The following is a 70,841-nucleotide window of genomic DNA, read 5'->3' as shown; positions in this document are numbered from 1 at the left end:
GCGCCGGAATTTGTTCCCACGAGACGATCTTCTGCAACTCGCGGGTGATGACTGCAAGGATCTCATCTCCGCCTCCCGCAAAATATGCCATAATTTGAACATCAAAAGGAGCCGCACTTGTGACGTGCGCAAGCTTATTGGTAAGATGGACGTTCTGCCGGAGCTGGTGATTGATCTACAAGCATCTTCAGCCCGAGGCGCAGCTGCAATGGCCTTGACCATGTGCCTAGCACATACTCCGGGTCTTGATCTTGATGAAGTGACCACGGGCGTTCCTCCGGATGCGGACGTCGGCGAGCTGCTGGATGCAGTGAGCGGCTACGACACCCGCATCGCGCGCAGGATCCGGCACGAGGAATTCTACGACAAGGTCGTCCTCGCGCCGACGAGGCCTTAGAAGCGGAACTTTTGAAGGATCTCGACGCCCGTGCGCGACCTGCGGAATCCGGAGCCGAGTTTACCGGACCAGCTCCAAGGATGCGCCCCAAGAAGAACCCAAGACCAGCACCGCTGCTTCCGAAGAAAAGGAAAGTGAAGAAGACGTATCTTCTCCGGCCGAAGGCGCCAAGGAACAAGATCCGGAGGGCAAAACTTCTCCGGCTAAGGGGGAGTGAGAACTTTTATTCCTGCGGGAAAAGCAATGCATCATTTTGGCCCCAGCGAGGGTTTGTAATAAGACTTTAAATTCTTAAGTAGCTAGGAACGAAACAATTATGCATGGGGCGGAAACACTTATCCTGCTATCCGTTAAATATTGTGTGCATGTTTCGTTTTATGTCGGAAAGCAAGTGCTGACTTCGTTATTTTCCGGCTTGCTCGCTTGACCTTCCACGAGCCGGAAAACCTTAGCCGGAAACGCTCGCCAGCGACGAAGCCCAATGGCAGTCCGTCCATAACCGTGGAAACAAGCCCCAGGCATAGGTGCCGGAAATCGCTACTAGGAATCCACGAGTTCGCAATGTATAACAACTTTATCGTAAAACTTAAGCTTACGTCCTAAAGGACGATTTTGAAAATCACAACTTCATACACGCCTAGGCGGAAAAAATCCAGCTCTGCGGTTTTAGTTGGAAAATATACACAATCTAAAATGAACAAGTAAAGGAGGTAAAAGACTCAAAAGAGTGAACCAGAAGCTTTATTTCATTGATCATGTATAACTATTACAGAGTTTAGAACTCGGAAAATATATGCTAAGTGTAGAAAGGACGTAGCTGTGCGATATTCCAAGGGCGATCTGTTTCATCGTAGATGTCATCCGGATCCTCACGCTTGCGTTTCCGGTGCCAGTTAGCAGGTCTATCCCTTAACTCGCGGAAATCGACAAGGTAGTACGACCCGTTGTGAAGCACTTTGCTAACGACGAAGGGTCCTTCCCATGGAGATTGCAGCTTATGGTCTTTCACCTGTCGAAGGCGGAGGACCAGGTCTCCTGCCATAAAGGAGCGTTTCCGAACTCGACGACTGTGATAACGTCGGAGCTTTTGCTGATAGATGGCGGATCTCTGATCTGCTAAGTTCCGAGCTTCCTCGATCAGGTCCACAGATAGCTGTCTTGCCTCGTCAGCTGTTTCTTCATTGTAGGCGGAAACTCGCGGTGAATCGTGGATGATGTCGGAGGGAAGTACGGCTTCGGATCCGTATACCAGGAAAAAAGGGGTAAACCCTGTTGATCTGTTAGGGGTAGTTCGTAAACTCCACAGAACAGCCTCCAACTCATCAGCCCAAGCTCCGGCTGCTCGTCGCAGCGGTCCTTCAAGGCGTGGTTTAATTCCTGATAATATTAGGCCGTTAGCCCTTTCAACCTGACCATTGGACTGTGGATGAGCCACAGATGCGAGGTCCAGTCGTATCCCCATTGTCTCACAATAATCCCTCAATTCTCCTTGAGCAAAGTTCGTGCCATTATCTGTGATTATGCTGTGCGGGATGCCGAATCTCATCACGAGGCTGCAGACGAATTTTAGTGCCGTAGCACCGTCGGCTTTTCTCACTGGCTTAGCCTCGATCCATTTGCTGAACTTGTCAACAGCGACCAGGAGGTACTCAAAACCGCCAGGAGATGATTTTTTTAACTTACCAACCATATCAAGCCCCTGCACCGCAAATGGCCAGGTGATAGGTATGGTCTTCAGCTCTTGGGCTGGAGCGTTTGGTTGAGTAGCGTAGTACTGACAACCTCGGCAGGTCTTGACTATTTTATCAGCGTCTTCTTTAGCTGTAAGCCAATAGAAACCTAACCGAAAAGCTTTTGCAACGAGTGATCTGGGAGCGGCGTGATGCCCGCAGTCCCCTGCGTGGATCTCTCTGAGGATTTCAATGCCATCTTGATTGGAGACGCATTTAAGAAATACCCCTGCTGCACTTCGTTTGTAGAGCTGTCCATCAACTATTGTGTAGGTTCGTGCTCGCCGACGATACGTCGTGCGAGGACCTCGTCCTCCGGCAACTTCTGATCGATGAGGTAGTCCAGAAAGGCTGGGTCCAGGCCGGAATGATAGCCATCACTTCCCTAGCCGGAGACACCGCCACCTCTGGGTTTTCCGGTTAGCGCCCTTAATCGAGGGTATCCGGAGATGCTCCAGAAAATGCCAGCGGAATTGGTTTCCTGCCGGCTCCGCGCGTGGATAGCAGGTCCGCCGCTCGGGTATCGTCTCCCCCGACGTACTTGACTTCGTATCCGAGGAAGCTCTTGGCAACCCCGACAACTTCGTCTCAGTCGGCCGCCACGACGGAATTTCTCGGCGTTCCAGGTTCCGGCTACTTGTTGTGCCACCAGGTCGGAATCTCCACAGCATATGATGTGCTTGATCCCTATTTCCTTAGCGATGCGCAGACCGTGTAGTAGAGCCTCATATTCCGCCATGTTGTTGGTAGCTTCGAAGTGGATCTGCAGAACATACTGCAATTCTTCTCCGGTAGGGGACTTCAGGGTGACTCCGGCTCCTGAGCCTTGATGCTGCTTGGATCCGTCGAAGTGCATGACCCATGTTTCTGGTTCCGGCTCCAGACTTGCATCCGGAGCTTCTGTCCAATCTGCAACGAAATCTGCCGTAACACGAGATTTTACCGCAGTCCTTGGCTTGTAAGCGATGTCGAAGGCGGATAATTCGATGCCCCATTTAGCCGTACGTCCTGTTGCGTCAGCGTTGTTGAGGATTGTTGACAGCGGAGCCTTGCTCACGACTGTTACTGGATGCTCTTGGAAATAATGCCTCAACTTCCGGCTGCCTAGGAACACGCCATAAGCTAGCTTCTGAAAGTGAGGATATCTCTGTTTTGATTCCGTCAGCACCTCGCTGATGTAGTAGACAGGTCTCTGGACGTCATATTCATGACCTTCTTCCTTTCGCTCCACCACGATGACGAGGCTGACGACTTTGTTGGTAGCTGCCAGGTAAAGGAGCATTGGCTCTGACTCTGCTGGAGCTGCCAAGATAGGAGGGGAGGTGAGTATCTCCTTCAACCCTCGAAGAGCTGCATCAGCTGCGTCGTCCTGCATAAATTTGTCTGTTTTCTTCAGCAGCTTGTACAGAGGTAGTGCCTTCTCGCCAAGACGGCTGACAAACCTACTGATTGCTGCAACACAACCAGTTAGTCGTTGCACATCTTTGAGACAAGTTGGCCTTTTGATGCACAGGATTGCCTTGATCTTTTCCGGGTTAACCTCAATGCCTCTGTGAGAGACTATGAAGCCAAGGAGTTTTCCGGCTGGCACGCCAAAGACGCACTTCAGCGGATTCAACATCATCTTGTACCTGCGGAGGTTGTCGAAGGTTTCTGTGAGATCGCTGATCAAGTCGGATCCTTTCCGGGTCATGACCGCGATGTCGTCGACGTAAGCGTGCACGTTCCGGCCAATTTGGTCCTTCAGGCACCGCTGCATCGTACGTTGGTAAGTAGCACCTGCATTTTTCAAACCAAAAGGCATAGTAACATAGCAGTAAGTACCAAAGGGGGTAATGAATGAAGTCGCCTTTTGGTCGGATTCCTTCATCCGGATCTGATGATACCCGGAATACGCATCAAGAAAACACAGAAGTTCCGCCCCCGCCGTCGAATCAATGACTTGGTCAATGCGCGGCAAGGGGAACGGATCCTTCGGGCAATGTTTGTTCAAGCCAGAGTAATCGATGCACATTCTTAGTATTTCAGTGTTCTTTTTGGGTACAAGGACGGGATTCGCGACCCAATCGGTATGGATAACTTCTATTACAAAACCTGCTTCTAGTAACTTTGCTAGTTCCATTCCTATGGCGCGGCGCTTCTTATCTCCAAAGCGTCGCATAGCTTGCTTCACTGGTTTGGCCCCCGGATTTATGTTGAGGTAGTGCTCGGCGAGTTCCCTAGGTACTCCGGACATGTCAGAAGGTTGCCATGCGTAGATATACATTTTAGCGATGTGGTACTCGAGGAGCGCGCTTTCCTATTTGGGGTCCATTTTGGCTCCGATCGAAACCTGCTTGGAAGAGTCACCTGGGATGAGGTCGTGCTTCTTGGTTTCTATCGCGGGCTTGAAGGAGGTTTTCTGCTCGGAGATTTGCTTCTTGGTGGTCTGCATCTCAGTCGGATCCACCGCGGCTCTGTAGCCTTTCAGCTCTTCTCCGGATATCACAGACTCTGCGAAGGCGGCTTCGCCTAACTCGCACTCATGAGCTTTTTTGTAGTCTCCGGATACGGTAATCATACCTTTAGGACCCGGAATCTTGAGCTTGTTGTAGATGTAGCACGCTCTTGCGTGGAACTTGTGGTAGGTGGGCCTGCCGAAGATGACGTGGTAGGAGCTCTTGAAGGGCACAACTTCAAACGTGATCTTCTCTTCGCGGAAATTATGAACATCGCCAAAAGCCACGGGAAGTGTGATGCTGCCGAGGGAGTTCGCCTTCTTACCCGGAACCACGCCATGAAACTCAGTGGTGCTGTGTTTGAGCTGTTCCTTGGTGAGGTTCATCCGCTCTAGAGTCTCCAGGTACATGATGTTCAGGCTAGCTCCACCATCCATGAGGCACTTGGAGAAGTCATACCCATCGATGCGGGGACTTACAACCAAGGCGTAGCATTCCTTCGGCACAATTGCGGGATGATCCTTCCGATCAAATGTGCACGGGATTTCCGACCACCTGACGTACTGCGGCACAGCCGGAACTATGGCGTTCAGGATCCGGGTAGCTGACTTGGAGGCGCGTAATGATGGGGTTCCGAGGAAAGTGTGGTAAGCCCCCACGCTCTTTTTGTCGAATGGGTTGGATTTTCCTGCGGATCCTGCCTTGGGATCCGGCGAGTTATCATCCTCATCCATCGCCTCGGAACTATCGTCCTCCTTGTCCTTGTTCTTGCCCTTGCCACCTTTTCCGCGAGGGCGGTGCTTCCGGGCGCGCTTGTATCCGGCCTCCGGGTCGTTTCTTTAGATCATTGACCCACTTGCGCTGCGGTTGGTATGAGTGGACTTCCCCGTAACCGGATCCGCATGGGCCGAGCAGGCATGTCTCTCAGACTCCTCATAGGTTTGCGGTGCGCGGGATCCGGCAGCAGTGACCTCGGAGGTATGCTGCTGACCCCTGCCGGCTCCGCCTCCGCGTCCGCGTCCTCTTCCGCCTCCTGGACCTCCGCGTTGAAACGCCATGGCGACCATCTCGGATCCGCCACTCTTCTGGTCATCAGGGTTCTTGCGCTTATGGCTGCTGCTGCCGCCGCTGTCACGGTTCTTCTTTTGTTGGTGCAGGGGGATTGCTGTGGCTGCGAGATCACCGCCTGCGTCGTCGTCGGCGCGGTGTGATCGCTAGCGATGGTGATCATGTCATCCAACGTCAGTTGATTTGCATTGACCATGCAGGTTAGCTTGTGTCGCAGCAATCCTCCTCGCTGCAAGCCCCCAATGAAGGCGTGCATTGCCGTGCGGTTGTCAACGTTCTCGCACTCGTTTCTGCATGCCAACCATCGGGTAAGGAAATTCCTTGATGTTTCGCCCTTCTTCTGGATGCAAGCCTGTAGGTCGCTTGTTGTGGCAGGTCTCTTGTAGGTGCCCCTGAAGTGTTTCTCAAAAGCGTTCTTCAGGTCGAACCAGCAAAAGATGGAGTTCTTCTCGAGGTCGCTGAGCCAGATCCGGGCTGGACCTACAAGGTACAATCGGAGCATGCGGCGTGCGATGTTAGGGGTTCCTCCGGCGAAGGTTACAGCATTGTAGTAATCCTCAATCCAGGTATCCGGCCTTTCGGTGCCATCATAATGCTTCAGATTTCCGGGTAGCTTGAGGTTCATCCTTGGCTTTGGTTCCTCTCGAATCATCCTGCCAAAGCACTTCGGACCAATGTAGTCGGTTCTCAGACTCGTTAAGGCGGTCCCGCGCGTCGCGCGAGCCGTGGCGAGGAGACTTGGAGCGAGAGCGAGATCTCCGGCCATTGCCTCCGCCTCCACCTCCGCCGCCACCGCTAGGTGGTGGTGAGGGAGACCTGCGAGGTGGGCGGTCTGACTTCTTGCTTCCGCCATCTGAATCTCCTCGGCCTTCCTGGTGCTGACTCCGGCTCCTGTGGCTGCCTTCGCCTTGGCGCTGGCTGCCCTGGTCGTTCCGGCGAGGCTCCGGGTCACGGCTCCGACGAGGCTCTGGGTCTCGGCTTCTGCGAGGTTCTGGATCGCGGCTCCGACGAGGTTCTGGATCGCGGTTCCGGCGAGGCTCTGGACCGCGATCTTCATTCCGACTCCTCCTGGGCTCGGGCTCATGAACATTGTTCTGATTCCGGCGAGGTTCCGGCGAGCGCTCCCTGTTTCTGTTTCTTGGCAGCACGTTGTCGCGGATAACAAGCGCACCATGCCCTACGGGCCTGGTGTTTCCGGCTGGACTACGGCGGCGAGGGGGTCGCGGGTAACCGTTGGGTGGAGGTGAGGGGTTGCGGTATTTGTCTCTTCCGGAGTACATCGCGTCCTTTCCCTTCCTTGGATCCGACGGAGGCGTCTGTGACGGAACGGGGATCGGATTTGGGTGCTCCCTGGCCCTTCTTCGCGCTCCGACGATCCGGTGTGCGATTCATCGTCCTTCTCGCGCGGTAGATACACAGTTATCCGGATTGGATTCCAACCTGCGCGAAGTATCTGCCTTGTTCTCGCTGCTGCATTGCGAAGCGACAAGAGTGAGGACATAGTAGATCACAACTACTTCGTCCTTCTTATTCAGCAATTCCGCAGCTTTATGCATGTTGTCCTTTGGAGTTTCCAGCGGCTGGTGATCTGCGGGCGTGTTGAAGGGTATTCTGCGAGGCGGAATTGCTTCTCTAACAATTCGATCGGCCTCCGCCTGCGCATAGGTCATCTTTACCTCCCACTCAGCCCTCATGCTCTTGACCTGCTCGAGTGTGGCAGCAATCTCGCGGTCCTGTCTCTCGAAGTTTTCCGTCCAGGCTGCATGATCTGCCCTTCCTATCCTTAACGCAGCTTCGGTATCGGCGAGCCTCTTGGCTGTGGCCAGCATTTCCTTTCTGGCGGTCTCTAGGGCCTCCAGATCTGCGGCGTCGCCCGGGGTTATAGGTGTGTTAAGAACTGCTCGCGCGGCCACCTCCTCTGCTGACAAGATTTCCTCCGAGGGAGAATCCCTTTGGGGTCGCACTCGAGACATTGGAGATCCTTGATGGGATGGTTGGGGGTCAGATTGGCTGACTTGGTCTCCGGATCCAGTTTGTCCCAGCGCTGCTACCGTTGCGAGAACCTGCTTGGGCTGGGCGGAGTCGACTTCAGGCTGATCGCCGTATCCGTACTCCCTTATCTTGCGAACGAAGTCATCAGATTCCGTGGACGGGGTGTCGTCGGAAATTGGGCTCAGATTGCCCAAAATCGACTCTTCAACCGGAGCTTCGCTTTCTCCGACAAGCTGAGCCTGATCCGGATCTGCGCCGCTTTCCGGTGCCTCTACCTGCTCAGGACCAACTCCGTCTTCTTGAGGGGCGGTTCCGGCGGTATGGGCCAAGAAGTGTACGAAGTGGCACCTCTGCTTTTCTAACACCCGGGAAACCCGGGCGGATCTGCATTGGTCTTCCACCTTTGTTTCTGCTCGGGGCGGATTGGGTGGGCTTTGAAATTTCCAGATCCGAGGCGGAATCTTCCTTGGGAAGCTCCTGCATCTCAGTATCGGATCTTCGCGACAGCGTCCAGCTCTGCGGCGGTCGCGTGTCACGTTGTTACCAGTGGGTTTCCGTCGGAATCGACGGTTTCCCCGATGAAGATGTGAATGCCGCCAATTGGGACGATGGAGAGCTTGACGGGGTTTGTCCTAGCCGGAATCCAGCACTCATCCGGAGGGACGATCGGCAGATTTCCGGCGTAAAGGACGCGCCCCACAGCGATGGTGTCGTCGTAGCTTCCCATGGCGGAACCCTCCCGGTTCCGGCCTCCAGACGCCACAGGCCCCACGGTGGGCGCCAACTGTCGTTGCCTAATCGACGGTACCTCGGAGGAGGGATCCTCACGAGGGGGAGAAGAAGTAGGGGCCATAGGGCGGAGTGCACACGGGACGGTGGTACGCGAGTTACCCAGCTTCGGAACACCTGCACGATGACAGGGCCTACTGCTGCTTGTCTGGTATTATCTGGGCGCTTTCGCGTTGTTACAATGAGTTGTGGTTGTGCCTCTAGGGCTCCCGGGATCCGGCTTATAAAGGCGCACGGATCTAGGGTTTACATGGAGAGTCCTAGCCGGATTACAGATAGCCTAGCTACGGTACAATATCTTGCCGTGCACGTCACGGATCCGCCTTCCATACACGTCGTACTGGATCCGGGTTCCTCATGGGCCTCCCTGGATCCGGGTCACTCCTAGGTCGGTACGGATCCGGCCTGCTGATCCTGGGCTGGACTTCTTCCTTCATGATCAACAGCAACTGGGCCGCCCGATGGGCCACATGCCTCATCACCATCTGTGGGCCACCCGGGCTTGCCGGATCTAGGCACTGTCGATGGTACACCCATGAAGTATACCCACAACATAGAGTCTGCGACGAACAAATAACGTTAAATTTTTCTCTCAAATTTGATATGGACTTAAGTTGCTATGCTAATGTTACCCAAATGTTTATTTTTAGACGGAAGGCTCGAAATAAGCCTGACTTTGATTTAACAAAGTCATCAACGGCTATAAGTTACACCGTGGATTACAAAATTACAACACACATCTACGCAAAAGCGCCACTAAAACCAGCAACAAAAGACAACACACAAAAACACCACACCGGAGCAGCAACTTGATCTCGAGGGAGGTGTGTCTTCCGTTGGGACCAGGACAACAAACCTCCACCTCCACGGCTCTAAAACTGCAGCCCATGAAGAACTTGATGACGGGCCCGCAACCTATGTTTATTTCTCCCGCGAAGCTTCTTCTTTTTATTTTCAAATTATGCAGAGTGGTTTCTGTGCTGCGTAAGCGGATTTGAGACTGTAAAAAATGAAATTCGGATCCGCGATTTAAAGGCCACGGCGTGTGATAGAGATGCTCTGAGAAGCGGAGCTAGAAGAGTCGTTGACATGACCTGCATATACTGGCACGAAAGAAGCTCGCTCGAGTCTCGCGCGCTGTGAAATATGCTTGGACCCGAACCCGTCTCCATCCGATTGATAACGGTTTCCTGAAACCGATGGCCATGCATGGTTTAGTAATTGCGTTGAGCTTGTCGGCTAACTGTGAGACTCCAACGCGAAGTGCATGAGCCACACAGGGTATACGTAGAAGGCGGTAATGCTACCGAAACTATGTATGTGCACGACACGTAAAGCTGTCTATACGTGTGCGTTAATTATTGTCAGCGTCACCAGAACGACCGACGGAACGTTCGAGACGACGCCCGTTGAAGATGCTAGCCTAGCGCGCCCGCATGCAGCAACGAAACAAAAGTTCTCGAACATAGCACTAGAAGCTTCTGGAAAAACCGACGGACGGGCGCGGGAGCGGATTACGCGTGTCTGAATGAGCTCATTAGGTGAGGTAGGCAAATCGGTTTGCAGTCGACAAGTCTAGAAAGACCGGCCAACGGATTGAGCTAGACGAGAGCCCCTCATGATTTTACTCACATGGATCCACCCTACCCCCTTCCCGGGTCGCTCTCTCGTGGAGACGGGAGGAAACCCTAGATTATTACTGCCGTTGGTCCCCCTTTCCCTTCCCACTCCTCTCTCGCCGCTGCTAGAGGACGCAGTCGGGCAAAGCCTGGTTGGCGGTGGCGGCGTGGTTTCTTTGTCCACTTGCTCAGGAGGGTGGACGGGGGAACATCCTCCGGGCCAGGGCGTAGCGCAGGTGTTGGGTGCCATGACGTGCCAGCGCTCAGCCTTGCTCTGCAGTGGCAACGCAGGGGGCGGCGCGGGCTGTGGCCTGCCGCCTCTGCAAGTGCTAGTTGAGGTGGCGCCATGTTGGTGATTGCTAAGCCGACCTTTGCAGAGGAAGGAGAGGAGGGTCGACGGCATACTGGTTTGGTTGGAGGCTTGAGGCGTGTTGTGCTGCTGTGTTTGTGCTCGTTGCGGGCCGGATCTGGGCCAGGTGGGCCTAGATATGCCAATGATGGCGCAACGGTGCCCTCCATGTGGATCTGGCCAGAGAGCGGCGGTGATGGTGGCTTCTAAATAGTGTTGGTGCATGCTGGTGGGAGGCTAGTGTGGTGGTGGCAAGGGACTCTGCGTGGGGATGGGGCGATGCAGGGCTATCGAGCTACGACGAGGCATCAATACTGTCATGTGCTTGCGGGTTGGATCTGGGCCAGGCGGGTCTGAACTAGCGATGCTTTACGGGCCTTATTGGGATTTGGCTCGTCCGGCTGAAGTATGTCTATCTTCCCCATCTCCATGTGGCTAATGTGCCCTACTACTTCAGTGCAGTGGCCTCGTTGAGCTTCTAGACCACGGATCTCTAGACGGTTGTGCTTGCGGGGTTCGGGAGAAATCCTTACAATGCGTCATTCCTTTTAAAAGAACATCCCTGCTACCTTTTCTTGAAGGTGCTACCTTAGTACTTGGTGATCCAGGATGGTTGTCGTGTGGTTTTTTTTAACAGTTGAAGGGTCCAGAGAACCCCGAAGCTTCATTCATAGCGGTGGGTTACAAATACATAGATGACCTTATAAAAAGTGGAAAATACAAATCTTCCTACAAATTACAAAAAGGACCTCGCAGGAAATTTCAGAATGCAATCCGGCCGTTCGCCACCGTCGTTGATACACTGCTTAGAATCCATGGCCACCAAATCCACCACCGGGGACGAACCACTTGGGGTAGAGACGACGATGAACGCCATGGTGAGGCCGAAGATCCTCCCAGTCGGAGGAAGAAGATCCATCGGAGTAAGATACCCCGAGGTTCGGAGTGACCCACTCGGTCAAAGATAGCGGCGAGCACCTCTCCGTCGCTTGGGAACTCCCTCCATCGAAGCTTCACGAACTTCTCCAACGCCCCCGGATATCGTTGCCCCCCACCTGCTCGCCACCATGGCGACCATATCTAATGGGGACACGTCCCGAGCTTATTTAAGAGGTTAACGGAAGAAGCACCGTTGACCATCATTGTCTCCATCCTCCAAAGCACGACAGCAAACAACAACAACCTCGCCAACCACCGACTGCAGCTTGAACGTGTCGGCGGAGATCTTCCCTGCGGCATGGTTCTAGACTTCACATAGGCAACACAAACTCTAGATCTAGACCTACCAGTAATACTACTATGCATAGAGGACCGGCCTCTCCCCTCACATCGTTGCCGGACGGCAGAGCCACCGGCTAAAAGGGAGGGGAGAGCCGGGGGCAACGCGGACCCTCTCAAGGAAAGGGAGGAAGGAGAGAGAGTCGAGTTGTAACGTGGTGGAACAATTGCAGAGAGCGCATCGGTCGGGGGCCGCCAGTCAACTAAAAAGAATCGGATGGAGTATCGTTTTGTTCGATCTCCCCAACGAGACTACGCGCCGCTCGTACGTACGTACGTCACGTCTCACCTGTCACGAACCGCTGCCGTGCGTGCGGCAGGACACGCGATCGGGCGCGCGAGCCCGGTACACAGCTAACTGCGTGGATCCGTCCAGCTTACCAACAATTGGCGTACGTGGCGAGCGCAGGAGTCGACGCGGTCGACCACGGATGGCCAGGTTGGTCGCGGTGACAGACCTGCGTAACGTACGCGTACTCGGCTTCCGATTCGGCGCTCGGCTTGTTCGTTACACGGGTGTGTGTGGGCCCCTACCACTGTCATGCTCGTCCATGCACTCCATCGGCATGTCCTATGTGAGACGCCGGGCCCGTCATTTTGGTGGTTGGGTCCGGCCGTACGGCACGGACCGACTGGACTTTGTATTTTGACTCATCCACCGAACGGCTTGTATCTACCTTTGTGATATGAGAAGTTAGTTTTTGTATGAATAGAACACAACACAATCCAAACGTATCTATAATTTTTGATGTTGCATGCTTGTTTTGTTACAATTCTTATATGTTTTATGTGCACTTTTTCACACTTTTTAGCATTTTCCGGGACTAACCTATTAACGCAGTACCGCAGTGCCAGTTCCTGTTTTCTGCTGTTTTTGTGTTTCAGAAAAGTTGTACATGAAAGTTTTTCGGAATTAGACGAAACAAAAGCCCAAAGTCTTATTTTTCCAGGACGAAGACGGAGCCAGAAGGACACGCACAGGAGAGTTGCCACGTGGCAGTACATAGGGCAGGCGTGGCCCCACACTTGGCCGCGTCTAGCCCTTGTACTGGCGCCTCGTTGCCTCGTTTGCTTCGCCCTTCAGCCTATTTATTCCTCGTATCGGGAAAACCCCAGTGACAAGAGCCTCCATCCACGAAAAGTTTCGACGCCGCCGTCAACCGAAACCCTAGTTCGGGAGGGTTCTGCAGTCCATCCCGGCACCCTGCCGGAGAGGGAAATCACCGCCGGAGGCCTCTACATCGCCATGTCTTCATCCTATGCTTGAGTAGTCCTCCACGGGACCATGGGTCCATAGCAGTAGCTAGATGGTTGTCCTCTCCTTGTTGTGCTTCATGTACAGATCTTGTGAGCTGCCTAACATGATCAAGATCATCTATTTGTAATTGCTACATGTTGGTTTGATGTGGATCCGATTTATAGAGAGATTGCTTTGGTTGAGATTATGTATTATGTTATTATGATCTTGCATGCTCTCCATTTCTAGTAGATGCTCTGGCCACGTAGATGCTAGCGACTCCAAGTGAGAGTATTTATGCCCGATAGTGGGTTGATGCCTCTATTTAACCATGGGAAGTGACCTTGTTCTCTACGGTTGTAGATGTGGTGTTGCTACTAGGAGGAAAATAGCAGTGTTCTATTCAAGGGTAGTTTCCTCGTTTACTTTACAGACAATGCTTAAAGCGATAGTCCGTTGCCTGCAACTTAATACTGGAGGGTGTCGCGGATGCAATCCTAAAGGTGGATTATTAGTCATAGATGCAGTTGGATTACGGTCTATGTATATTGTTGTAATTCCCGCATACTTTCATAGCATGTATTCTGCACCAACCATTAGCGTAGAATCTCTGTTTGTCAATTGCCCATCTGTAATTTTTTTACCCAGCATATTTATTTTATTGGGGAGGCGCCTCTGGTGAACTGTGGACCCCGGTCCTTATTCTTTTAATTGCAATCTTCTACAACATTTTTCTGTTCTATTCTCTGCAAACAATTCTTTTTCCACACGGTTCGTTTAATCCTTTGTTTTCAGCAAAATCAGTGAGCTTGACAACCTCGCTGAAAGTTGAGGACAAATTACTTGGTTGTTTGTGTACAGGTCTCCACATTGCTGGTGACGCCTGCAGTGCGCCCTGCCACGAGTTGGTTCGCAACACCTCGGGAGAGAACGTTTTTCTCCTACTGGTCGATAAACCTTGGTTTCTTACTGAGGGAAAACTTCCTGCTGTGCTCATCATATCTTCCTCTTGGGGTTCCACTCAACGTTGCGCATAAATTCTCCTTCATACACACCGCGCCCAGCAAGACTTTTTCTGGCGCAGTTGCCGGGGAGAAAAGCATCTCTTCTGCGAGGGGAGTCTCTCACTCTCAACTCTTTTACTTTGTTATTATTTTGCTTGCATATTTTATTTTTATCTTGTTTGCATTTTATATCGAAAATCCAAAAAAATTAGTATAGTTTTCATTTCTGTTGGTTGCATTATTTTTGTTCAATGGATAGTCCCATTACTATGTCGCATGCGGGCATGATTTTCACTTCAAGCAAGGGAGTGAGGAAAGTTTTAAGGAAGCTTACGATAGGAATTTTGATTGGATTGTTCCTGAGAATTTTTTTGATGTAGAAAGTAAACCTAAAAGTGCTGAGAGAGGAACTTCAAAAACCAATATAGATAGCATTGAATGCCTGGTTGAAACTACTTTCATTTCCGATCTTAATGATTTCCCTCTTGACAATACTTGATTTGCACCCTTTCCGCGCATAGCTCAAAGGCGATAAAGAAAAGCGCTTATGGGAGACAACCCATGTTTTATTTCTGTTATTTTTCCTTTGTTGAGTCTTGGAAGTTATTTCTACTGTAATAACCTCTCCTTATCGTTTTTATTTCGTTTTTGTGCCAAGGGTAGCCTCTAATAGAAAGAAAGCAGTGTTTGGGGTATTTGCAATTCTGAAACAGATTCTGTGCTGGTCACAAAAATAATTCTTAAAAATCACCAGAACGTTATTTTGAGCTGCAAATGTTTGTGCCTATGCCCCAGTATGTTAGCTAACTTTCGTTAGTTTAGTATTTTTCGATTTGAGCAACAGAACTATTTATTTAATTTCGATCTCTGCCTGCTGGTCTATTTTGACAGATTTCTGCCATGTTTTGCATTTGCGCCTTATGCTTCATCTTTTTGAGTTCTTTTGTGAAAAAGAGCTTTGAGAAGAAGTAGCTAAAGTATCATATGTTAAAATTAGTGTTTGATATGTGCCATTACTGAAGCCTTGATGTATATTTTTATTTGCACTAATGTTGCTAATCAATTGTGCTGAGTTTTGTGTGAAGGAAGTTTTCAAGTGTAGGGAGAGAAGAATGATGCAATAAGATGAAGCATGGACAAGAGCTAAAGCTTGAGAATGTACCCTAGACCCCCAAAGAAATATCCAAGAAGTACATGAGTCAAAGCTTGGGGATGCCCAAGACATCCCCTCTTCATCAACAAAAACCACCAGGTCATCTTTCAACACGCTATATTCTTATGCTTTCATGTGATCTGTGTTATCCTTGGAGCGTATTTACTTTTTGTTGTGTGTTTACTTTCAATAAAGTTGGATCCCATCATTCATGTTTACTTTTGAGTGAGACACGCTCCACCGCTTTGCATATTTACTTTGGAGTGAGACACGCTCCGCTGTTTTGCATGTTTATTTTGGAGTGAGACACGCTCCACTGTTATGCATTTTGCGTTGGAGAGAGACACACTCCACTTTTAAATTTATTTAAGTTTCAATATCTCTCTCGACATTTACTTGTTTTTCATATATGAGAGTTATTTGGTTTTATTTGGTTGGCGTTGGAAGCATGAAAAAAGTTTTATGTGTATGTGATGCAAATGGAAGCATTTTTAGACCATGGCATAGTTATTTTTGCATATCTTGCTAGATGTTCTTCTCATGATGAGCTTGTTAATTATGTTTTCATTATGATTAGTCTCAAATACTGAGAGTGTTTAGTGTGATATTGAAGGTTTCATGCATTGTTTTTAGCATACAATAGAAAAGCATAATATTGTGATATATATTCTCATGCGAATGTTTTTATTTGGGTCGACTTGGCACATGTTTTGCAACATGTTATGACTACATTCCAGTTAATTCTTGCCTCTATGATCATTTAGTTTGCAACTTGTGTATCACTTTATGCTTTGATTAATATATTTTATCGCTGTGCATGATTATGGCCATTTTGCTCTCTTAGTTGGTCGCACACGGTCTTTTTCTAGCCTCCATTTGTATGACTATTTTATTCATGCATCCAACAACCAAAAACCAAATATGCCAAAGTGTCCACCATATCTACCTATATGTGGTATTTCATTTCCATTTCATAGTAGTTTGCTCATGTGCTACCTTTAAATTTAAAAGTATTATATTTTTGTTGCTCATGGGAAAGTAGTCAAAAATGACTATTGTGCCTAGCATGTGTTCCTTGTGTAACCGCAACTCTTTTAAGTTGCTTGTTGTGTGATAACCATTGAAATACTGGGGACACCTCAGCGTGCTTTGCCGCTGAATATCATGTGGGTTGCTATGCATGTTCATCTTGTCTGGAATGAAGGAGATTATCCATGCAAAATAGTTTGAGTATACATTTTTGTTAGAGAAGAACATTGGACCGCTAACCGAAGCCATGTATCATGGTGGAAGTTTCAGCAGGACAAATCCTCAACCTCTTATGAGAAAGCTTCTAGCAATAAAAAAAATGAGGAGTCCACTTATATGTTGTTCGTGTCGTTCCGGTATGGATGTCCCAAGTTGAAGATGCTTTAAAAATGAGAAATCAAAAGCAATGCATCTCCTAGGACCTTTGTACAGGAGGCATGTGGGTACCCCTTTGTGATACTCGGTTAAAACAACTTGTATGTGATGAGAGCTAATGGTGATCCGAGGTGAGTAGGACGAGGTGTGAGCACTAGTAGCAATTATGTATGAGGATTGCGACTTAGGAGTAGCACTTTTGCACAATCCATATGCTTTGTACTTACCGTTGACATCATCCTCTCAAAAGTGCATTTTATACTCTTGTTGTTTCAATAAAAAAGCTCTAGCACATGAGTGATCTTACTTGCCTCTCAAAGAGAGACCTTCTTTTACTTTTATGTTGAGTCTCCACCTTCGAGTTTATGCACCACTTATGAGAGCATAGTTGTCATTATTAGTTTTATGTGCATGGTCCCAAGATTTTATTGATTGATTCATAATTATGGTATTGCTTGTTCAAATTTTTTGTTTCTAGTCATCCTTATAATCTTTTAAAGGTGTCCAAGCATTTATGTTTTGCTTCCACTTATGGGACAAGCTGAGTACCACTTTATTATGTATCTATGATATGCTCTTGACAATCACTTTGCTTTCCATGCACGTTATACATTTTCTTTTGTTCGATTACTATTCATGTTTTAGCATGGTTATTAAGTTTCATTGTTTGATTATATCTATCATGCTTATGTTAGGATTCTATGATTCCAGCTGTGTTTGCTTTTACACTTAGATTGATCAAAGTAGTGTGACAGCATGTCACCTAAAAAATTATTTGTTTGTTATCACTTACCTACTCGAGGACGAGCAGGAGTTAAGCTTGGGGATGTTGATACGTCCCAAACGTATCTATAATTTTTGATGTTGCATGCTTGTTTTGTTACAATTCTTATATGTTTTATGTGCACTTTTCCACACTTTTTAGTATTTTCTGGGACTAACCTATTAACGCCGTGGCGCAGTGCCAGTTCCTGTTTTCTGCTGTTTGTGTTTCAGAAAAGTTGTACATGAAAGTTTCTCGGAATTGGACGAAACAAAAGCCCAGAGTCTTATTTTTCCGGGACGAAGACGGAACCAGAAGGACACGCGCAGGAGAGCTGCCACGTGGCAGTACATAGGGCAGGCGCGGCCCCACCCTTGGCCGCGACTGGCCCTTGTACTGGTGCCTCGTCGCCTCGTTTGCTCCGCCCTTCCGCCTATTTATTCCTCGTATCGGGAAAACCCCAGGGACGAGAGCCTCCATCCACGAAAAGTTCTGACACCGCCGTCAACCGAAACCCTAGTTCGGGAGGGTTCTGCAGTCCATCTCGGCACCCTACCGGAGAGGGAAATCACCGCCGGAGGCCTCTACATCGCCATGTCTTCATCCGAGGTGATGCGTGAGTAGTCCTCCACGGGACCATGGGTCCATAGCAGTAGCTAGATGGCTGTCCTCTCCTTGTTGTGCTTCATGTATAGATCTTGTGAGCTGCCTAACATGATCAAGATCATCTATTTGTAACTGCTACATGTTGGTTTGATGTGGATCCGATTTATAGAGAGATTGCTTTTGTTGAGATTATGTATTATGTTATTATGATCTTGCATGCTCTCCATTTCTAGTAGATGCTCCGCCCAAGTAGATGCTAGCGACTCCAAGAGGGAGTATTTATGCTTGATAGTGGGTTCATGCCTCTATTTAACCATGGGAAGTGACCTTGTTCTCTACGGTTGTAGATGTGTTGTTGCTACTAGGGAGAAAATAGCGGTGTTATATTCAAGGGTAGTTTCATCGTTTACTTTACACACATTGCTTAAATCGATAGTCTGTTGCTTGCAACTTAATACTGGAGGGTGTCGCGGATGCAATTCTGAAGGTGGATTATTAGTCATAGATGCAGTTGGATTACGGTCTATGTATATTATTGTAATGCCCGCATACTTTCATAGCATGTATTCTGCACCAATCATTAGCGTAGAATCTCTGTTTGTCAATTGCTCATCTGTAATTTGTTTACCCAGCATATTTATTTTATTGGGGAGGCGCCTCTAGTGAACTATAGACCCCGGTCCTTCTTCTTTTAATTGCAATCTTCTACATCATTTTTCTGTTTTGTTCTCTGCAAACAATTCTTTTTCCACACGGTTCGTTTAATCATTTGTTTTCAGCAAAACCAGTGAGCTTGACAACCTCGCTGAAAGTTGGGGACAAAGTACTTGGTTGTTTGTGTGCAGTTCTCCACGTTGCTGCTGACGCCGGCAGTGCGCCCTGCCACGAGTTGGTTCGCAATACCTCGGGAGAGAATATTTTTCTCCTACTGGTCGATAAACCTTGGTTTCTTACTGAGAGAAAACTTCCTGCTGTGCTCATCATACCTTCCGCTTGGGGTTCCACTCAATGTTGCGCATAAATTCTCCTTCATCAACTCTGCGCCCAGCACCCACACGACACAAGGTCGAGCACCCTCAAAGTTGATGAACACTCGGAGCCGCCGCCCCGACATTCCACTGCTCCGCCACGCCCTGCGTAACAAGGCCACCATGTTTCGAGGTCGCCGCCCCGACATACTGTCGCTCGAACCAACAAATGTAGCCCAAGCTACACAGGATAGCCGGACGCAGACCACGGCCATCACACCAATTCATCCGGGGCTGCTGCCTCGACATAAAAGTCTAACCATGCCCTCTAGGACGCATTGACCGAGCCGACCGTACCTCCGCACAAGCAGCACAACATTGCCACCCAAGCCATGACGATCCGCGGCCCTACATCATAGGGCCACCACCTGCGATGGTTCCTGAGGCCGCCGCCTCGGCGCACAAACACAACCTCTTGGGGGCGCCGCCCCGACATCCACCATCCATGACTCATGACTGCAGCAAAACATCAACAAACTAGTTTTCCAAGATGACACCCTCAGAAGGGAAGCAACGAAAACGATGTCGTCGCCCACTCTAGGCAACGAGAGTTTAGATTTTCACCATAAGAGGCGAAGCTAATCACTTCAAGAGGAAGATGAGCTCTCCAACCACGCCTTAAAGAAGAAAGACGACGCCAAAAGGCGCTGCCATCGCCAGCACCGACCCAAGATCGAAGATAGGATTTGGCCCGGCTCATTTTCACAACCACGAAGAGACTTGCAGACTTAAAGCACACAGCTCCAAAACCAGAGTTTTGCGTGTTGCACTGCACTTGTCGTCAACCATCAGCACCCAGTCGAAGCCATCCATGCACACATAGATGGGGGAGCCCTGATGGAGACTAGGTTTCCCCCGAGTCGCCCCGAGAGGAGCGACGTGGGGCCCGATGTGGGTTTTTTCAGTATAGATTGTCAACATAGTTGTCGTCGGCGTAGTATGTTGTGAGGTTGAAAAGGTCGATCCGATAGGTATTCGTCACCGGTCGAGCTTCGGGGCGCGTTGAAGGGGACAAGCGTCGGCCTAAGCATGGGGCGCGTGGCGAGCGGGGCAGGCGCCATGGGAGTTTGTCGAGCTATGTATATGAAGGGGAAAAAGAAAGGGATAGGCGAAAGGATGAGTGGACAAGAAGATAAGCTTGGAGATAATAACGCTCGTGGAGGGCCCTTTTCGGCCCCACCATCTCGGATGCGATGGACCCATCCAACAGCTACGCTCCCAGAGGACGGTGGATAAGCCCTTTCTCTTTTCTTCTTTCAAGTACTAACTGGTTAAGAGAGGTTTAAAGAAGAATTATCTCTTGGTGATAATTAGCCTTTGCTATATACATGCCCTCTGCTCCGGTAAGAAAGCATCTTCAAATGCTACTAATGGTACTTAGGAGCGGTCAAACAACCACCACCATTGGAGACACGAGGAGAACAAGGTCTCCATGAAGGAACAGCACATAAGCGTTGTCATCGCCCTATCAACCACCAAAGTTAGATCATGGTTTTCGGCTTGGAGAAAACCCGGACGATGCCTTCAACAAAATAACATGGCTACAAGTATATTACATTCAAATACAACAAATTAAGATCAAAAATAGGGTACTCCCATCTAGAGATATAAATAAACCTAGTGCCCGAAGATCACCAACAAAAAAAACACACACACACATTGTTGCAGCCCTGTTGGTGACATCACTGCTGCAACCTAGCAACATCGCCTGGTCAGTTTGAAGATAAAGGAATAATAGAGTGCTTGCGAAGGTTTTTAAACCAATAAACACCCTCATGGATCACATCAAGGCTGAAACAAAGCAATGGGCGATAGCTAGTGCAGGTTGTTTCATCCTCGATGAAAGATAATCCTTCTGCTTTGTATGTATTGCTTTTCTTGTTTCTCTGTCGTTGTAATCTCTCCCGTATTCATACTAGACTTATCAGTTTTCTACAAACTTCAGCCATTCTATGGATTTCTTTCCTATCTAATACCACATGCAAAACTCATGCATGGTTTGAAATAAAACCTAGCAACATCGCCCCCCTTTCCCTTGTTTCTCTTCTTTCTTCTCACGAACACCACTTCACATACCGCCATTCTAGGAAGATTTTTTCGTCCACTGCCTCAAGGCAAAGTGACGACGTTTGTAGAAGTCCTCACGACAATAAGTTCATATCTCTCTAAATCTATAGGCGTCCGTATCCTCCTTCGTCCCCTTGCATTTCTTTCTCTTCCGCCTTCCCTACTATGTCATCCATATACATACTTTTTCCATTGATGAAATTTATGTGAAGTGAGATTATTTTTTGTCATTTGTAAATTCAACAAACATATATCTACGGAACATTCACTCCAAGTGTTTTGTGACAAGGAGACTTTCCTGTCAGTGAAAAAATAGAAAACCATAACCGCCAAGAATTTTTCAAACTAATTAGAAATTACTTAATTCGTATAATTAGATTAAAATTATGAAAAGTTATTTGTCATATTAACTAGTACTAGTATTGACATACTACTAGATAAGCTATAGATGAACCGATAAACATTTAGCACATATATCTCATTTGCATATGAAGTATTCATGAATACATGTACACACAACAAGGCAAGATGGCCAAATATATTGGTTGATACTTGATAGTATGACCATGGCAATCATTGTCTTGGCGACGACAGTCTTTCAGCACATACACATGACGACGATGTGTCGTAGTCATAGGCTCATACAAGTTGATCCAAAGAAAGAAGTCAGACGCTCCTAGAAACATTATCACTCTCACCCGCTACGGTACAAGTTCACAAGTGCATAGTTTCATAGGCCTGCTCTCATGTAAGTCTCATAGTGCAGAAGAGACACTTTTTCGATAAAGGGCATTTTATTACTTAAAGTTTAAGTATTACATCCGGCCTCTGCATAACCAAGATGCACACAGCCATAAAGACACAACTAAAACAAAGCACGATACAAAGCACGACAAAGAGCAGCAACAAATCCTAAGATTAAGATGGCCCAATTCGGAGGCTATGCTGCCACCCATGTTGGATAATATAATCCTTCGCCGTAGTTTCCAACCGTACAGACACCTCCGTAAATAGGTCTCTGTGCTCCAAATGCTGAAGAGACGACCATGAACGGACTAAAGCCGTGCACCGGTAGATAACCTGCAAAATAGAACAATTTACATTGTTAAAAACCTTGTCATTTCTACATAGCCACAACGACCAAATAACTGCAATCGCTGCCACCCTAATGAGTATTTTAAACCTATGATCCATCCCAAGAAGCCAATTGCCAAAAATGTTGGCGACACTACGTGGTGGGTATAAGGTGGACCCTATTTGGATGATTGACCATATAGATCTAGCAAACTGACAATGAAAGAAGAGATGATTTATCGTCTCACTGTGATGACAATACACACATTTCTTATTTCCTTGCCAGTTGCGCCTAGCAAGGTTGTCTTTAGTAAGAATGACCCCTTTCCGAAGATACCATGCGAAAACCTTTGTTTTTAGTGGTATCTTCATTTTCCAGATCATTTTATTGTTGACGACCGACTCAACTGGTTGGATCAAAGAACTATACATGGAGTTAACCGAGAATCTATGATTCTCAATAAGATTCCACCGAAACTCATCTGACCCTTGCGTCAAGTGTAAATTCTCCAAACGCTGGAGTAATGCATTCCAGGATACAAGTCGGGCCCCAATAAGGTCTCGTCTGAACGTCACCTGAGGTGGGTTAGAACCCATTACCTTTGCAAGGGTATCCTCTTTGTAACACACAATGTTATATAGTGCCGGATATTGTTCTCGGAGCGTGGTGTTACCCAACCACTTATCCTCCCAGAAACGTATCTCCGATCCATCCCTAATGGAGAAGCAACCATGAGGGAAGAAGTATTTCTTTGTCGCCATAATAGGCCTGCCCAAAAGTGAGAATCCCCAGGTTTCCAAAACACTTGGGATATCGCTTTTGAACCGACATACTTCCTCCTTAAGATTGTTTGCCAGACACCGTCCTCAGTGAGCAGCTTCGAGAGCCACTTCCCTAGCAGAGCTCTGTTCTTGACCTCAAGGTCATGAATCCCGAGCCCTCCTAGTTCCTTCGGACGACAAACTACACTCCATTTTATAAACCGGTATTTCTTTTTCTCACTATCACCTTGCCAAAAGAATCTTGATCGAAAATAGTCTAATCGATGCAAGACCCCTTTAGGAATCTAGAAGAAGTAAATCATATACAGTACCATATTAGTTAGTACTGAGTTTATGAGAACCAATCTTCCACCCAGTGATAGTAATTTTCCTTTCCAGCTACTTAGACGCTTTTGAAGTCTTTCCTCGACATGTTTCCATTTAGCTAATGTGAGTCTTCGAAAGTGAATCGGAGTACCCAAATAGTTAATTGGAAACTGCCCTAACCCACAGCCGAACATCTCAGCATATAGGTTGGCATCGTCGTGGGCTTCACCAAAACAGAACAATTCACTCTTATGGAAATTTATTTTCAACCCAGATAGTTGCTCGAACGCTGAAAGGATTAACTTCAGGTTTCTTGCTTTCTCTAAGTCATGTTCCATAAACAGAATCGTATCATCGGCGTATTGCAGGATAGAAAGCCCGCCATCAACTAGATGGGGCACTACTCCTTCAATTTGCCCTTCAGACTTCGCACGCTCAATAATAATAGCTAGCATATCCGCAACTATGTTAAATAACATAGGTGATAACGGATCGCCTTGCCTTAAACCTTTTTTCGTCTGAAAGTACCTGCCAACGTCATCATTGAATTTGATGGCAACACTTCCACCAAAGAGACACTTGTAGACACCTTTGGCGAAGTAGGAGGTGAACTGTCCGACCTGCAGCCTCCGCAGCAACTGCCGAGTCTTGGTGTGCTTATCCTCCTCGTCACTGCCGACGTCGCTGCCAGACACCTGATCCATATCAAACGGAAACTATGAGTGAATGAGTCACAACGATGACGTAACGTGCATGATAACAAAGTTAGGAAAAACAGAGGCAGCTTCAGTTAGAGTGAACACGATTATATATCTACAGAGACGGAGTTAGCGAGCCAAAGCTTATGCACAATAGATTTGTACGCAGCAATGGTTCGTTGAACCCACCCTGTATAAATTTGTGCCCAACGATTCATCATAGGCAAAGAAACAAATTCCAGATCTGAATTTGAATAAATTCCAGATTATTTGCAAAATTAAACGATTGATATCTTTTGATTCATGCATAAATTAACTGATTGAGATCCCATGATTACTTGCATAAATTAACCGAACGGCCGAAACCCAAATTTTAACCCCAAATCTTAACTGATCGAGATCCCATGATTACTTGCATAATCAAGAAGGGATCAAATCAAAATGGAATAAAATCGGTGCAAATATTAACCCAATACTCAGCCTACCTACAGATCGGCACTAATAGTTACTAGGGAACCAGGAAAAATAAGGTTGAAAAAGGAAAGGGAAACAACAAGGGAGCAAACCGTAGTTACCTCGTTCCAAGGGTCGTCCATGCAGGTGTCGTAGGGGTTCGATGGCCAGATATATGACACCTTCTCTAGGGGTCCCATTCCGGCGGAATCTGACCGCCACCGGCGGCAGCCTCTGATGCACCAGCGGCAGCCGCCAATGCACTGGCAGCGGCAACGGCAGTAGAGGGGACGGCGTCGAGGACGGAGGCGCCGCGCTTGGAGTAGATGGCGTCGAGGACGATGAGATTCGCATTCTCCTTGTCCATCGCCGGCAGAGGAGAGGGAGAGGGTTTCTTGTTTTGGAGAAGATGATGGGACGTGTGACAAGGTATCAACTTGTCAATGCCTATGGATTGTAGGCTAGGGTTTAGTTGGAAGTAGAGGGCAAGTAGATCTCGAAGGTTTCAGCCGGAAAGTACTCGACGATTATGAAAACTAGGGTTTGTAAACAATGATTCGATGATCTCTGCGTCCCTCGACTCCACCTTATATAGGAGGCGGAGCCGAGGGATTCGTGCTGTACAAGTTACAAAGTCCGGGAAGGTTTCTAACTCATCCCGCAAGATTACAAATAAGACTTTCTATTACAACTCTAACTTTCCTTAATACTATCTTGGGCTTCCGAATCTTCTTATTCTTCGGGTAGTGGGCCTTCAGTAAACCCCGGGTACTATCTTCGGCAGGCCCATTTGAGATGCCTATGTCAGTAGCCCCCGAGATTTTGCTTGAATCGTATGGTCAAGGAAAATCTCCACTGTTTATTTTTATTCGACAGCTTCGACTTTTCTATATTTCTTCTCATAAACATCTATATTGTACAGGGATAATGGTAGTTGGGGCTAGTTCATCTGACGGATCAGGTACTAGTTAACTGCTCTAGTGGCAATCCGCAAAAACCTACTTCAAGATCACGTCCCTGGACATGACCTCGGGATACCGGTGTAAACTTCGACAGGTGCCGCTTAAGGTCTTACCATTCTGTCGAGTCCCAGTAAAATTTATCGGGTACCTAACGCGTCCGTTAGGATTTTTCTTCGTATCTGTTGATACGGATAAAAGTAGCAGAGCGCAGTCTTCGGCGATGCCACGCCCAGCAGAACGGATCTGGGGTCTTACCTTCGCAAATTTGCGGCATTCAGAAATTGATCGCAACTTTGGCGTTCTGAGAATATATTGTCGAGTGCTTTTTCGGCTGTTGGAATGGCACATTTTATCGAGTCAAAGATGACTTATATTGCTCTCCCGATGGGAGTATATGTAGAGTTAATTATAACTCGAAATATACTCTTTTGCTCTTCTATCTTTCTTTTTCTCTTTCTTTCTTTCTTTTTTATAATTTCATCGGGCACGCGAGCAGCGTTCCCGATGGGAGTAGCCCCCGAGGCTACAGCCAAGGACTTGTACTTGGGTGTAGGCTCCACGCCTTATGCCGATATATTTTCTTTTATCTCCCGAAGTTTTATAATTTCTCGGGTGCGCGAACAGCGCTCCCGATGGGAGTAGCCCCCGAGGCTATGAACAAATATTTATATTTGGTCATAGGCTCACGCCATTTCCATCTTGTCCTTCTGGATCTTTTCCTTTTTTCCAAAGTAGCCCCCGAGCATTTGATCAAAAACTTGTATTTGATCAAAGGCTCAACATTATTTTTCCGTGTCGCCTTTTATGAAGCTGTTGAGTCGAATTTTTTTTTCTTCTGCCAAGATGACGTTGTTGCTGACGATAGCCACGATTGCTTGTCAAAAATTTGCGACAAGTCTTTTCTCGCTGCCATGCGGGCCCAATTAATCCACTATCTTGACACGTCGTGCAAGTGGGGGACACACGTCCTCCGCTTTTTCTGGCGCACGTACCGTAACTTCCCCAACGTTGAATTACTTTTTTACCCTTGTTGCCACGTGGCTATCATCTGTCACACATTTTCCTTATCCAACGGTTCGTCGTTTCACCGCACCCCTATATAAGTTCGTCTTCTTCCTCCTTGAGCACTTCCGCTCGCGCCGTCCTCCTTCTCTCATCTGCAAATTCCTCCTGCGATCCACAGCCTCCTAAACTCCTCGCTTCCAAGCTGCAAACCCTGCGCCATTGTTGATGCCACCTCGTCGATTGACAAGGCACAGCACGCCGGAGTCCTCCATGGCCGCCGTGGATCTTGGGGCGGCGGAGTGGGAAAGATCGAAGATTTCCACTCAAGACATCAACATGCTCAAGAAGCTGGGGATCAGCAAGAAACCCAAGGCACTGTGCTTCCCCAGGGAGGAAAGCTACCCAACCCCTCCAATGGGGTACCGGGTAAGTTTTGTCGACCACCTCATCCGCGGTCTTTCCGCCCCCATTCATCCTTTTCTCCGTGGACTTCTTTTTATCTACGGTCTGCAACTCCACCACCTCACACCAAATTCAATCCTCCATATCTCCATTTTCATCACTCTGTGCGAGGCCTTCCTTGGCGTCCAGCCTAACTGGGCGCTATGGAAGCGCATTTTCTTCTGCCGCCGTAATGGCTCGCCCAATGTCGCCTATAATATAGGCGGCGTTGTGATTTCTGTTCGGCCCACTGTCAACTACTTCGACGTCAAGCTTCCTGACTCAGTTCAAGGATGGCGCAAGAAGTCGTTGTACATTCAGGAGGAGAACCATGGATGTGCGGAGGACAACATCCCTCCTTTTGATGGCGCCGAGAAAATCTTTCGCCGCCGCTCCTGGGACGCGGAGGCCACCGAAGAAGAAAGGGCGTCGACAGAAACCTTGATGGCTCGTATCCACGAGTTGCAAAATACTCGCGGCAAAGAGTTATCGGGTGTACAAACCACTGCATACTTTCTTAGGACTAGAGTGCAGCCGCTTCAGGCTCGCAAATATCCTCTATGGAAATATGCTGGCGACGAGGATGTAGATCGGCTGTCGGTGAATTTGGAGGTCAAGGATTTAGAAAAACTTGTCCGAAAAATCTCGTCTCTCAGCAAAAAAGATGATGTCCCTTCTTCTTGCCGCGTGACACCATTCAGCGCCGCCAATCCACTCCCAAGATAATCTTTGTCTATTGTCTTGTTGTTGCTTTGCTAACTTTTTTGTAACTTCTTTTCTGACGTCTCTCCCTGTTTTATTTTGCACAGAATCATCCAGACCTTGTCTCGCTTCCTCCTCTTCCTGAAGGTGGAGAAGTCGAAGAAAGGGCCATTGTCACTGATGACAATCAAGAAGCTCCGTCTTTTGTGAATGAACCCGTGGATTCTCGAAAATCTGCGGGATCTTCCGAAGGCACTGCGTCGGCACTATCTCCTCCTCCCGCTGTTTCTCCAAAAGGCAAAAGGAAGAGGAATGACGTCGAAGATTCCGACACTTCCAAAGCCGAAGAAGTTGATCCTTCACGTCAGAAGGCAACTTATGATCCTTATCTTGAATCCCTCGTCAGCTCGTAAGTTATTTTTATTCCTCCTTATTTCTGTACTCGAAATTTTTGTCTTATCTTGCTTTTTATGCTGTCGATTTTTAATCACAGCGATGATGAGGAAGAAGTACCAACTTTTGACGTGGCTCCTCGGACGAGCACGTCACATACTTTACTTGCCTCGGATACGCCAGTTGAAGGAGAAGAAACCTCGCCTCCTCAACAAAACGTCGTCACCACTACTCCGCCATCAAGCCCCCTTGCTCCTTCACCAAAAAGGACAAGGATTAAAATGATCATTGAGCCTGCCCCTCAATTGGGTAGCTCTTCTACTCCGCTCTTGGATGATGTAAGTTTTTTTTTTTAATTTTCTTGCCAATATCTATATTTCCTCTATTTGCTTTTTTTATGCCTTCATTCTTTTTTCATACCGATGTTTCTCTTTCTTTGTTCTTCTTTGACAGCCCATGATCAAAGATCTTATTCGCATCGGATCCCAATTCATTGGGTACCGTGAGTATGCCAGCAGAACTGAAGGTAATAACTTTTTTTGCTGTCGTTGTTTCTGACTTCTTGCTCCTGTTTTTTGTCGCAATTTTGACCTTTCTTTTCTATTTTGACAGAGAAACTTGCAGAGGCCAACAAGCTTGCCGACACTCTTGCTCAAAAACTGGAGCAAAGTGAAGCGGCCCGCAAGAAAGCCGAACTTGTTGCTAGCGAAACCAAAGCAGAGGCTGAAGAAGCTAAGGCAAAAGCTGCTAGTGTCGAGGAGCTGCAGAAGAGACTTGAGGATGCTGAAGCTGCATTAAATGAGCACAAAACCGCACAGGCTGCTCGTGAAAAGGGAATCCTCAAGCGCCTGAATTCGCAAAATCGGCGCTTCAAAGGTAATGATATCGATCCCTTCTATTTTTTATAGGACCTGCTTTTTCTTGCTTTTGACCAACGTTTATTTCCTGTGGCAGGCCAAACAAACCAAGAGTTTGATCTGGAGAATCCCGACAATGATCCTCTCCTTGACGCACTTTCTTATCTGGAGTTTCATGGATCCGAAATTCGTGAAGGCGTGGTGAATGCTGACGCAGGATTGTCAAAGCTATTCCCCTACTTCTTCCCGAAGAAAGAGGAGCCCAAGACTTTCCTTGCACTTGCCCAGAGCTTCAATCCATCAGAGGACCTTGGGCTGAAAATGCGCCAGGAGAACATGAAGATTGCTGTCGAGAGCACTGTTGCCTTGGTCGCTGACAGCCAACAAACTGTTGACTGGATGAAGGTTGGCGACACCGAGCAGATAGAGCAAACAAAATGGCGGTCTTTGATCAAGGCAGCCAAGCCCAATACGAAGAGAATTCTGGCCTATCTCGGGATCAAGCCATCTTCAACTCCTAGCTCATCGAGGCCGGAGGTCTAGTTGCATGCCTCTTTTTTTCTTTGCTTTCTCTCTCTCTTTTTTCCTTGTCGCCAATTTAGCTGTGGCGACAATTATCCTGGTAGTCCTTTTGGAGAACTTCATTTGTAATGTCTATGTAAATTTTTCTAGAAATCAATGAAATTCCTTCTGGCACTATCATTGATCCTGTCGCTTTCTTTTCCAGTTAATATTTGATAACTATTCGACCAATCCTTGCTCTGCCGATGCTTCACCTGCTTCTTCCTTCTCGAAGAAAATACTAGTCGATGATAATCCCCTCGAAGGTTCTTCAAGCAAACATTTGTCGGAAGATTTGCAAGAACTTCGACAACAACTTCAATCCATGAAGAAACAGACTCTGGCAATGATGGAACAATCTCGAAAAGCATCTGAAGGAGAGAAAATTGCTCTTCAACAGGCAAAGGAGGCCATCGCTGCGAAGGATGCTGCTATTGCTGAGGCTGCTGAAACTTCTTCTCGCGAGAATTATATGCTTCAGCTAATGACTGACGCTAGTTTGGATATGACAGGTATGTTTCCTGCTCATGACCGTGTTGGATGTTGTTCTTTTTTATTCGTTCCTTGATATTTTGTTTGCTGTGCCAGGCTCTTTTCTGGATACTGCTGCCGAAGATCAACGTGTTGAAGCTCGAACCGCTGTTTTGCTGAGACTGGCTGCGCAACATGGGTCTAACTTTTGGGTTACTCCTGAGCGTACTCGCCAAATCGTTAGATTTCAAGATCGCGCGGCTCAGGTCCGTGACTTCCTTGACTTCTGTACGAAAACTTTATTCTTAGTTTATGGGACCATGTTCTCTCGGAATAAGATGCCAGAGACCCTTCTAGCTTTAATGGAAAAATTTCGAGATGCTCCTCGAATCCATGGTTTTGTGCGGGCTCAACTTTCTGCTGGCGCTAGATTTGCCATGATGATGATAAAGATTTGTCATCCAAAATTGCCCATAGATCAAATTGTTCCTACTTGTCTGGCAAAAATGGCAAAGAAAAAGAGAAATATGGGCAAGATTGATGATTTGGTTACTCCTGTTGCCGAAGATATGATGGATGAACTTCTTCGGATGGATTTTGAATTCTTCGTGAAGGGAAGCTATGCTGAGCATAGTACTTGTCCTTCTACTGAGCGAATAACCATAGACCATGTGCTAGGTTTCCCTTGAATACTTTTTCCTCTTCTTGCTGTATTTCCATCATTGATACATTCTTGTGTATTTGTAAACACAATCTATATTGCAAAGCTGTTAACTCTGTATGTTTCCTATTTTAAACCATCGAGCCCCCGAGCCTTTGGCTGGAGTCTATATTGTTTCGAAGATTTTCCCTTCTGTTGTAATAAGACATCGGATTGCAAGCCCTCAAGTATCTTAATGTCGAAGTTCTATATTTTTGTTGCGAGGTTCTTGGACCAAAGCAATAAGATTTTTGACGTGTACACTATATTTATAATTGTTAGCTTCCGATTTTTATATTTGGCGAGGTATTTAATGTACCAAGGCGAAATATTTTGGTGAGTCTGGTTTGTCTATATTGTACGTATTTTGAGACTTGAAGGCGTTGAGCCCCCGAACGTGTCGAAGAATAAGAAATATATCTCCACTATCTTTATTATATTGCAGCACCGCGAGTCCGCCTCATTAAAAACCTTTCCGGCCCCACTCGGTGCCCCGAAAAGGAAAAGAGTGCGTCTGAAAACTCGCGGACGTTTCAGTACATTGTATTTTTCACAGAGAAGGACTATATTTCGACTCTAGGCGTAGAACCGCCTGAGCTGTGCTACGTTCCAGGGGTTTTCTCGGGAGCCCCCGTCTTCTTGTCCTTGATCCTGTATGCGCCTCCGTCGATGACTTCCGTGACAACGTAAGGCCCCAACCATGGTGATTCGAGCTTCTCAGTACTTTTTTGATTTAACCGCAAGACCAAATCCCCGACTTGAAAAGATCTTGATCTTAACCGTCGACTGTGGTAGTTTTTGAGGTCTTGCTGGTATTTTGTGACTCGTGAAAGTACTTCATCGCGAGCTTCGTCGAGTGCGTCCATATCATCCTCCCGAGCTTTTTGTGATGTTTCTTCGTCATACTCTGTTACTCTTGGAGAATCATGCTCTATTTCAATTGGTAATACCGCTTCGGCTCCGTGGACGAGAAAAAACGGAGTTTCTTGTGTCGCCGTATTTGGTGTTGTTCGGATGCTCCACAAAACACTTGGCAATTCCTCTGGCCAAGTATGTCGAGCTTTTTCAAGTGGCCCTAGCAGGCGCTTCTTGAGGCCGTTGCAGATGATACCGTTGGCTTTCTCGACTTGTCCGTTAGTTTGCGGGTGCCCAACTGACGCAAAGTGCAATTTAATGCCTACTTCTGCGCAGTATTCCTTGAATTCCTTGGATGTGAAGTTTGAACCATTATCTGTAACAATGCTATGAGGCACCCCAAACCGGAAAACGAGGCCTTTCACAAACTTTATTGCCGACGCTGCATCTGGTGAATTTATTGGATTCGCTTCTACCCACTTGGTGAATTTGTCGACAGCGACCAGTAAGTACTCATATCCTCCCGGCGAAGCTTTGTGCAACTTGCCCACCATATCGAGTCCCCATTGGGCAAAGGGCCATGACAATGGTATTGGTGTTAGTTCTGCCGCTGGAGAGTGAGGTTTTGCGGCAAACCTTTGACACGCGTCGCAGGTTCATACTATTTCCTTGGCATCCTCGATTGCTGTCAACCAATAGAATCCTGCCCGAAAAACTTTGGCTGCAATAGCTCGACTACTTGCGTGGTGGCCACATATTCCTTCGTGTACATCCTTCAGAATTATTCTTCCTTCTTCGGGTGTGACACACCTTTGCAGGACGCCTGAAATACTTCGCTTGTATAATTCCCCTTTGATCACTGTGAAAGCTTTGGATCGTCGAATAACTCGCCTTGCCTCAACTGGATCGTCGGGTATTTCTTTCCTGAGGATATATGATATATATGCTTGCATCCAAGGAATTTCTACCATCATCACAAGCTCTTGGTCCTCTTCGTCCTCCGTGGTTTCTTTGAGGGGCGCCGAAGTTTTCTCTTCCTTTGCTTTTTTCTGCATCTTTTTCGGCTTCGTGGATCTCTCCGCTATTTCTTCCCAAAATACTCCTGGCGGGATTGGGAGGCACTGCGACCCGATGTTTGCGAGAACGTCGGCTTCATCATTGCTCAATCTACTGATGTGATTTACCTCGCATCCATCAAACAGCTTCTCGAGCTCATTGTACACCTCCTTGTATGCCATCATGCTATCATTGACTGCGTCACATTGGTTCATAACTTGCTGAGCCACCAATTGTGAGTCGCCAAAGATTTTTAGTCGAGTTGCACCGCAAGCTTTCGCCATCTTCATCCCGTGTATGAGGGCTTCATATTCTGCTTCATTGTTGGATGCGTTAGGGAACGTCATCCGAAGGACGTATTTCAACTTGTCGCCTTCAGGTGATATAAGTACTACTCCTGCGCCAGCCCCTTCTACTCTCTTGGACCCATCGAAGTTCATGGTCTAAGTTCTCGACAAATCTGGGGGTCCCGTGTTTTGTAGCTCCATCCACTCTGCAATGAAATCTGGCAGAACTTGCGACTTGATTGCCTTTCTTTTTTCATACGTGATGTCCCGAGGGGAAAGTTCTATTCCCCAAAGGGAGACACGCCCGTATGCTTCGGATTGTTCAAGATATTTGAAAGAGGTGCTTCGTTGACTACTATTATCGGGTGTGCCGAAAAATAGTGGCGTAACTTCCTTGCCGTTGCAATTACTCCATATGCTAGTTTCTGGTACTGCGGGTACCGCTGTTTGGAAGGCGATAAAACTTCACTAATGAAATATACTGGCCTTTGCACTCCATGGAGTTTTCCTTCTTCTTCTCTTTCAACAACTAGCACCGTGCTAACCACTTGGGGCGTGGCTGCAATATATAGCAGGAGAGGTTCCTTTTCCTTCGGCGCCACCAAGATTGGTGGTGTCGAGATTGTGCGCTTCAAATCCTCGAAAGCTCTGTCGGCCTCTTCGTTTCACTGGAATTTCTCTCCTTGCTTTATCAGGGCGTAAAATGGTAACGCTTTTTCTCCCAGCCTGGCGACGAATCTGCTCAAAGCTGCGACTCGCCCAGTTAGTTGCTGTATTTCTTTCAACTTTGTTGGCTTCCTCATTGTTACGATAGCTTGTATTTTGTCGGGATTTGCTTCAATCCCTCTTGCTGAAACTAGAAACCCCAGAAGTTCTCCCGCTTGGAACGCCAAAAGAACACTTCGTCGGGTTCAGCTTGAGGCAGAATTTGTCGAGGTTGTGAAAGGTTTCCTTGAGATCCTCGATCAGCGTTGCCCCCTTTTTTGACGTTATGACGACATCGTCGATGTATACTTGCACGTTTTTCCCAATCTGTGTCGCCAAACACTTCTGCATCATCCTCTGATATGTTGCTCCCGCGTTTTTTAGACCAAAGGGCATTGTTCTGTAGCAAAACACGCCGTAAGGTGTTATGAACTCTGTTTTGGCCTCATCATCTTCTTTTAGTCTGATCTGGTTATAACCAGAGTATGCATCCAAGAAGGAAAGACGTTCACATCCTGCCGTGGAGTCGATGATTTGATCGATCCTTGGGAGGGGAAAGTGATCCTTAGGACAATGTTTATTGAGACACGTAAAGTCGACGCACATGCGAAGGACTTTCGTGTGATTCTTCGGCACCATCACTGGGTTAGCTACCCATGTGGCTTCTGTAGATATCTCTTTGATAAAACCAGCATCCTTAAGTCGATCTATTTCTGATAGCATAGCTTTGCGGTTTGGTTCCGAAAAACGCCGCAAGGGTTGTTTGATTGGTCTCGCGAGAGGATCCAAGTTGAGGTGGTGCTCGGCAAGTTCCCTGGGTACTCCTGGCATGTCAGCTGGACACCATGCGAAGATTTTCCAGTTCTCACGGAGGAACTCGACGAGCGCGCTTTCCTATGCGAGGTCCATGTCGTTTGCGATGGACGTCGTCTTTTTCGGGTCTGTCGGGTGAATCTGCACCTCCTTAGAATTTTTCTCGGTGTTGAAAGTTGATTCTTTATTTGGCCTTCCAACGTCTGGCAGCACGTCGTAGTCAGTCATACTCCTTGACGCCAGGTATTCAGCTTGCATCCCGAAAGTTTCTGATATCCGATGAAAATCCTTATCGCACTTATCGGCTAAGGCGAAGCTTCCTTTGACTGTGATTGGTCCCTTCGGTCCAGGCATCCTCCACAACATGTATGTATAGTGTGGCACCGCCATAAATCTAGCATATGCTGGTCGTCCTAACAGAGCGTGGTACTGCGACGGAAAATCTACAACTTCAAATTCCAGCTTCTCGATTCTATAATTCTCTCGGGTTCCAAACTGAACATCGAGATTGATCTTCCCCAATGGATAACTTGGTTTCTCTGGTGTGATACCATGGAACCTCGTGTCTGTTGGCTTCAAGTTTGCTAGGGATATGTTCATCTTCCTCAATGTATCTGCATACATAAGGTTTAAGCTGCTGCCGCCGTCTATGAACACTCGAGAGACATCAAATCCCGCAATAACTGCTGGTAAGATAAGTGCTGACTGCCCTGGTCGAGCAACTTGCTGTGGATGATCTGCTATGGTGAAGCCAATATCTTGCCCTGACCAATTAAGATACTCGACTGTTGGTGGAGGCATTTTTTCTGCCATGAACACCTGCCGTGAGATTACTTTCTGAGCTCTATTGGATGGCCTTCCCTTCTGAATCATCGACACCGCTCCCTTGGAGTTAGGATCAACGTAAGGTGGTGGTGGAGGTGCTGCCGCTATTCTGAGCTGATGTCGGTTGTCTTCTGTAATCGCGGGAGGAGGTGGCAAGTGAATCTCGCTCCTGGGTTCTCGAGGATTTCTCTGTGCTGCCCGAGCATTAGCGTGCTCTGCCCACCTTAACATTGCCTGGAAATTGCGACAATCTTTCTGCAGATGTCCTGACTGTCTTTTTCCGTTGCTGTCGAGGAAAAAGTGCATCTGACACGGCCCATTCATCATCTCTTCAGGAGACACGAAAGGCCTCGGGAACCTAGGCCCGCTATTTTGCCTGTTGTTTCGAGAATCGTCTCTATTATCGCCTCGCTGCTCATTGCTTCTCTGATAATCATCTCTGTTGTTTCCTCCTGTGTTTGCCCGAAAACCTGCCGAAATTTGTCCTGGAGCATCATAGTTCGGGTACTGCCGAGGAAATCGTCGCCTCGGTTGATAATTTCGACCACGGTCCTCCTCCGCGACTGTGCCGTTTGTTGTGGACAGCATCTTCTCCATCTGCCCATCTGTTTGCTATTTCCATTAACGCGGATACTGTCTTTGGGTTGGTCCTTCCCAAGTCCTCGACAAAATCTCCACGCCTGATTCCTGCGACAAACGCATCTATCGCTCTCTCGTCAGATATATTTTCTGCCGAGTTTTTGATGATGTTCCACCTTTGGATATATTTTCTCATTGGCTCGTCCGGCTTTTGTCGACATGCTCTCAACTCCTCCAACGACGCAGGTTTTTTGCATGTGGACCGGAAGTTCTTGACGAACACGTCCTCGAAGCTTTCCCAGCTGTCAATAGATCCTGGAGGAAGTTTCTTTATCCAAGATCGTGCGGCTCCACTCAAATGCACCTGGATGCTTTGCATAGCTGTTGCCCTGGTTCCTCCTGTGAGCTTCACCGTCTCGAGATAATCAACTAGCCAGTCCTCTGGATCTTGAAGGCCGTCGAATTTCTTGAAGTTGTCAGGTAACTTGAATCCTGAAGGGACTCGAGTTTTTCGGACTCTCCTCGTGAAGCACGGCAAGCCACACATATCCTCGTCGTTAAGCTCTGGGGATTGCCGATGTTCCCTTCTGCTTTGCCGCGCTCTGTCGACCCTTGCTTGTGCTGCCGTGTCTCTTGCTCCACTTGGTCCTTCAGGGGCTGCCGCTGCTGCTGCTGTAGGTCGTGGACTATTTTGCCTTGCCGCTCCTTCGGGAGGCGTTGATACAAACGCTGTCCCCATAGCTCCAACTCCTGCTATCGCCATATTGTATAGTGTTTCCCTTGGATCTCCTGGAGGTGGTTTAGATGCGAGGATAAAAGCATGTGTCACCATATATCCAGCCTCTGGTGTCTTAGGGATGATGTTTCCTCTTGTATCTATCGACATAAAGGACATGTCGAGGTTTTGGACCAAGTGCTCTCTTTCTGCTTCGGGTATGTGTTGTAACCTTGATCTTGCTCTGTTCCGAGCCTCCCTGTGGCTATCACCCAAAGTTCTAGATTGTCGACTCAGCTCTGCCCTTCTCCTGCTGGATGCAGAAGTTGCCTCCTTTCTTCTGTTTAACTCAGCTGTCTGTTTTTCCAATTCTCTTGCAGCTCGTGCGAGCCTATATTGATATGCTTGAAATTCCTCTGGCGTGGCTGTGGTGGCCATTGGTTCTGAGCCGTCCATAGCTCTCGCGGCTCTATGTCGCGGCTGTGGCCCGACGTACTTATTGCCCAGGCCTCTTCGTAGATCAGAGGGATCGACGTATGGATTTCCCAGATCGTCGAAAGCCTCAGATGTTTCCTCTTGGTCATTGCTTGGCTCTCCAATGACATAAATCTGATGATATTTTGTGTTCAGATCTATGTTGGGTTTGGTGACACCATCATTGAGATTGGTGAAGACCTTGCCCACTGTAGTAGATTTGTCGATGAAGTCGTAACTGTCGACACTGCTTGAGCCATCGCTTATATATGAGTCCGCAGATGACTCAAACGACATGTCGCTGAAGATCTTGGCGAGTTTCTCTCTTGCCCTGGTGCTGACGTAGCGTGTCGACGAAGTTTCTTCTTCTCCTGATTCGGTTGACGATGTATAGCTTGAAAAATCGGAATCGACCGCCGACGATCCCGACGAAATCGGAATTTCGACACGATACGATCCTTCCTTCTCGACACGAAAGCGAAACCTTCCGAACGTCATCTCCATAGGCTCCGCCAGATACGCATATGCATCCAAACGGGAGGGTGGGTGAGGAACAAAATCGACAGGACCAGCAGTGATCTGTTTACCTCGATCCATTGCGTTGCTTGCGGTTGATGATGTCGAAGATCTTGAACGTGCCATCGAGATCAGATCCTTACGCCTCTAGTTCCCACAGACGGCGCCAATTGACATGGTATCAACTTGTCAATGCCTATGGATTGTAGGCTAGGGTTTAGTTGGAAGTAGAGGGCAAGTAGATCTCGAAGGTTTCAGCCGGAAAGTACTCGATGATTATGAAAACTAGGGTTTGTAAACAATGATTCGATGATCTCTGCGTCCCTCGACTCCACCTTATATAGGAGGCGGAGCCGAGGGATTCGTGCTGTACAAGTTACAAAGTCCGGGAAGGTTTCTAACTCATCCCGCAAGATTACAAATAAGACTTTCTATTACAACTCTAACTTTCCTTAATACTATCTTGGGCTTCCGAATCTTCTTATTCTTCGGGTAGTGGGCCTTCAGTAAACCCCGGGTACTATCTTCGGCAGGCCCATTTGGGATGCCTATGTCAACGTGAGAGACGGCATTGCGTGAGGGAGTGAGAGTGACAGTGATAGTGCGAGGAGGCGAACATGGAGAGGCACCTATAAAGGCGAGGGGTCCTAAATGCGACTCGTGTCCTACGCGTCCACTATTGCACGTCTGCACGTCTTCGACTTCTACACCGCGACACGCGTCCACGATTGCACTTCTTCAACTTCTGCACCGCGACCCGCGTCCTACGCGTCAAAAATTGCACGTCTTCCACTTCCGCACCGCAACACGCGTCCTCGAGTCTAACCCTGGAAAACCCTAGAAATTTAGATATACTCAGGTATACCCTCGAGTCTTATACTAGAATTTTTTGTGTGCTTAATTTTCCCTTGAGTGCTAATACTGGCTAGTGCAATATACTCAGTTTTACCCTCAAGTGGTTGGTCAACAGAGAGTCAACAAATGGGATTAAGCTAGTTAAATGAGTCATTTAATGTGCAAAAAATTCCAAAAAAGATAAAACCATAGTGGCACTTACTTATGGAGTCTTCTTACGCGACCTGCCACGTTGGGAACCATAACAATCATAGATAAATCAAGTTTTACCACAAATTTCCACTTCTCAAATCACCTAGTAGCTATGAAGGTGCATGGCTTTCCATAATAAGCTCATCCCAAAACATATTTTGTCCGAATGAGGCCACAATTTTCACACTCATGTATATTTGTATTGCAAATAGTTTGAGGTAGGCCAAGATGGGTTTCATTGTACAAACACACATTTTCTATTTTTTAAATCTCATATTTGAATCCCTTAGTCTGTTTACTACTCACGTGCCTTTGGTTTCTTGATACTAGTCAGTTTGCCCTATCCCTTCACAAATTCTCACGGACGCCCAATCTTGCCCTGATTGGACTAGCACTTGTCCCGTGGATCGTGCCCGCCGATCGTTGATCGTATGATCTAACAGGCAGCATAACCCCTCTCTCTCTGATCGGGGCCATCACTCTCTCTCTCTCTGTCGGCGGCTAGCTTCCACCCTCTATGTATGCTAAATACCCAGTTTGCCACCGGATTCACAAGTTTGGTTTTCCGTATTATTTTTCACGCTCTAATAATTATAAACTCTTTTAGGCATTACTTTTCATGCAAAAAAATGATAAACCATCACCGATTTCTTGTAGCCATTACTTTTCATGCAAAAACTAGATTTCGGTGAATGCATTATTTGTCACCCCTCTAACTATTATCAAATGTCTTTAGCATTCCTTTTCTTTTAGGGAATATAGTTTGGGATATAGTTTTGGTAATTTGTAACGGTCCAAAAGTGGTATAATTTTGGTATAAACATGAGGCATACATATTTGAGGGATTTCGGTGAATGGATTATTTATCACCCCTCTAACAATTATCAACTATCTTTAGCATTCCTTTTATTTTAGGGAATATATTTTTAGTAATTTGAAACGGCCCAAAATTGGTATAATTTTGGTAGAAACATGAGACGTGCATATTTGGCATATTTGGGAGATTTCGGTGAATGGATTATTTATCACCCCTCTAACAATTATCAACTTTCTTTAGCATTCCTTTTCTTTCAGGGAATATAGTTTGGGATATAGTTTTGGTTATTTGAAATGTCCCAAAAGTGGTATAATTTTGGTATAAACATGAGGCATGCATATTTGTGGGATTTCGGTGAATGCATTATTTCTCACCCCTCTAACAAATATCAACTATCTTTAGCATTCCTTTTCTTTTAGGGAATATAGTTTTGGTAATTTGAAACGGCCCAAAAGTTGTATAATTTTGGTAGAAACATGAGACATACTATTTGGCATATTTAGGGGATTTTGGTGAATGGATTATTTATCACCCCAACTTTCTTTAGCATTCCTTTTCTTTTAGGGAATATAGTTTGGGATATAGTTTTGATTATTTGAAACGTCCCAAAAGTGGTATAATTTTGGTATAAACATGAGACATACATATTTGTGGGATTTCGCTGAATGCATTATTTGTCACCCCTCTAACAATTATCAACTATCTTTAGCATTCATATATTCCCTAACACTTATTTTTTTGGTAATTTCGGTGAATGCACACACTAACTTTGAAAACAACTACAAGTACATGTAACTGAATAATGGATTTGTAACAAGGGATCCCTTGTAACAACTTCTAGCGCCTGATGAGCAATAATAAGAATCCGATCGCAATTATACAACAAAAAAACCAGCCATCAGATTAGCTTGCTTCTTCAACTCGATTAGCTGCCTTAATTGCTTGTTCATTTTCTTCAGTTCTCCCTTCACTTCCACCAGTTCTACATTGGGAGCATTAGGCATAATCGGAACGGCTCCTCTCTCCGCTGCATTCTCTACAGCATTTTACCCCTCCCCCCTCCCAAATTGCGCTCCCCAATAGCGCCAATTGGTTCCTGCAATTGAAACCTCTGAACGTACACATCGATCCACTCGAAATACCTGCATTTCTTCAGGATCTGAAAACAACAACGTGAACCCTAAATCCCAAATTCGAGGGAATAACAAGAAAATCGAAAGAAAATAGAGCAATTGGAGCGAGATCTAACCTTATCCCCCTCTCTATATGGCAAGCTCTCGCATGCAAGGAACTCACGTCCACGGTTGCCGTTGTCGTCCGTCTTACAGACCAACCGTTTCAGAGGCTCCTGGCATGGGCAGTCAGGGCATCTTGTCAAAGGCACGGGTCCATACTGCAGCCATGAAGAACGGGAGGTCGAAGAGAAACTAGACATCACCCGCCTGCCGGAGATGGGCTGCAGCTGGCGAAGAATAAGAACAATGGTGCGCCGGGAAAGAAAGGGGAAGCAATGGCACGGGCACGGGCTCCCATTTTGCAACGGTCACCTGGGTAAGTGTTATCACCAGAATTTGACCGAGTCAGAGGTGGGCCGCGATCAAGATGGGCTTGAAGAATATACATGGAAGAATATACGTGAATCGGCCTTATATGCAAAGTTTGGGCTAGTTTGCCCGTGTATCTGTAATATAGTAGGATACGTGTTGATTAGTTAGAGTTTGGCTCGTGCACGGTTGGGATTATTCCCATGTTAGAAAGTCTACGGACTATAAACATGTATCTAGGGTTTATGAAATAAACAACAATCACGTTCACCACAAACCAATCTAGGCGCATCGCCAACTCCCTTGTCTCGAGGGTTTCTTCCGGGTAAGCATCATGCTGCCTAGATCGCATCTTGCGATCTAGGCAGTACAAGTTTATTCGTTGTTCATGCGTTGCTCGTACTGAAGCCTTTTTGATGGCGAGCAACGTAGTTATCTTAGATGTGTTAGGGTTAGCATTGTTCTTCGTATCATATGCTGTCGTCGTGCAACCCTTAGACATCTAGCCGCCCTTACACCTATCTTAGGTGTAGGGGCGGCACCCCGCTTGATCATTATTTAGTAGATCCGATCCGTTATGGTTGCTCCTTGTTCTTCAAGGATTAGTTTAATATCTGCATAGTTAGGCCTTACAAAGGGTTGAAGGATCCAGTGGCACGTAGGGTGTAGTTTGCTAGCCCTAGACAGGATGTTCCGAGGATCAACTTCGTGTTGGTTTTTAGGCCTTGTCTAGGATTGGTTTACGATCACCGTGCGTGGCCGCGAGGCTCAATCACGAGTAGGATGTTCCGATTATGTGGTGAAAACCCTAAATCATAGTAGGTCGTTTTAGCTTTATTCTGATCAAGCAGGACCACCATATATTCGTACACCTCGTGCGAATCATGGGTGGATCGGCTCTTTGAGCCGATTCACAGGACAACCTGAGAGCCGATCGAGGCTCGTATTTAATGTTTACGTGTATGCCATGCAGGAAACTAAGCGAGGCACATCCATCACCTTCCTGACCAGGTATAGGTCAGGTGGCACGCCCTTGCACCAGCATCGGACGTGCGTGCCGAATCTTTGCGGGCCGTCGCTCAGAGGGACCAGGGCCAGCCGCAGTCCTGGGAGCCTCCCGGCTCTACTGTGTTGCCCGTCGCTGCTCGCCGGTGGGTTTCTGACCGCAACACATTCTGGCACGCCCGGTGGGACAATCTTCGACATCAACCACCTCGCCATATACATCTGAGATGGCGGACGGCACTCCAGTCACGTACGAGGATTTGACCGAGGAGCTCAAGAAGAAGTATGACGAGGTCAAAGCAATCCTCGAAGCCGACCTCATCGGCTCTTTTCACAGAACCCGCTTACATGATATCTGCTAGACGTCTTGGGCCTCTCCCATCTAGGGGCAAGCAAACTGACTCCTCTCGGGAAGAAGACCTCGAGGAGTTAGAGGATGACTATGAAGGGGAAGAGGACAGGTACCACCGGCCGAGGTGGTGCCCTGATGGACTCAGCCGTTCCCAAAGGCGTGGGGTTCAGCGACTGCGTGGCTTGGAGGAAGCCGAAAGGTTGTACCTGCACACGCTAAGGAAGGTGCGGCCTGATCTGGCCGCGAAAATTCAACGAACTCTGGACGAAGAGGGTCGACCACAAAGGAAAGTATGGCGCCCCAAACGGAGGAAAGCCGATGATGAGACATCGGCTGGCACAAACGAGATGTAAGCCTCTTTTGAGCAATACAATCGAGATAAGGGCCGATTCCAGCGATCGACCCGTATTATCCTTGCCATACGTTTCGCCGGTGTTCTGCGTCGATCTAACAGGTGACGGAAAGCTAGGGTATGGGTTTACATCGGCTTGCGAGCTCAAGGAAATCGGCATTGGGCATGTCTACAGAGCCGATGTTCAGGTATAGTTCTGTCGATAACTGCAGAGCCGATATCTGCAGTAAACTGACAGATTCGGCTCGGGGGGCACATAATCAGATAGACGGACGCTATGGACATGTGCGATGCATGGGTAATAAAATGTTAGGGGCCGATGGAAAATCGGCCAGTAAAAAAAAATGTAACAAGTACAGCCGAATGTAACAAGTACAGCCGATGCAGAGTCATCGACTTCAGAAGGTCAAGTTCAGCAAAACATTTGACTCTAAAGGCTCTACTGAAGAAACGCGCTGAGGGCGTGAAGGGCGTCAGCGCGGATGCGATCCACCTCGGCGATCTCAGCCTCGTCGTCCTCGTCTTTGCCCGTCACCAGCTGACTGCTCAGGGTACGAATTTCAGCCAGATCGGTCTTCAGATCGGCTGTGAGGCCCTTTGCTTCCTCTTGAGAGCGGGCAATAAGGGCTTCCTTGTCTTTGATAAGCTGCTTGGTCACCCTGACCCTCTCTTCAAGGTACTCCAGTTCCTTACGCAGGGTCTCGAGTTCGGCGCTATTGGCAGAAGTGTCAGTTTTGGCGTCTAAAGCAGCCTTTTTCTCGTTGAGCCGTTGACACTTGTCTGCAATATCGGCTCTCAATGGACGCTGGGTGTGGCGAAGATTAATCCTTTGGCGAGCCGATTGTACCCTTGACTTGAAGACCGACAGAGTCACAGCTGGCCAAAGCTTCACTTGCAGTGTCATAGGGAGATGGGGCTGGACATCTTCGAGGATGCCTTTGACTTCCTCGGAATTTTCGACCAGGGTCTCAATTGAGGAAGAGAGCAAATCCTTGAGACAATGGAGTGGACCATGGACCATGCTAGGACTGGGCTCTTCACTTGCCTTGGAAGTAGTTGGTTCGATGGATTCAGGATCGAACGACAGCAAGCTTGAGAGATCACAACCCTGACAATACGAACAAAAGTGGTGTTAGCATACAACGAAGAAAGTGATAGAGCCAAGGAAGTGGGGTGTACCTCTCCCAAGGAAGGAGGAGCAGCCGATGCTGTGAGAATCGGCTTTTCCGTGGACTTGGCTAGGATAGCCACTTGGTCAGCCACGATCGTCGGGGGGGCTAGGTCTAGCGTGGCGGACGGCATCAGTACCTCCTCGACGTCTCCGCTAGAGGTATCATTGGTCTGCAAAAGGAAGTAATTAGCCAATCCAAGTGTCAATGGGTTAGCATGAAGTGTGAGCCAGGGAGATAAATACATTTGAGACCTCCTGGCTTGATGGAGAAGCTCGTGGGTCTTTACGAGCCCTTTTGACGCATCGACGCTTCACGCGTGACCCTGATTTGGTCGGGGCTTGGGGAGCAGGAGGCTCGGGAATCGACCTTTTCTTAGAAGCCGGCGCTGGCGAGGCCGTCTGGCTCTGGGTGGTAGACCTCTCGGAGTTGCCCGAGCTCGAATCCCTCTGGCTGGATTCTGCGGCCCCGCTGGAGTTTTCTTCGGTGGAAGTCTGTAGAAAAGAGTACAAGCATGTTGCAAAAGACTGGGAAAGCAGATAAATATGGACAGGGCACGAATCAACTTACGTGCAAGCTTTCTTGGGCAGGTGCTTTGCGCTTCAGAGTCTTTCTGGCAGCCACCTTCCTCACTGACGTCCTCGCTTGAGTCGAGGCTCGGGGGGCAACTGGCCCCGAAGATGCTTTACTCTTGGGAGCCGATTTCGTTGAAATCGGCTGATTCTGCATTATGACTTTCTTCAGGGGTGGCGAGCTCTGGCAGAAGAGAACTACTGGGGCCGGAGGAAGGAATTCGAAGGGGGAGCCATCGGCTTGCGTGGGAGCTGGGCCATCTTGTTGCTGCCAGGAGATGGAGTCAGGTTACAGACAATCGCCATAAGCCATTGCAAGAAATTTATAAGTAATGGTACCTGGTCTGCAGGAACATCATACTCGGCATCAAGTTGTCTCAGCAGCGGTCCTAGAGCCCTTCTGAAGGCATGGGACTTCCACATGGACCACCAAGTCTCGAAACCATCGGTAGTGAAGGTGAAACGGAGGTTGTGGGGAATTGGAATGGCCAAAGCATCAAAGAAGGTATAGCACCTTTGGCCAGTAAGGATGTCAGGCAGTTCAGCTCTGCTTGCTGTCAGGTGGTGTAGGAAGAAGTGTGGAGGCACCTGCCCGAGACCAAGTTGTCGAGCTACTACTACCGGTTGGTAAGATTCATAACCAGGCTTGATGATCCGATTTGAGGTACTCATGCCAACTGGGAGAAAGCAAGGACGGATCATAATGGAGTACAAATGCCGGGTGCTAGCGTCATCGGCCAAGTTATCCAATCGGAAGGAAACTGGGTTCTCAAAGTTCTCCGATTCAGTATAAGGAAAGAACAGGGGGTTGTCCAAACCTTGGAAGAAAATCTTGAACCACCCTGCTGCTTCCTTGGGGATCAGCCTGCTGCCTGGGAGACCGTACAAAGCTTGGCCATAGCTGGTGCATCGGATCTCCTTTCCATTAGCATCTGGGAAGGTGCAGGTGGCCAAAGGTGGGAAGTCTGGGATCTGGTTCTGAAAGTACAGCTGAGCCCATAACTGAATAAACCACCAGGGGCCTCCAGTTTTAACTGTCTTTTGAGAGAACAGTTTGACAGACATCAGTTGAAGAGATCGATAGACCTCTCCAAGAAACAGTTTGCCGAGGCCAAGTTGGGTGCCTTTGGCAAGTTCATAGGCCAGGGAAAGGTAATTCTTGGTAGGGGCGAGTGATGGGCCGCAGAATATGAAGTGCTCCAACCAGAAGTTCAGGAAGGCTGTGTGTTCTCTCTCTGTCACAGGGCCTTTGGTTTTCATATAACGATTGAGGTAGGCACCCCAGCTGGTACACTCTTTTTTGGAGGAAAGGGTGAAAGGAACTTTCGGCAGCTTGAAGGCCGAAGGGCTTGGGGATGCAATGTCTAGGCCTGTGATCATGGCCACATCCAGCAGAGTTGGTGTCATAGGGCCATGGCCAAACATGAAGCAGTTCAGTGCATCAGACCAGAAGTAGCCGATGGTTTTCAGAATATTTTCATTCTTTTCAAGGGGAGACAATGATAAAGACAAGGCATCGGCTATCCCTATGGTTTCCCAGGTGGCATAGTGGGTTTTGGATACTCTATTGTACCATGCCACCCAACCCTCAGGAGGATTAGGCCAGGCTAACAGGCAGTCGACCCAGGAAGACAAATCTAAGTTCTGGTTCACGAAGGGGATTCTGTTAGCCTCGCATGAAATTAAGAGAGCGGGACTCTCAGAAGAACGGGGACCGAGGCACATAGAATTTGCAAGAGAAGGATGTGGCAGTAGGATGTCTGAAACCTAAAATTAATAACGGAACAGAACATTAATTCAGGTGTTTGCTATTAATCCTAACGTCGATTCGAATGGCGAGAGGAGGTTAAGGATTACCTTCAGACCGGAGACCATGGCGTTGGTATTGGATGATTCCGCCATTGGATGCGCTGTAGAGTTGGGGCGGCGCGGTCGAGATCTGGGATATGGGTGGCCGTGAGATGGAACTGCTCAGGCGGCGATTTGGGGATCTGAGTTTGCTTTCTCAGACGGAGGTCGCAGGTTACCGTTTGGAGGGGCAGCTGGGTCGGCCTTACTCGTGTTTTTTATGGTAGAGACCGATGCGATGCCATCGGCTCTTTTGGGAGATCGTTTGACTTTGACTATCGGCAAAAAGATTGATTGGAAATACTTGTTCATTAATAGAAGGAGGGTTTTTTTACAATGAAGAGCCGATTGCTCAAGAAAGGGGGAATAAAAGAAGAGCCGATTGCTCGGGTACTACTGATCCTACTCTACTAATCCTCGCTGCCCTCGTCGTCGGCATCGTAGCTGCCGCCGGCGCTGCTTCCGGAGAACTCCTCGTCGCTGCTGCCCCAGCCCTCGGCCGGAGCTTCTTCCTCCTCGTCATCATCATCATCTTCACTGTCCGCCCAAGCGCGGAAGCGCTTCGTCGGCGGGTACCCAGCAGAGGAGGAGGAGTCGTCTTCCTCCTCTTCTTCCTGTTCCTCCTCTTCTTCCTCGTCTTCCTCTTCCTCCTCCCTATCGGAGGAAGTGGGGTTCCTCCAGGAGTGGAGGTCATCCTCGCTCTCGCTCTCCAGTTCCCCTTCAATGAGGAACTGGAGGTCGCCCTCCCAATCAGTCAGGGGCAGGTCGCCATCTGATCCGACGAGAGCTTCTGGTGGGCCATCTGACACGAAGTCGAAGTCCCACTCTGGCTCTGACATCGGCTCGCTCGAGGAAGAGGATTGGAAAGAGAGGCCGGAGGAGACGGAGGAAGAAGAAGACATTGTTACAGGGAAAGAGGGTCTTTTCGGTGCCGATAGCTAGAACGGAGGAGGGGGATGAAGAGGCGAATCGGTCGGCACAGTTAAATGAGGGGGAGCCTAGTGGAGATTTAATGCCATTGCAGTTTCCGAGGAAGTAATGCTACAGCTATCAAATCTTGCAGAAGTTGAGGAGGCAAGGCATCATGATGAAGAATACTGCGACGGTTCTGCCACGACATGACCCGACGAAGAAAGAACGGAGTGATTTTGGAATTATCAATTCCAAAACCAGGGGGCATGTGTTATCACCAGAATTTGACCGAGTCAGAGGTGGGCCGCGATCAAGATGGGCTTGAAGAATATACATGGAAGAATATACGTGAATCGGCCTTATATGCAAAGTTTGGGCTAGTTTGCCCGTGTATCTGTAATATAGTAGGATACGTGTTGATTAGTTAGAGTTTGGCTCGTGCACGGTTGGGATTATTCCCACGTTAGAAAGTCTACGGACTATAAATATGTATCTAGGGTTTATGAAATAAACAACAATCACGTTCACCACAAACCAATCTAGGCGCATCGCCAACTCCCTTGTCTCGAGGGTTTCTTCCGGGTAAGCATCATGCTGCCTAGATCGCATCTTGCGATCTAGGCAGTACAAGTTTATTCGTTGTTCATGCGTTGCTCGTACTAAAGCCTTTTTGATGGCGAGCAACGTAGTTATCTTAGATGTGTTAGGGTTAGCATTGTTCTTCGTATCATATGCTATCGTCGTGCAACCCTTAGACATCTAGCCGCCCTTACACCTATCTTAGGTGTAGGGGCGGCACCCCGCTTGATCATTATTTAGTAGATCCGATCCGTTATGGTTGCTCCTTGTTCTTCAAGGATTAGTTTAATATCTGCATAGTTAGGCCTTACAAAGGGTTGAAGGATCCAGTGGCACGTAGGGTGTAGTTTGCTAGCCCTAGACAGGATGTTCCGAGGATCAACTTCGTGTTGGTTTTTAGGCCTTGTCTAGGATTGGTTTACGATCACCGTGCGTGGCCGCGAGGCTCAATCACGAGTAGGATGTTCCGATTATGTGGTGAAAACCCTAAATCGTAGTAGGTCGTTTTAGCTTTATTCTGATCAAGCAGGACCACCATATATTCGTACACCTCGTGCGAATCATGGGTGGATCGGCTCTTTGAGCCGATTCACAGACAACGAGAGCCGATCGAGGCTCGTATTTAATGTTTACGTGTATGCCATGCAGGAAACTAAGCGAGGCACATCCATCACCTTCCTGACCAGGTATAGGTCAGGTGGCACGCCCTTGCACCAGCATCGGACGTGCGTGCCGAATCTTTGCGGGCCGTCGCTCAGAGGGACCAGGGCCAGCCGCAGTCCTGGGAGCCTCCCGGCTCTACTCTGTTGCCCGTCGTTGCTCGCCGGTGGGTTTCTGACCGCAACAGTAAGCTGTGGGTCCGGCGCGCTAACGTGGACAAGTTGTGGGTCCCACGATGATCTGGATAAGTGGAGACGTGTCCACTGCGGGGCACCAACAGCGACCCCACTTGCCAACACCAACCAATGGTCAACTAAACGGGATTCCTCCCGTCCGAGCTCCTTGTGAGGGTTTCAGATAAGGGCTTGGGCAAAACTGAGGAAAAACTAAGTGGCTGGGGAAAACTGAGCACAACTAAGGACCCGAGAGCATGAAAATAGAAATCCCAACAAAAAATTGAGTATTGCCAAAGGGCACAGACTTTTTGAGTGGGTAATATGACACGATCATAATAAATCTAAAACAGCCAATTACCATGAAAGTGTAATGAATCACCGAATTCTCTCAAAATAGACAAAGTAAAGGGTAAACCTACATTGCTCTAAGCCTTGCTCGATCACGAAACACAACGAGCGCGCACGGAGGAGGAGGGTCAAGTGTGTCATTCTTCCATGTTAAGGAGGCATGCTTATTGATACAGAAGAAGCGATCAGGGAAGACCAGAATAAAACAAGATACAAAAGAGCATAATATCCCCTATTGATAGGGCCGAAGAAAAACACGACACCAAACTCACCTGCATACCAAAAAATACCCCGTATACACAACACTACCACACCGCAAACAACACCATTGTTGAAGGGAGAGGGGGAGAGAAACTGAACTGCTACTGACAGATTAATTTTAGGTAAGTTGGGGTTTTGATTCCCAACAAGATATTTTCAGGTGTAAGAGCTAGTGATCAAAAACTGATGGGATAACAACCTCAAGGCATGCAAGATTTATGCAGGTTCAGGCTCCACGTGATGATTCGGTAACAACCCTATGTCATGTGTCGACTATATTATATGGAGCATGTGAGCTACTCAGATATTACAAAGGGGGTGTTTCGGCTAGGAATCTAGCCGGAAGATATGGTGGATGACGGCTAGGAGTCTAGCCGGCGTGTCGACGGGTAGAATGAAACTAATAAGTATGCTCTAAGAGCCTAAAGATTAACTACCTAACTACTACAACTCTGGTGAGATTCTCGTTGGAGTCTTATGGCTTGGTGGGTGGATGAACTTCTAAGTGTATGGTGTGAATGAAATTGGGCATGCTTCATCCTCGATGGGCTCCTCCTTTTATGCCCTCGGCCATGGGCATTGTGGTATAGCGAAGAGGTTACCGCCATAGTTGAAAGGACATGGCAATGATGAGCTCCTTGGCCACTACTCTTCGACTCCTTGGCCACTACTCCACCTTCCTATTTCTGAGCTGTCGGGAGCCTTCAGCTGTAGCCGAGGTTATTGTGAACTTCCGTGTCCTCGGAGATGACTCTGCCGGCCAAGGAGCCGGGAAGCATCCCATCAAGGGGTCATGCCTAGATAGGCTATCTAGGGACGTGCCCGAACGGCAGGTTGTTTGGTCCCATTTTCCATTCGTGCATCACGCCTGACGTCATGGGTGTTGACTTCTATGATGAATTCTATGATGCGGGGCCTCCTGGCCCCTTTCGTCGGGCGATTTGGCTAGCTGACTACTATGGGTTGGCTTGCTGGTGCATTCGGCGAGCACCGTCATGGTATTCTGATGTCTAAGTCTAAGATCTATCCTTGCTGGCAGGATAAATTGTACCCGTCTCTGGGTACCCGGTTACCCATGAACCCGTCAAGGTCGTCCAACAGTAGTGGTAGAAAAAGGGTGCCTTAAGAACCTAGGGTGTGATAAGTAGCACTAGACAAATTTATACCCACCTCATCCTAGCGTCACCACCCGACATGCACCTAGCTGTCACACCCTGCCTAGCCCACCATCACCGCCTTCCGGGGCAACGTCCTCAACATCCTCTGCTCGCATGCAAGCCGTAGCACCAATGACCTAGATGATCGCAAGGTTAGCTTCACAAAAAATATGCCCACGGACCTCGACTATCAAACCAAACATGGGGACGCCAATGCGATGTGCAAGGATAAACAAGACCCGAGAGTTGCACCCCCCCCCCCCCCCCCATCTGGGTCCTCTGAACCGGCACGCAAAAAAAACCTCGAGGAAGCTGCCTCGACACCCATTGTAACTATTGACAAGATAAACTACTGGCAAGAATATGAAGCACTGGGCCTCCAAGGCTAGGTTTTCGGTCGGATAGCACTAGGAAGTGAGACGTTGGAGATCTTCGCTGTCCATAGCGATGACTCTAGGGAGGGGATGAGATATGAGGATTCTATTATTGTCGGCTCAGGTGTGGTCAAGTCTAGTCATTCACCGGGAAAATACAAACGACCTCGAACAAGCCGATTACCAATGGTAGACAACCAACCAGCTACGTCCAAGCAAAACATGTACGCCAACTAGTTTGACACCGCCTCCATGTTTTTTCTAAAGAGAAGGCCTAAGCCCTGCGCTAAATTAATAACGCCCGACAGGACGAAAACCAGTACATCGATGCTTACAAGGACATGCTGGGGTTACCAACTCAACATTACAGCATTGGAGGACAGCAGGAGATACAAAAAAAGGGGAACAAGCAGCGCTAACTAGGAACTAGGTAGAGATCTTGAGCCCAGCGAAAAGGCGAAGAATCTTGCTAAGAGGGCGCAGCGCCGACACTGTCGAGACTAACAGACCTCCCAAGCAGAAATAGAGCACACCCATGACCGAAGGAGCTTGGTTGACTTCATGATTCGAGATTCTGAAGGAGGAGGGCTTGAATGCGACGCCTCCAAGGAGGAAGATGGCGCCCAAGGGCGTCGACGTCGCTTGCACTGGCCAAGGCCTTGCCAAGCTTTCGCCCTAGCCCACACACCACCCGAAAGACGCAACCTTGATGCTTGTCCAACGACACACTGAGTCCAAGACTTGAAGAAGATATCATCGGCGTCACCCGTGGCAAGACGCCAAGCTAGACAACCACCCCTGGGTTTTTAGGTAGCCAACCGAACCGGGATAACTACCATGGAACTGTAACCAGGAGACAGTGGTGGCGAGAAGCGCAAGGAGGGTGAGAGGGTGAGCCTAGAGTCGATGAAGATAGACTTCGCCCCGACCGAAGAAGCACCGTAAGTTTTGCAAGGAGGCGTGATCCAGCCACACGAAAGGAGGGACATTTGGTGGCGCCTCCAAGAATGTAAATGGCGTCAAAGGCGTCATCGTAACCCACACCGGCCGTAGCCTTGCACGGCTTTCGCCGGTTTCCCGTCCCGTATCAGTAGCCGGCCAAACGCCATGAGACCGTAGAAAGGAACCAGAAACCAGACACTGCCGACAACACCTCCTCATGTGTTGCCGGCCCAAGGAGATGAGGAGACCCAATCCCAAGAGTCACCTACTCCAAGCTTATCGCCGACGCCGATCGCACCAATCAAGTAAGCAAGAGCTCCAAGATCGCGTGATGGCCTGTCCAATCCGCCTTAGTCCATCCCATCTCACAGATTGACCCGACAAACCTCGGATCTGGGGAAAGATGGTTTATTTTCCGCGGAAATGGTACATCACCTCGTCAAGATCATGGCGAGGCGACAGCGAGAGATAGGTGCTACACAACACCACCTCCGCATCACCCGAGTGACCACGGCCGGTAGCAGTCCAGCACCAGGCAACGTTGTCCACCCCTGGAGCAGCGCCACCGCCCGAGCCCACCCCTGGAGCCGAGCCCACCAGATTGCCCAGGGCCGCTGCCCCGCATCCAAGGCCACGCTGCCCTGCCGCCCTCACGGCCGGAGATGCGAGCCAAACACGGCCGCCGCGCAAGGAAACTCCAAAGACCACCGCCCGAAGCCGCCGCTCCGGCGCCCAAAAGCCCCCACCGAGTCTCTCCCAACAGCCACACCCGCACCAGCACCTACCCCAACCATGGTAGATCCAGAAGAGCCGCCGGCCTAAAGAGACGTACCTGGACCGGGGCGGCCGCGGGCGGCGACAACAGCACCGGCGAGCCACGCGCGGCGACCTCCCTCCCTGTGGTCACGCAAAGTAGCCGACGGCCGAGATCCGAGATCCCCGCAATCCTCTTCACCGGCGCCGCGGTCTTCGACCGGCAGCGCCTCCGGGGGCGGCGAGGGGGGAGGGAGGGCGGCGGGGGGCGCCTGGAGGAGATGACGTGACGTGTGTCTGACAGTCTCGCGATCTTTGCTGATCACAATGGTCAAGTCCGACCAGATCCCTACACCGCCTCCATGTCAATCGCCACTGACATCACCTCACATCGTAATGCCAGCATCCACAAAATGCTCCTTATAAGGAGGTCTCAACTCTACTCCACCCTTATTTGTGGGACTAAAATATGGGCATATTAATTGTTATACAATCATAGATGTGCCTTTGAGAGTTTTCAACGCACACGCTCACAAACACACACGTACAAACACCCCTATGAACGCACGCACGCACACCCTAACCCCTATGAGCACCTCCGAGGAACTGAGCCGACATATCTTGAGGTTGACGAAGTCACCACTGGCGCCTCGTTGTTGACGGGCACGTCACCTACCACTGAGAGCATAGCACCGGTTAAATCCTGGAATAAATCTAGGTAAATACAAACACCCAGGTTCAAGTCGATTTGAACCTGGGTGGGCTGGTTCCACCACAAGGAATATCTTTCGTCAATGGACCAAAAAGTCCATAAACTCCAACAGAATTGGCTACCGATAAAAACAAAACAAGAATTTGGCAAAACCCTCAATAACTGAATGGACAGCGCTAACTGCCCAAGACGAATGAGGGGGAGGACAACAATAACCATGCATGAACCGTCGACGTGGACCTGGAGCGACGAAAATATCGAGCATGAGACCACGAGACTAGTGCAGTAACGACGATCGCTTGTTTCATTGTCCCTCTTCATCATGCAGGTCGTGACCATCGGTGTGCATCCCAATGGCCTAACCCTTCAAGAGGGCTAGCGATCGTGCACCATACTCCATCATGTTTAATTTTCCATAATAATAATATAGCCTTCTAGACGGCCGATGGACGTACGTACGCGCCACACCTCATCAATCTGGCGGAGTCCAAAGTCTGATCTCTGTGCCGCGATAGTATCTCCGCGCGCGGGCGAAAACATCGTACACTCTAAAGTCGCCAGATATTAAAATTGGGTGAGTGTGACCTTGGCTCCTGTCTTATTAGTAGTGCTAATTAAACCTCCAGCTCAGTGTGCGTGAAAATTTCTCCTCTCACATTAAATTGATCGCACTGTGGCTGTTATGGCACTGTTGTGCGAGATCAGCACAGCACACTACTGTATCCACTAAAGAGACTGCACAAACACTGGTTGTTGGCGATGGTACCTCTTGATTTGAAAATTTTCCTTCTCTTTCACCATGGATATTATCATTACTCACGGCCTAGCGTTGTTACAGTCACACCAGACTAGGACGCATATGAAACTTCAGGTCCTAAGGTAGCGAAATACCTTGTCAGGTAAGTTTCGACCCGCACAAAAGGCGTAACTATCCGGTACTGTCTCGGTGAGAGAGACTCGGTGAAATGGATGTGCTTGTGAAGTGTGAAGATACCGACTGTTGCACAATGACCCTAATTCATCTGTTTTATATATAAGGCCACTAAGTATTTTGAAGCAAAACTTTAACTAACAATTTGACCAAAAAAACATAAGTTACATGACCAACAATATGAATCCAACGGTATACTTTTGATGACACATAATTCATATTTTATTGATTACATTATTAATCGAATTTTCTTCCCTCAAAAAGCGTGGTGGCCTTAGGCTGGTCATACTGGAGAGTAACTTAGACTAGTAACATGCATATGTTACTAGTTTATGTTACTATCTACATAGTGGATAGTAACTTGTATGTGCTTTCATGCAATGTGTTATTTATTATGTTACAGACTCGTCTTATTTTGATGTGTGTGATGTTATGGTAACATGGCTAGTTACCACATTACTCTTTTTCTTTATTTATTTGCATTCGATATCACTAAAATATCTCCAGATATATGATGTTATTACCTATGTTACTCCTATTATGAGTAGTCTTACAAAAAAAAATGGAGGAAGTATGAAGCTGTTTTTTTCCCTTCATGATTGTCGTGAAATCCTAACTTGAACTTCTCTATGTATAGATCCTTAAAACCCATGTGTTCTAAAGTATTACTCCCTCCATTTTATAATTTTTGGTGTGGTTCTAGTTCAATGGAACATAGGGAGCATGAGAGATGAGAGATTTCAAGCCGCATGAATCTTTAAAAGAGCCTATTCAAACCTTTTCTTTCTAAAATGCAGTACAAAACGCATAGCTCATAAATGCTTACATACATACACCTCTATGAACGAATGCAAGCATAACCTATATATCTCTATGAGCACCTCCGGATGACCGAGTCTTCGAAAAAATAATTCGACGAGTCTTAAGATTTAAGATTGACGAAGTCACCATAGACGTCTCGCTATATATCGACGTAAACGTCATCTTTCACCGAAAAATGTTACGTATTTGGGACACCAAGGTGATAAACTTGAGGTTTGATTCCTGATTGGAGGACTACGTATCCTGCTAACCATACTAATTTCCAAGACACATTCAAGCCTGACCACAGCAACAGCTATCCACGGCCTTGTAATTAATTAACACAAAACTCACAATCACATGCACATGCACCATGACCAACCAAAGAAAACATTTCGCCCTTACCCGCCGTACGTCCCACATATATATGCACCTCCATCCCAGCCTCTTCCCGCACACGAAGCTCTCGCGCCTGCAAGCTTCCAAATCCTCTCACATCACCGCATTCCTACATTCCCCCGGGTCTCGTGCTCTCGGATCTCCTCCACGATCTCCGAATCTCGTCCCCATGCTGCCTTCTCACTGCGAGGACATGCTGGCCTACGCCGCCGCCGCCGCCGGACGGCGCGCGGCGGCGCTGATCGACCCGCGGCGGTACCGGCCGAACGTGGAGGTGGCGCCCAGCTGCCCGCGCTGCGACTCGCCCAACACCAAGTTCTGCTACTACAACAACTACAGCCTCAGCCAGCCCCGCTACTTCTGCAAGGGCTGCCGCCGGTACTGGACCAAAGGCGGGTCCCTCCGGAACGTGCCCGTCGGCGGCGGGTGTCGCAAGAATCGGCGGGGCAAGGCTGTGCGGACCGTGGCGGAAACCGCGGCGAGCCGCGACGCAGCAGCGTTCTCTCCTCGGCTCCATGGCCCGGTGATCCGGCCCGACCTGCTCCTCGAAGGCATGACCGGCAGCCCGCCCGAGCCCGGCCACCACCAGCCCGTGTCGTCGGGGTCGGGCAAGCAAGCTGGAGCAGCCGATGGCTCGACGATCGATTTGTCATTGATCTACTCCAGGTTCTTGAGCCCTCAACCTCTGGTAGAGCAGTGCGCCGTCGTGCAGGAATCGGTCGACAACTTGAGCGGGTCAAGCACGGATGAGGTGAGCCCGCCGGTGCTGTCCGATCCAAGTCAGCACGGGTTCGTCGAGCTCTGCGGGCCGGTGAGCTGTGCAGAGCCCAGCAGCGCAACCACCATGCTGCAGTGCGCCGACGCCGCACGCGCGCAGGCGCTCAGCGAGTACAATAACTTCAGCGTAGACCAGAGCTGCTACGACTCTCTCGAGTTGCAAACGGACGGCGGCAATCTGGTCCTCCCCTCAACCTGGGGCCAGGAGGCCAAGTACGAGCCGTTCGACTCGCTTCCCGAGGACGCCATGGGCCTCCCCGGCGGCGACGATGTCTGGAGCAAAGTGCTGGGCTGCCAGGGACTGGAAGCGGCTCTCTGCAGGCCATGATCGATGGATATGGACTCATTTACTAGCTCGTTGATTCGCGGCTGCTGCCTGCCTGGTGTTCTTGTGATCGATTCTATGTCTTCTTCTTCTTCTTCTTCTTCTTCTTCTTCTTCTTCTTCTTCTTCTCCTTATTTTGATCTTGTTCATAAGTAAGTAACTTATATGGGGTGTTCATCAGGGTGAAAGGACTGGTATACATGTGGGATAGAAAGGACATGTAATAATAATACTCGCTTGCTATAATCGATATACTACTGTTTAACAGCTAGCTAGCTGGGCTTCCTGTTCTGAACTATCTGCTCACTTCTTCCTAGTACGATCAATCAATGTCCTTCCTCTTATACGCCTGTGGACACATGGTGATGCCGCCATGCCATGCCATGCTGGTGAATGCATGATGGATGGATGCACTGGGATTCCAACGACATGCCCTGTGGGCGGTGGTGTGGACGTTGCTCGCAATCTGAAACAGCTGCCACTAGTTGCTTGAAAGGCCGCATTTGGCCCTAGCTACTTATAGAGGATTTACCATGCCTGCACGCCTCCATTATTGTTGCTACAACAGGACAGGCAGCTCCGAGATCCAGTTCATGGCCAGATGGTGGGAGGACGATATTGTTGTGTATGGATCGATCGATCATTACCCACTACCAGCTCCAGTGTCCTGTCATGGAGAGAGTGGTCGGAAACGATACTATGTGGTGCGCGCTCCCGCCGGTCCGTAGCAGATGTGCTAGAAGCAGAAGTTTTTCATTTTTGAAAGAAAGGAAAAAAGGCTTACCTTAATTCATTAATAGAGAAAGAGTTCAGAACAAGGTCTTAACATACATATAACCCGCGGAAAACAAAAGCCTAGTCTCCCGGCAACATGAGACCCGTGTGCTTAGCATCGGCTAATACCCAAGTTTTCACGTCCATCTTAATCTTTGCAATGATGATGTCGGGCAAGGTATTGAACTTCTTAAAAATTCTTACATTTTTCTCATTCCAAATTTCCCATGAGACAAGCATCACAAGGAGGCCATGGCCTTGTGATGCCCCGGGTGCTTAAGGACAAGATGGCTCCACCAAGACTCAACGTCCTCGAAAGCGCCCCAAGAGTTGTGGTCAAAGTGGTGCATCCCAATCCATTTTTTAAGCATATTCCATATGGATGGTGTATCGACAATGTAGCAACAAGTGGAACACGGATTCGTCAACTAGTTGACAAAGGGGGCAAATCTCTCGTTGGGCCACCCTCTTCTTCCAAGCGGTCCGCCGCCCAAACCCGATTTTCAAGGATGAGCCAAACAAAGAGCTTGCATTTGAGTGGCGTCCAATTTTTCCAAACAATCGCATCCACTGGAGAGCGAATGGATACCTGCCTCAAACTGACTCTTGTACGCCGAGGCGCAAGAGTAGGATCTGAAGGTGGTGAGCTTCCAAACAATGGTGTCCGCGTATCGTCAATGAGATTAACTTGGGAAGTGAATTGCCAAAGATTGGTGAATTCTTGAAGGTGTTGAACCGATAGACCATAGAAGATATCAATTTGAAGAATCCAAGCATCATTGGCTAAAGCTTTACTAACGGTCCAAGCCATCCTCTTGGAGAGGGCATAAATGGACAGTGCTATGACTTTTGGGCTTAACCCATCCGCCCAAGGGGCATCCCAAAAACTTGCCTTGTTGCCATCACCGGTCATGATCTTCAGTCATCGCGTAAAAAAGATTCCATGTCTTCCTTGCTACAAGCTGTAGAGTTCGCACTGCATCTGAAACGAAGTAAAAAAAAAAGGGCGTCAGAAAATTCCAAAATCCACCTGTTTAGAACATGAAAATCGGTTTGTTATTGACCAAGGAAAATGTTTCACCCGAGCTTACCTGCATATATATGGGCCTTGATCCGATTAAGAAGATGTAGTTCCCAAATCCTGCAATCCAGGGCTACGGTGCATATGGGCTTTGATCTGATTGACAGAATAAATTGGCCCATAGTCCATAATTGAGCTATATAAAAGTAGATTACTTATTTCTGGCTCCTCCCAAAAGCAAAAAAAGGCATAATTCAGTTACTTCATATGCTACTTACGCATACTCTCATATAATGTAGCCACTTCAGTCCAGAACATAGAAATCTCCAAGTTCTCCTCAGAGTTGTCGTCCAATTTCTGTTTACATATGAACTCATCTGAACAGAGGACAACGGAGATAAGGAGTCCGTAAGCTTGCTGTTTCAGTTAATTGGTAGCACAATAGATGTTCATTCAGGTCTTGTAGCCACGCCCAGGACATATCCGGTGCTTCCACCTCTTCCGGTACTTCCGCAATACTCAAGAATTATACTCGATAAACCTGTAAAATGATCGATAACATTAATACAAGATGAATCTACCACAAAACTTCAAGACCCAATTCCATTCACAGCTTGAGAAAAAAATAGGAAAATCCTATACTATTCAAATCTGTACTCAATGGTCCATGTTAAGATCTTCAGGAAGTAAAAGCAGATGCCAGAAATAGACAGGAGCGAAAATCTTTGTACAAATCCGTGTAAAGCCACAGCAGTCTTCAATCTTCATACAATACTAGACAAACCATACACAATCGTAGTAGACACGACACTCTTGATACAGCTATTGCCGAATGGGAAGTTCACTCTTTGCATAGTTTTAGCAGGTTTCGACAACGATCTTGGAAAATACATGGTAGTGAAGGTGATGTATACATCTCCAGATTTTACAACAGCAGTGCTGCATTCTAAGCAGCAACAAGTGTGGTCACAGCCGGAGCTTGGACTTGTCCTGGAGTTGCCAGCTGACTGATGTTCGCCGGACGAATCCGGCCGCTTGCGAGTCCGGCTGTCAGGTCCTCCACCTCTAATTTCAGCACGTCTCGACGGTTGCCAATGTCGCCAGCATACCTGCTGACACAGTATACCCCGACAGCCATCACCACCATTCCGTAGATGTTCGTGGTTACTAGGCGGAAAGGGGTTGAAACCACAGCAGCAAGAGGCCCGCCAATGATGGAGACAGCCTGCCCACTCTGGCCAAGCCCGACGCTACCTTGCTCAGCCACAAGCAGACCAGTCTTGCAGTATATCGCGAAATCCTCGCAGTTATTCTTGAACAGGCTGTAGCATCTGAAACCATTGCTCAACAAGTAGTTGGCACGGCGGACAACCACCTCATCGGGATCAGTGGCAGCAAGCGTGCAAGTCCCTCCTCGCGCCTTGGCAAGGAAAAGGGCCGGGTTGACAGCATACTCGAAACGGTAGAGGGCACCCCCTGAGAGGAAACAGCTGAGACAGGAGGACGTCACACCATTTGTCTCTGTGGCGGCGGTGGCTTCGTTGCTGCTGCATACCGAGCATGGTGTGGTGCTCCTAGCAGGGCCAGAACTCACAAGAAGATAATCAATGACTGTTCCAGTTCCGACCTCTTGGTCCCTTCCTCTGGTAAAATGGATCACCTTATCATCGCCCACGTATATTCCTGGGAAGAAAGAATACATACAGTCATTGATTATACATACAAAAATGTACAGCAATATAGCACATCCAATGCAATACACTAACAACTCCTGAAAAATGACCACGACACTGCCATTCATCGGACCTGTATTATTTCTACGATTGGAACAAAGATTTATGCTCTTGTCTATGCTTTCGCAAGTGTTTTTCAACGTGCCAGATAGTTATGCCCAATAACAGATACACTCGAAAAAGGGCATCAAAACCAAGCCGATGCCACGTATTATATATAGTAGTACATAATGTGTATGCATATGCTTCATATGTAATTGTTCGAGATATGCTCCATATGTAATTCATCGACAGATTTTGCATGATCTCCTGCCGAGCAGTAAACAGGTTCAAGATTTACACATCAAAACCAGAGAGGCTGGCTACGACAATCTGCTGCACAGTTGTATAGCCAATTAAGCACTAAACGGTTACCAAAATCTCATTGTGAACGCATTGACATGCTAGCTCGTTCACTGAATCTCCTGATTTGGAAAAATAACCAAAACACAGTGATCTCCTGATTTGGCAAAATAAGCAAAGGACAGTAATCTCCTGATACTGGATCTCGTAGTGAACGCATAGACCGGATTAGATTTCCACTAAAATTAGGAACACATAGCATTTAATACGAATTCTCTCTTCTCCTAAATCCACTGATTTAGAAACGCAACCGATTCATCAACCACCGCGACCAAAAATCTACGCGCAAGGGGAATTAATATGATCCAACCAAGCAAATATACACAAAGGAGGCGACAGAGCGTTCCGCACCATGATGCGCGTAGACCCAGGCGGCCCTCCACGAGTAGATGTGATCCCCCGCCTTCAGGGTCTCCTTCCCGACCCTGGCACAATGGGGAAAAAGAAAACCGCACAAGATTCAGCAAACAACATACCAAATTAGATGCCCGCTGGTTCGATGAGCAGTAGCGCGGAGCAGGAGAATCAGAGAACGGGGAGATGGATTCGGAGCAGCACCTGTTGGACAGGAGACCCATGGAGACGGGAGGCTGTGGATGGATGGATGGAGGGCGAGGAAGAAGGAGAGGGACGGAAGGAAGGAAGCACAGAGGCGCCGTGCGTTCGTTGTGGGGTAAAGCACGAAAAAGGGCCGTGCGATTGACGAGACGATGATCTCGTTTCACGCACGCGTAACCGCTGGCTTTATGTGCTCTTGGAGTTTTCTGGTCAAACTTATTTTGACCACTCGTATGCGCCTCATTTTCCTTTGTGATTACACCTGAATTTTTGGAACAATTCAGGAACAATTTTTCCTCTTCTACGTTTTTCATTTGCTACTAATTTTATTTTTTCGATAAAGAGAATATATTAATATCAATAAGATACCAATTACACTCAGCCTCTGAAACAACGTACCACCCTAATGACACTACAGATGCACACAGCTAAAAAAATAAAAAGAAAACTAAGAAACAAAAGCCCCGCTACAGTATTTTAGGTCTAACAACAGCAATACATCCACCGCCAAGACGACACCTGAATTACAGACTCTCCAAAAAACGACGGCTCCAAGAAGGGAACAATGCTCAAACACCGTCGTCGCCCGATCAAAGATCTTAGGTTTTCACCCTGAAGATAGTCCCCGCTCTCAAAACAATGCCTCCACCAAGGCCATTGCCAGGCACTACCAGTTAAGGCCAGACCTTGGGTTTTCAACCTGAAAGGTAGGACTCTGCACTTCACATGTGTTGTGGCCCCCACTTTCATACCGCTGTCGTGAAGCCCGGAACACCAAGCAAGTCTCTCAACAGCGCGAAGACTTGAACCTCCCTTAGCTAGTGCTCCCCTCTGATCTTCATGAAATTCTCTTCTTCTGACTTTCATCATGGATCCACAGTCACTTGATGCCAACACAGAAAAAGAGCTTCGCGCCGCTCCCTCCAGAACCAATCGGTGGGAATAAAAGCATGGGTGCGCACAACCGAATACCTCCGATCCAGCAAACTCCAGACAAAGCACTGTTATATTCGCCGGCGGAGCCTTCCGGAACTCAACCCCCGACCAGATCACGAGTTCAGGCCTCCGGTAGGCCCTCCTCTTCACGCAAGAGAGGTCCTAGGACCGCTGCCTTTATACAGGTCGGACCCCCACGTCGGCGACCATCCCGGGCTGGCCAATCCAACCCTCCACCGGCGACACCATCGCCAGCTTCCATGCCCCTCCATCTCGCCGCCGGATCGCGGTGATAGATCAAAAGATCCACCACCACCAATCGCAGGCCGACCCTCTCCGGCGTAGAAGAGAGTTACCTCCTCCGTCGAACCCAAAGTTGCTGCCCCGGGCGCCCTTGTGACGCGGAAGAAGCCCGAGATCGCCTCCACGCACCGACGAGAGGCGGGGGGGAGGGCATGGCACAAACCGAGGGCCTGGCCTCCGCCCACCACCAGCCCCTACCGGTGTGCCGCGGGTGGAAGCCTACGGGAGGGGAGGGGGAAGATCGCAGCGCAAGAGCCGCCGCCGCCCATCACCATCCGCCCGGCCGCCGCCGCGTGCGTTGAGGAGGGGAGAGCCCGTCCGCCGCCCCCCACGTCGGCGAGGAGAGGCCCCCGCCGCCGCCACGCCCCGAGGGTCTTTGCCCCGGCGGCGTTACCAGCGGCGGCGGCGGTTAGGGTTGGAGAGGGGTCGGGACAGGAGGCGGTTAGTGTATTTGCTACTAAATACACTAAGATTAAGGGCCTGTTTGGTTCCCAGCCACAGTTTGCCAAGCCTAACTTTGGCAAGTGTGGCAGCCACAAAAGTGTGGCTAGGATTTTGGAAGCCACAAAGTGTGGCAAAAATTGGCAAAAAATTCACTCTATGACAATTGGGCAATATGATTAGTGAAGTGTGGCAGCTCTAAAGTGTGGCAAGAACCAAACACATGCCAAATTGCCAAACTTTGGATTGGCAAAGTGTGGCTAAAAACCAAACATGGCCTAATATATTTTCCATCAGAGTCCAAACCATAAGCAGCTCCCTCATGCTCAGCAAACCTTAACGCCGAAGGTTTTTCCAAGCCGCGTCAACGAATAGATAAAACTGAGCCGTTCCGGATGGCCGGTCGGCGGCACGAGCGCTGTCGGCAGGAGCAGCGGGCGGCGGAAGCGCGTCTCGTCCGTTCTCTTCCCGCGAGCTCAAGTGGAGAGGAGTAAAGAATTTCGTTTTCAGCTCAGCTATCCCCACGATTCCACGCAGAATCCTTCGATCGGCGTGGCAGCATCCGGCGGCGTCGCGTACGAGCAAGCGAGGCGTGCAAGCAGGCCATGCGTCGCTGCATCACCACGCATGCTGCCACGTTTCAGTCACATCCCAATATGGTCACACGTCGACGTCGTCGATCTAGTCCAAGCGGCCGACTTACCAACTAGTACTGACCCATATAAAGTCTATTCTAAACCCTGAATTTGAGTGGTTCGGCGAAATAAACCCTAAACTCTAAATCACTGTCATTTGTAAATGGACAGTGCTGGGCGTCCCCCGGGGGATCTGATTTCCCAGCCCCCGGGTCCCCAGCCGTTGGATCGGCCATCTTGGACGGTCAGATCTGGTTTTACTAGATGCAGCAAAAAAACACCTCCCGGCAGCAAAAAATAACCCGTTTTTGCTACATTGTAGCAAAAAACGGTTCAGCCACGAAATCAAATAAAAAGGTTGAGCTCGCCGGAGACTCGCCGGAGACCTCGCTGGAGAGCTCGTAGCAAAAAAATTATGCTATTGTAGCAAAAACAGATATCGTCGGAGACATCGACGAGAAAGTCGTCGGAGACATCGCCGGAGACCCGTCGCTCCACCATCGGCCACGGCCGACGCCGGGGAACCCGACGCGGTGTCGTCGATACTGCTGCTTGCAGCAATGCCCATCACACATGGTAGCAGCACCGATGTACCTTTGTAGCAGCGTCGATGTGTGTCGGTAGCAACGCTGCAACAGCCGCTGCCGGCGACCGCCAACGCCATGTAGCAAGGTCGCCGCCCCTTGTAGCAAAGTCGGTTTCCCTTTGTAGCAAGGCTGGCTAGACATCGTAGCAACCCGCCCGCCCATGGTAGCAAGGCTGCCCCTCGACGGAGATCTTGTAGCAACAATTTCGTAAATAATGTAGCAAAATAATAGAACAATTTTAGCAAAAAGATTTATAGTATTGTAGCATCGTCGCAGACAAAAATGTATCAAAAATCCAAATGTAGCAAACTATTTGTACTATATAATCCAAACAGCATAACAAAACGAGCAAAAAAAATCTAGTATTGCAGGCGGAGGAGGTCGGGGTAGGTGGCGGCCACACGCAGGGTAGGCAGAGCAACGACCGCGGCGCAGAAGCTGCGGACCCTGCCGGAGAAGACGGTGCGGCGGTCCTACTCAACCTTGCTGGCCCTCACCATCTTCCATGGCAGCCTCGGCTCCCGCCTGGGCCGGGCGTGCCTCCACTAACCACCACACTCGGCGGCGCAGAGGAAGCAGGACGGCGCGGCGTGGCGGCGTCGCACCTGCCAGGGACTCGGCGGCGCAAAGGAATCAACCTCCTCGCACCAACCGTCAGATCGACGGCGCAGCGATGCTCGCAGCTGCGACCTCCAGCCACCAACCATCAGATCCATGGCGGCGGCAGCCTCTGCGGCGGTGCACGGCAGGGGAGATGCTGGTGTGGTCGAGAGGCGGCGCTGTTGACCATGGCGGTCGGAGGTAGAGTCTCTCCGGTGGAAGCCCTCCGTGACTCCGGCGACCTCTCGCTCGCCGGCGTGATGCTGGCAACGGCCTCCCCGAGCGGTGCGCGGGAGAGGGAGGTGCGAGAGAGATCGAGGGTGTGACCATGGCGGCCGGAGGAACAACCTCGCCGGTGGAAAAATCATCCGTCGATTTCCCCCATCTCCTGGCAAGAAATTTCACATGGAGACCGTGCTAGAGGATAACGATGGGGATGAGGAGCATGGGACCCACCACGTGGACCACTTTTTTCACCAGACGCGGGGACACGCGTCATGCTGTCAAGGCGGAGGACGGGACGAGTCTGATCCCCCGGGGGAATCAGATCATTTTCCTTTGTAAATCCCGGTCTAAATTGGACCTTGAAGCTGTTTGTTACACCAGGGAAATCAACAATCCTAACCGGATACACTGACAATGGGCCCCACGTGTCATTGTTCTTCTTCTTCCTCATCCCCATTTACTTTTTTCTTCACCGCGAAGCGATCTGAGCTCATCCCCGCGCTGGACCTCGTCGCCGGCACCGGCGGCGCGCCCAAACCTAACCTCGCCGACACTGGATGCGTGCCTGGATGCCCCTATCTGCGCCTCCTTCTCTCGATGCAGTCGTGTCGAAGACGAGCAGGGACATCGCGGGGCCTTAGCTGCGCGCGTGGTCGACCACGAGCTGCCTGCCCTTTTGTTGACTGCCGACGAGCGGACAAGCACGGACGGAGCAAGTTCGGCGGCGGCCTGGCTGCGCGCGTGGTCGACCGCGGGCCGCCGGTTCCTTCGTTGACTGCCGGCAAGCGAACGAGCACGAACGAAGCAGGGTCGGTGCGGGGCTCGCTACGCGCATGGTCGACTGCGAGCCGATGGCTCCTTCTCTGACTGCTGGTGAGAGGACGAGCGGGGACGTCGGTGGCCAGCCTGCGGGCTTGGTCGACTGCCGGCGAGCAGGTTGCTGCCAGATTGATTTGGCGTGAAGAAAAGAAATTGGAGAAGGAGATGAACACTCACACGTGGGACCCACTGTCAGTGAGGGTAGCCTGTAATCCTGGCCAGGATTGCTGATTTCCCGTGTGACAAACAGCTCCAGGTTCAATTTAGACCGGGATTCACAAATTTAGGGTACAAATGACAGGGATTTAGAGTTTGGGGTTTATTTTGTCGAACCACTACAAATTCAAGGTTTGGAATAGACTTTTTCCAAATCTATAAGACTAGTGGGGAGTAACATAGAGTAGTAACATGTTGCATGTTGCATGTACTATGTTACTATCTCCATAGTGGATAGTTACTTATATGTGGTATCATGCATGCTATATTTATTAGATTGTAGACTTATATTGTCTTGAGAAATGTGATGTTATGGTAACATAGCTAGTTACCATCTCACTATATTTTTTCATTTATTATCATGTCATGTCACCAAAATGCTTTGAAGTGTGTGATGTTAATAGCTTTGTTACTCCCACTATGAGTAGTCTAAGAGCATCTCCAGTCGCGTCCCCAAAGCATCCCCAAACAGATTTGGGGCGCGTCGGACAAAAAAACGGTTTCAGTCGCGTCCCCCGAAGCCGATTTTTTGTCCGGCGCAGATACGGTGTCCGGCACCCCGAGCCCGTCCCCGTCCCACAGGGAACGCACCGGGCACGTCGGACACAACGAAAAGCGAGACAAAGCGACACGGACCCGACGCGTCAGCGGCACGGAAGCCTAAAACCCCGTCGCCTACCTTTGATCAAGCGACGTTAATGGCGTCCCTGGTTTCCCAGGCGACGCAGGGACGCGTCTCGTCGTGCATGGCCGCGTGGCCGTCCGCGCCGGCGTTATTGCGTGCAACCACCCGATGCCGCTGCTGTACATTAAGACGCCCTACGGTTCGTCCCAATCTCTCACCGCTCCCAAACCTTCTCCCCCCCAATCTTCTCCTCGCCGTTCCAAACAATGTCGACCTCGTCCTCCCGCAAGATCGCCGCGGCGAACGGCTTCGGCCGCGGAAGCCTAACCGTGCCGAAGGCGTGGGCGCTGTACCACGCCCGATATCCTGTCCCGCCGGACATGCGCCTGCCAAGCAGCGGCGGCTGGAAGATGGCCGTGAACGGCATTGGCGTCCCGCCGCCGAAGCCGGGCACGGAGCAATGGAGGGATGGCATCAAGGCCCGGCGGGCTCAACTCACCACCGAGGAGCGGGCGAATCCGACATAGGCGGCCAAGGACAACGACGACTGGTGGGCCACGTACTTCAAGGCCAAGTATGACGTCGAGCTGCACAGCACCACCGGCCTCATCGGCGGGCCCAACAGCTAGAATAGGGACGGCCGCGCCCTGTTCTGGGGCGTTCCGGGGCGCACCCTCGACAGCGTCATCCGCGGCATCCGCAACGGTGCTCCAAGGTTGGAGACGCCGCCGTCATCGCCACCGTCTCCTCGAGGAGGACCACCACAATGGCAGCCGAGGAGGACCACGTACTTGTCCTCCTCGAACTCTTCTTCCTCAGGACCAGCCCGATCGACGCCGTCCTCGTCGTACCGCTCGGCGCCCTACACCGTCCCCAAATGCGTGCTCAAGGAGGAGCCGGCGACGCCCGTCAACACTAGGCGTGGCGGCAGCAGAAGCCGGCAGCAGCAAGAGAGGTGTGGCGCCGCCCTCCTCATCCCGAAGCCGGAGGTGAAGGAGGATCCGGAGGAAGCGTCGCAGGCGGCGCTACTGGCGGAGTACGAGTGGTAGTAGCGGCTCATCACCAGCAGCGACGACCCCGAGGACTGCCCTGGGCTGCGAGCGGCGTTCTTGGCGTCGCTCAACGACAAGGATGCCTGGAGGGGCGACGTCGAGATGGAGATCGCCATGTCCATCCGCGACTCCGGCAAGCCGCTCGTGGACCTCACCGACGACGGCGAGGCAGGGCCAAGCGGCCTGGTGAAGGACGAGCCCGTCGACGGCCTGGTGAGGTCGTCACCGACGACATGTACAACTTCTACCAGTACTACGACGCCTCCGGCCGCCGCAAGTACTTCTAGATTAGGTTTAGTTTAAATTTAGTCAAATTTCGTTCGAATCTATGTAATATATGCCAAGTTTGGATGAATCTAATCGAATCTCGCTTAAGTTTAAAATTTTCGAAATTTTGTTTGGGGGACGTGACTGGGAAGCGACGTCTCCCAAACGCGGCACGAACGAAACACGTCCCCCAAGCGCTCAATCCGGCGCGGTTTGGGGACGCTTTGGGGGACGTGACTGGAGATGCTCTAAGGGCATCTCCAACGGCTCGACGCAAACGGACGCTGCGTGACAATTTGCGTCCGCGCGGACCGGAAATGCATCTGCACCCAGCTCTAGCGGGGCGACGCATCGTGTCCGCACGTCCCCCGCGACGCAAACACGGCGCAAATATGTGGCATGTTTGCGTCTCCGTGGACGCTGCGCGGTCGCTGTCGAGGGTACTCCTCGTCAATGCCCTCCGATAGGGGCTTAGGGTTGATGGAATCCTGCAAGCTGACACGAGACATCGGTTCACAGACAAGCGGGGAGAGCATTTTACCTAGGTTCGGGGCCCTCGATGAGGTAAAACCCTTACGTCCTGCCTGTCTGCTCTTGATTATGATGATAATGGGTTACAATGGGGTGCCGAATAGTTCGGCTGAGATCTCGTCGAGATGGCTAATCGCTAAGGTGACCTAGCTCTAAGCTTTTGCTGGGTAAGATTGTTAAGATTGATCGTGTCCCTCGGCAGCCCCTCTCCTGGCCTTTATATAGGAGGCTAGGTCTCAAGAGGTCTAACCGAATACGACTAGGTTTACAGTAATTTTAGATCTAATCTTTCCTTGTTCGGCCGCTTCCTTGTCTTGCCCGCCAAGGATTCCTCTGGTGCGCCGCCCAGGTGGCCCATCTTGCCTCCAGGTGTCTTCATGGGCCTCCAACTAATCAATACAGGATAGGGCAATGTCGGTTACCCGAAGGGTAATGCCCACGTCAGTAGCCCCCGAGTGTCTAGCCGAACGTTTTTCGGGTAGAGACTGAAGCATATCTTCTGTTGATGTTCTTCTCCTTGATTGTCCTTGTTCATCTTAAATCATCATCGTCCTTTTTGTCGGGTGCGCGTCAGCGCTCTCGATGGGAGTAGCCCCCGAGTCTAGGTACGGATGCTTGCAATCCGTGCGTAGACTCAAGTTGTACTACTCGAACATTCTTCTCTGCCGAAGTTTTCTGCAGGTCTTCATAGGTCATCCGATATATTTTCCACTTGCAAGGGATAATGAATAACGTGCCCAACTTTTGTTGGTTAACTACCGATGGTAAAACAACGTTACTCTACACAGAATCAAGTCCCCGGGCATGATCCTGGAGCGCAAAAAATTTTGTCGGGTGCGCTTCCAGCGCTCCCGATGGGAGTAGCCCCCGAGTCTGGGCACGGGTGCTTGCAACTGGGCGCAGACTCGAGCTAAGCAATCATATTTTCCTTCATCCTTTTTCTTCGAGTCCTCAATATATCGGGTGCGCGTCAGCGATCCCGATGGGAGTAGCCCCCGAGTCTAAGTGCTGATGCTTCGCAATCTGTGCATAGACTCAAGTTCACCATCCGATAGCTTTTTATTCCTTCGAGTGCTCCAAGCATTCTTTATGACGTCATTGATGACGTTTTATCGATGTCTTGATTTTGACTGACAAGACGTGACCCGCTGGGCCCATTTTTTCTCTGTCTTGTCCTATTTTCAAGCAATTTCCGCCCTCTACGCACAGTTACCAAGGTGTCTCCTCGATTCCCGCAACCATCAATTGGGAAAAGGTCCGCTTGATAGACTGGCATCAACGACACGTGCCCACGCAACTCTTCTCCTCTTAAGATCTCCGAAGGGCAAGAAATCCCTAATCTTCTCCACGTTTTCTGTAGCATCTTCTCATTCTTCTCCTTCTTCCTTCCTTTGCCGTTGCTGCGCCGCCACCACTGCTTTTCCAATCTTCGTCAGATCTCACAATGGTGAAGAAGAAGAATCCTGCCGCCGCCGCCAGTTCCACCAGCGGAGGCGCTGCCGCCAAGTCCTCCTCTTCTCTTCCGAAGGGGAGCGCTTCGAACGCTCCTCCCCCAGCTCCGGCGCCGCCAGCGCCGTCGAGTTCAATGGTCAAGCCTGGAGATTGGGTAGCCTCAACCGTCACCAAGCGTGACGAGAAGAGATCCTGAAGCCTGGGATTAATATCTTCTGACGAGGGAAACGTGATCTTTCCAGGTGCGATTTCTCGGCCTAATCCCCCTGCCGGCTTTACCGTGATGTTCTTATCTTTCCTATATCGAGGCCTTTCGCTTCCCACTCACGAATTTCTCCTCCATCTCTTGCGAACGTATGAAATTCAACTATGGCAACTTACCCCCAACTCAATCCTCCACGTTGTTGTGTTCATCACCCTTTGCGAGGCGTTTCTGGGTATCGAACCTCATTTCGGGCTGTGGAAAAAGATCTTCTATGTGAAGAGATACAGCAGCAGTAATGGATACTTTGTCACCGGAGGAGTGGGGTTTGTAGCCCGTTCGGAGGTCAATTACTTCAATTTCCAAATGAGAGAATCCGTGCAAGGGTGGAGGCTGAAATGGTTTTACATCAAGGACTCCCTGTCACCCGAATCTCAGCTTCCTTGCTTTGCCGATGTCTCCGAAGCCAAGCCCAAGAATTCCTGGAAGAATATCCTCTCACCCGACGAAAGAGTAACAGCCGAAGAACTATTTGCCAAATTCTTTCGAATCAAAGAGGCCGACGGCCAAACTATGATTGGCACAGAGGTGGCAGCGGTATTCTTGAAACGCCGAGTCCAACCAGTCATGGCTAGAGTTCACCCGATGTGGTTGTACTCAGGTCTAAAGGACGAAACCAGGATTAATGTTGCCGATCTATCGGAAAAGGAGTTGCTTGACGAAGTCCGTCGCCTTACTTCCTTTAGCCAGGAAGATTCGATTCCGTTGATTTCTTCTTATGTTCCCCTTGACGTTGACCATCCACCATCAAAGGTATTTTTCTTTCTTCACGTTCACATTATGCTGCTTTTACTTCGCCGACATAATTACCATTGTTCTTACTTGTTATTTTCTTTGACAGATCCCCATAGTTTCTAGAAATATGCATGATTCGCCGGATGATACTTCTGAGGGGAGAGGCTCCTCAATCCCCGTAGATTTTCACACTGTCGAGCACACAGGCCCAGAGGACAAATATAATGGTCCGATAGATTTTGAAGTTGCTCACACCGACCTTCCTTCCTCAGCCGATGATGCTCGCGACGCAGATGGATCAGTGCGTAATGATGATGCTGATCATGATGCCTTTGTTAATGCAGCTGCGGAGGAGGCCAGGGCTTCGCCTGCGAAGAGATCAACCGGCGGCTTTGCCGATGAAGATGATCTCTTCGACATGTAAGCAGTTTCTTTTCTGAAGTTACATTTAGCCCTTTTATTTTTCATACTCCTTTTATAACCATTGTCAATCATTCATCTTTGCAGCGATGAAGGCTTTATCGACCCTCCGTCTAAAAAAGCCAAATCTGACGCTGCCCCGCCGGTCGTAGTGGCTTCCGAAGCTTCGGCTCCTAAGGCAGCCCCTGTGGCTCAAGTATCGACAGCTTCTTCCCTTTCCAAGGGGAAAGATGTTCCTCCAACTGCTGCCGCAGTGACTCCTCCTTCCGTAAGTCCTTTTC

At 49.1% G+C, this 70,841-nt stretch overlaps 4 protein-coding genes across 4 annotated transcripts in view; 3 read left to right on the top strand and 1 right to left on the bottom strand.

The window, feature by feature from the left end:
* The window catches only part of LOC139834092 (uncharacterized), a 1,011-nt gene extending 614 nt beyond the window's left edge, over nucleotides 1-397 (top strand). Inside the window, exon 3 of the mRNA XM_071824503.1 lies at nucleotides 1-397. This exon is cut by the window's left edge and continues 22 nt beyond it. Coding sequence (XP_071680604.1) covers nucleotides 1-397 — 397 coding nt within the window.
* A 27,798-nt stretch (nucleotides 398-28,195) lies between these two features.
* On the top strand, nucleotides 28,196-29,139 carry LOC139834090 (uncharacterized). Its single transcript, XM_071824502.1, has 3 exons — nucleotides 28,196-28,265; nucleotides 28,352-28,615; nucleotides 28,694-29,139. Exons 1-3 carry the CDS (start codon nucleotides 28,196-28,198, stop codon nucleotides 29,137-29,139), a joined length of 780 nt encoding a protein of 259 aa, XP_071680603.1.
* A 25,793-nt stretch (nucleotides 29,140-54,932) lies between these two features.
* On the top strand, nucleotides 54,933-56,261 carry LOC127323419 (uncharacterized). The gene has a single exon (XM_051351562.2). The coding sequence runs from the start codon at nucleotides 55,034-55,036 to the stop codon at nucleotides 55,967-55,969; it is 936 nt and encodes a 311-aa protein (XP_051207522.1). The 5' UTR covers nucleotides 54,933-55,033; the 3' UTR covers nucleotides 55,970-56,261.
* Nucleotides 56,262-58,467: 2,206 nt separating this feature from the next.
* LOC127323408 (protein LEAD-SENSITIVE 1) lies at nucleotides 58,468-60,615 on the bottom strand. The gene is made up of 3 exons (XM_051351555.2): nucleotides 60,455-60,615; nucleotides 60,248-60,321; nucleotides 58,468-59,444 (listed from the first exon to the last, which is right to left on the bottom strand). The coding sequence occupies exons 1-3, from the start codon at nucleotides 60,472-60,474 to the stop codon at nucleotides 58,708-58,710; spliced, it is 831 nt and encodes a 276-aa protein (XP_051207515.1). The 5' UTR covers nucleotides 60,475-60,615; the 3' UTR covers nucleotides 58,468-58,707.
* Nucleotides 60,616-70,841: the final 10,226 nt, after the last annotated feature.

The sequence above is a fragment of the Lolium perenne genome, chromosome 1 (assembly GCF_019359855.2).
Source record: "Lolium perenne isolate Kyuss_39 chromosome 1, Kyuss_2.0, whole genome shotgun sequence".
NCBI lineage: Eukaryota > Viridiplantae > Streptophyta > Magnoliopsida > Poales > Poaceae > Lolium > Lolium perenne.
The sequence above is the reverse complement of the archived record's forward strand: the minus strand, read 5'-3'. Positions and strand labels throughout refer to the sequence as shown.

What these genes read in the sequence shown, in the direction of transcription:
- LOC139834090 (XM_071824502.1), top strand. Translation starts at nt 28,196, where the DNA reads ATGATCAAAGATCTTATTCGCATCGGATCCCAATTCATTGGGTACCGT. An exon ending in GTATGCCAGCAGAACTGAAG is followed by an intron (nt 28,266 to 28,351) that starts GTAATAACTTTT and finishes CTATTTTGACAG; the next exon opens with AGAAACTTGCAGAGGCCAAC. An exon ending in GCAAAATCGGCGCTTCAAAG is followed by an intron (nt 28,616 to 28,693) that starts GTAATGATATCG and finishes TTCCTGTGGCAG; the next exon opens with GCCAAACAAACCAAGAGTTT.
- LOC127323419 (XM_051351562.2), top strand. Translation starts at nt 55,034, where the DNA reads ATGCTGCCTTCTCACTGCGAGGACATGCTGGCCTACGCCGCCGCCGCC.
- LOC127323408 (XM_051351555.2), bottom strand. Translation starts at nt 60,474, where the DNA reads ATGGGTCTCCTGTCCAACAG. An exon ending in ATGGGTCTCCTGTCCAACAG is followed by an intron (nt 60,322 to 60,454) that starts GTGCTGCTCCGA and finishes CCATTGTGCCAG; the next exon opens with GGTCGGGAAGGAGACCCTGA. An exon ending in CTGGGTCTACGCGCATCATG is followed by an intron (nt 59,445 to 60,247) that starts GTGCGGAACGCT and finishes CTTTCTTCCCAG; the next exon opens with GAATATACGTGGGCGATGAT.